The 72,089-nt window shown below is 34.3% G+C and overlaps 1 protein-coding gene across 1 annotated transcript; it reads left to right on the top strand.

Annotated features, from left to right (window-relative positions):
• Nucleotides 1-52,494: 52,494 nt before the first annotated feature.
• LOC131163895 (uncharacterized) lies at nt 52,495-70,691 on the top strand. The gene is made up of 11 exons (XM_058120714.1): nt 52,495-52,824; nt 52,975-53,022; nt 53,153-53,194; nt 53,390-53,509; nt 53,716-53,903; nt 53,996-54,143; nt 54,260-54,343; nt 60,000-60,115; nt 63,046-63,104; nt 70,105-70,195; nt 70,317-70,691. Exons 1-11 carry the CDS (start codon nt 52,743-52,745, stop codon nt 70,542-70,544), a joined length of 1,206 nt encoding a protein of 401 aa, XP_057976697.1. The 5' UTR covers nt 52,495-52,742; the 3' UTR covers nt 70,545-70,691.
• The last annotated feature ends 1,398 nt before the right edge of the window (nt 70,692-72,089 follow it).

Below are 72,089 nucleotides of genomic sequence, written 5' to 3'. Positions count from 1 at the left end.
TCATAAATTCATAGTAGTGTGAATAGGGCACCATATTTGAAATTGAGGAGCATAACATACAAATTCACTCCTATACAAATATATGCGAATGAATGTTTCTTATAAAATAGCAATGGGTAAGGGGTTTGTATTGTTATTTTTTGTCTCACATTGGTAGAAAAAATTGTTTTGAATTTTTTCTTTATTTGTCCCACATTGGTGAGAAGTGTTTTTTGGACTTAAGATTGAAATTATATAAAGAGTTCAACTCTCCATTTGTAAAATACATTTCAAAGTTGTACTTTATCAAGAAGTAGTGGATTGATCGTTGGCACCCGAGGACGTAGGTAATTTTGTACCGAACCTCATTAAATTCTTGTATTGTTTTTACTGTCTTTTATTAGTAGTTTCTGCATTTGCTTTAATTCTTTATATTTTCAATAGCATTAGTTGTAGTATTGGTGTTTGGCACAAGTGGGGTGCCCGGCACAACAATTGGTATCAGAGTTAAGTTTAATAGTGTCGATACGGAAGTGTTCCTCTATTAGGATCCTTGATTCCACGTTTGATGCTTAAGAAAGACCTTATCTAAGCGAGTGCTCAGAGACCATTGCAGCTCAGTCGCTCCCCGGAGATTGACCTGGTCAAAGTGAAATTTCATAGAATAAAACAGAGTAGACACAGTTGGTACGTACTATTCATCTTAAGCCTTTTGCTTTGTTGGTTACTATTGAATATATAGAAGATGGCAGAAATTAGTGCAGCAGTAGAAGAAACTCTATCCATACGAACTCCAACCCCTTCGGCCTCGACATCATTGTCAAAGACGATAGCTAATGCTCGGTTTGAGGTGGAGAAATTTGATGTTACCAATAATTTTGGTATGTGACAATGTGAGGTAATGGACATCCTGTATCTGCAAGAGTTAGATATTGCTTTGGATGATAAACCAATGGATATGGGTGACAGAGATTGGGAAAAGATCAATCGTCAGGCATGTGGTAAGATACGTCTGTGTCTCGCTAAAAATCTAAAATATTGTGTTATGAGGGAGACATCTACAAAGAAATTGTGGAAGACATTGGAAGATAGATTTATGACCAAGAGTCTAAAAAATCGGCTCTATTTGAAAAAGAAATTGTTTCGCTTCCAGTATCAACCAGGTATTTTGATTAATGACCACATAAATACTTTTAATAAAATTTTGGTTGATTTGTTAAATTTGGATGAAAAGGTGAAAGATGAGGATAAAGTCATATTGTTACTGAATTCTCTCCCTTATGATTATGAATATCTGACCACCACTTTATTGTATGGGAAAGATAAAATCACTTTTGATGTTGTTTGTACTGCATTGATTAGTACTGAATGCAGAAAGAAGGATCAAAGGGTCCATAAGGAAACAATAGAAACACTAACAATAAGGGAACATTCTTAGAGTTGTAAGTCTAGAAGGAGGAGTAAATCTCATAGGAGGAGTAAATCTCATGGGAGACCTGCTAAAGATGAATGCGCCTTTTGTCTTGAGAGAGAGAATTAGAAGAAAGATTGCCTTAAATTACAGCAGAAGAATAAAGGCAAAATACATTCTAATGTCAATATATCTAATGATGATGGAAGTGAGTCAAATTTTTCTCTTGTTGGAACATTTTCGTCACATTATTTTGGTGAGTGGATTTTGGATTCTGGTTGTTCCTATCACATGTATCCCAATAGAGAGTGGTTTTCTAATTTTGAAGAATTAGATGGTGGAGTTGTTTTTATGGGAAATGATAATACCTGAAAAATAACTGGAATAGGATCAATACATTTGAAATGTCAAGATTGAACTATTAAAATCTTAACTGATGTTAAGTATTGTTGACCTTATTGGTCATGCCCGATTTTGATTATGACAAATACTCATTGCATCTAATGAGTGTTTGAGTTTTTGTGCATGAACTGGGACTGTTAAGATCAAGATGTGCACAAAGCAAGCAAAGCCTGAAGACTAATTTATAATTCAGCATTGTAATATATTTAATTGGTCTGTAATAGTAAGTAGGTATTTGGTTTGTAATAAGCTCACACACATCACATGTATGATTTACTACGTTAGCTCAAACAAACCATGAATGAGAAAGAACCTTAGGGTGTACCCTTCGGTCAACCTTTGGTCAACTGACACCGGACTTTTTCGGTGTCTTCAAATTGGACCCCAAGTGACCCTAGGACACACACATTTGCACATATGTTTGTTAGGCACTTGAATAGGGTTTGTATGATTCGAAACGGGACCGAAATGCACACATGGTGCACTTTCGGTCGACCAGCCAAGTTACTTCAAAAAGCCCTGATCGACCGAAACCTCCCTGGGTCAAAAGTTTAACCCCTTGGTTGACCAAACCAGGTTGTTCAAAGAGACCTGGTCGACTGAAACCCTCCTTGGTCAACATTTGACCACCTTATCGACCGAGAACTTTTGTTTTCCAACTACCTGGTCGACCGGAGGGTCATCGGGAGATTTCCCAACGGTCTGGTTGACCGAACCAGGCAGTTCAAAATGTCCTGGTCGACCGAACCTCAGAAGATTGAGAAATCGCCCTCTCCCGGTCAACCAACCACTTAGTTCAATATTTCCCTAGTCGACCGAAGCATATGAGACTTGGTCGACCAAATTTGTTCTGGTCGACAGGACCTCTCGAGTTGCCCTGATTTTTTACCGCAGTTAATATTTTTTAAATAGGGTTAAAATGCTTTAAACATCATTAAACTTTTCTAATAATACCCAATAGGTCCCCAACAGTCATATTTTCTCCCATGTCTATATATATGAGTTCATTTGAGAAAATTAACTATGCATTAGCCATTTTGATTAGGGAAGAATTCTCTGAAAAATAAAAACCCTATACTACTCATTTTCTTACTCAAATCACTCATACTTGCCTTCTATTATTGCCTACATCATTTGTAAGTTGATTGAGTGTTTTTCTTAAATAGGTTTGCTCTCCTCACTATTTTCTTGAGAGCCAAACCTAAGGTTTCTTAGGAGCCTTTTGCTAATAAGCCTATCCTAAGAAGACTTCGTTTGATTTTCTAAGCTTGCACCTTTATTGTAAGATCTTGAGAAGATTGTATTTGTTTTTGGTTGCAAAAACTTTTCAAATACTTCCAAATATCTATTGCACTTTTATCTTGTAAAATATTTGAAGAGATATTTATTTGTGTGATAGTGGTTTTTGTTGCAATACTCTTTCACTCATATATTACTTGCTGAAATACAAAGATTACACATCTTTTGCAAACCAAGCATATACATCATTTAATACTTACATGCTTGAGATATCTTGCTAATTGATATACTTGAGACTTGACATCTTTGTGTGAACTTATTTGCTAAATATCTTGTGATATAAAGACTGCTTGTTTGTCACTCTCACGTACGCATTACACTAATAGAAAATACTTTTGAGAGTTGAACCATTTAGACCACATTGAGCTTACATATTGAATCATATTGTGGTGTATGTTATTGCTTGTATTAGGGTACATATCTGCTTTACATGAAAGCACAATCACTGTACCATCTAATTATATACACATTTGTTGTATATCCAGGCACGAGCTTGATGAGGGAGACTAGCCCTGAAATAGTCCCGGATTGGCTTAGACCCTGTTAGGAAAACTAGGTGCGTTGTCCTGTTAAGGCGTGTAGGTTGAGGTCAGCCCCGCTAATTGACCTGGTTAAGGTTGAGGTCAGCCCTGTATTAATTTGACCTTATTGTAAACGGTGTCGCTCCACCCTTAAGTGAGCTATTAGTGGAATCCTCTAACTTGCGAGCTAAAGGCGGGGATGTAGGCACAGTTGGCCGAACCCCGATAACATATTATGTGTCTATTTACATTTCAGCACTTTATATTTACCACATGTATATGTTATTGTATGAATGATGTGCATGATTTAAATTCCACGTATTTTATTTATTAGCACATTTGGAACCATGTAGAAGGACCCTAGGTTACCAAAACATATTGACTTCTAACTTAACCTAGGAGAAAAATTAAAATTTCCAATTCACCCCCCCCTCTTGGGAATACGCCTTTTCTAACAGGTATGTTCCAAGCCTAAAGAAAAATATGATTTCATTGGGTGTCTTGGAATCTAAAGGGTTCACTGTCACTTTGAAAGATGGAACCTTAAAAAGATTAAATCAGGTGCGCTGGTGGTGATGAAAGGAATCAAGAAAAATAACTTGTATTATTTACAAGGCAGTACAGTTATTGGCTCAGCAACTGTTGTTTCTGAGAAAAATGCAGGTTCAGATACAACCAGGTTATGGCATATGCGATTAGCACATGCAGGAGAAAAATCTTTGCAACAATTAGTTAAGCAAGTTTTGTTGAAGGGTGCAAAGATGTGCAAACTTGAATTTTGTGAGCATTGCATTCTAGGAAAACAAATTATAGTGAAGTTTGACACTGCAATCCACTAGACTGAAGGTATTTTAGACTACATTCATATAGATGTATGGGGGCCCACAAAAACTGGCTTCATTGGATGGTATGCATTATTTTGTCACTTTTGTTGATGATTTTTCCAGAAAAGTTTGGGTGTATTCTATGAAGCATAAAAATGAAGCATGTGATATTTTCCTTAAGTGAAAAAAATTAGTTGAAACTCAAACAAGCAGAAAGATTAAACTGCTTAGATAAGATAATGGTGGTGAATACACAAATGACCCATTTATGAAGGTATGTTAGGATGAAGGTATTGTTCGACACTTCACAGTTAGAGATACACCATAGCAGAATGGGGTGGCAAAGCGCATGAATTGGACTTTGCTGGAGAAAGTTCGATGTATGTTGTCTAATGCTAGGTTAGATAAAAGGTTTTGGGTTGAGGTTGTTAGATATGTGTGTCATCTCATCAACCACTTAGCATCTTGTTAGCATCGGAGGAATCCAAAGGTATACTTGATATACATGGGTGAGCACCAACTTGACCCAAAAGCTTAAGCCTATTGGGTTTTGGGTTACACCATGTATATAAGCACCCATCAAATACTCACTTTTTTATAATGTGGGATTAACTTCACAAGTGGAATTCTCAACAATCTCCCCCTTACCTGTGAGTTCTAACTACTCCCCCTTGAACGGAAGCTTCACCACATGTGAGTTCCAACTGCTCCCCTTTGAATGGAAGCCATCTTTTCCTCTATGGGACAAATTCTCCAACAGTTTGCTCAAATGGGTCGTCTTACATGTCTTGGATTGTATTCCAAATGGTGCTTCTAAACCAATCCTACCTCCCACATCTTAACCCAATTTAGATCCATCTTGGTAGCTTAGATGATCCTTCTTAGCCTCGATCACATACTCTTACACCTAGAGTTATGAACTGTCGGGTCTAATACCACTTGTTAGTACCGGAGGAGTCCAAAGATATGCTTGATACACATGGGTGAGCACCAACTTGACACAAAATCTTAAGCCTATTGGGTCTTGGGCTACACCATGTATATAAGCACCCATCAAATATTCATTTTTTTTTCAATGTGGGATGAACTTCACAAGTGAAATTCTCAACATGCACTAATTGGTGTTTAAATACGAAATAAACTGACTGAACCGTCCATATTCAATCAATTAAGCTTGGTTAAACTAGTAATTTGATTTGGTTCGGTGCTTAAGAAGGAAAATATGGTGGTTCGGTTCCGAAATGATTTTCATTTCATATGAACCCAAGAAATTGAACCCACCAAGTGTCTTCCATTTGAATTCAAACATGAATAATAATATATAGACTAATACCTTTGGTTTGGCGGCTAAGTTTTATAGACTAACTATATTAGACTAAAGTGAACTAGACTTAGCTGAAGGATGCATTTTCATAATATTGGCAGCTTGTTTGATTCGATGGAATAACTATTCTTCGTAATAAGATATGATATGGTGTAAAAGTGAGGAACAGGGAATAACTATTCATTTTATGTTTCTAATTATTTCATTCAATATTTAATAAGAAAATAATTGACATTCTCATGGTAAAATTTCAGAATAGTTGTTTCTTATCTATTTCTTATTATGGACTCATAAAATTTTCAAATTATTATTATTTGCTATATTGTAACAACTTAATTTCTTGTATAACTAATTATAATCGACTTGTTATAACTAATTTTTATCTAAGAATGTAACCTTAGATGATACAAAATGCCTTCCATTTAAATCTGAACATGGATAATTTATTTCTTAATTTGAGTTGTATGACTTAGTACCTAAAGGATGCATTTGGTTTGGTGATTAAGGTTTATAGGGTTGAACTGTATTGAAGTGGACTCACTATGGTTATTATACTATTTCATGTTTGAATTAGGATAATCATTGAATGGGTTAATTAATCATTCAAAAGACTAAAATATTCTTAAATGGAAAAATATAAAACTTTATTTTTCTTGAAATTAAACCTTATGAAATTAATTGAAACTAGAAAAATCAGTCCATGCTTAGCAGTGAGCAAACATATGTAATTTGATAATTAGTTTTAATAATAATAACATAATTTAGCACATTCTTTTGTGTCATTTATTCAACATAATTGTCAAACATTGGTAACTTTATATGGAATGCAACTCTATATGGAATGCATAATATTTACAAAAATTATGTGTTACATGTAGAATTTGAACGATATCTTGAACATGTACGCTATAGATTTTATAAATCTGCTTGCAATGAGAAAATTTAAGTGTGAAATTAATTTTAAAAAATAAAATAAACATATAAAACCACACTAATATGGAATTATAATTTCAAATATGAAATTTAGGCAAAATTTAATTCTTCACATTTGATTAAATATTTTTAAATAAATATAATAAATCAATAAATATGTATTATGATCATTTCAAATTTCAAATCTCTACCTAAAACACCTCTATGACTATCTTAAAGTGCCCTTATAATTCATTATAGCTACTCTTTTAATTAAATTTAAATATCTTTTAACTCTTAAGTATTTTTAAAAATAAATACAAAATTTTATTAGAAAAAAAACACGCACTTGGTGCATGCCCATAGCTAGTTTTAATAATTTGTATTTGAATTAGTTTTATAATTTTAAAACAAGGGTGAGTATCTTGCTAAGATATGATACCATAAATGGTCTGACTTATGGAAAAATTGATTAATTATAAAATATATGTACTAAAGAGAAGAATAAAATGTACGTATGTAAAATTTGTTACGTATATGAAGGAGGGGTTATTTTGTCAATGAATCTGTCGGCCCAAGAGTAGAGTCTAGAGGGAGATGAATGGACTCTTTTGCGTTTTTTTGTTTTTCTCTACAAAATATAAATATTTGAAAAATACAAGCAATTATATCACAATATATAAAATATAAATCATGCACAAGATATAAAATAAAGAGTAGAGTAGAAAAGCTTAACACCAGTATTTTTACGTGATTTGGTACCAAACCTTCGTTCACGCCTTGAGACCAACCCAAGGATTCCACAATCAACTAGCAAACTCCTTCGTCGATGGAGAAGCCTTACAATACGAGAACAAATCCCTTAACTCTCACCAAGAGGCTTCACATGAGAACAAACTTCACAACACTCACCAAGAGTTGTAAGGTTCACCAAGAAGCCTTACAAATCTATTAACCTTTTGAGTTCAATCCCTGGTTTTGATAATGACAAACCGCGAGTTACTTATATGTGTTTTTAGTGCTTGAGCAGGTTTAATATTTTAGGACACACATAAGGAATTGATGGAAGCTAGGAGGAACATAAAGACCATATCATCTGGCATGTTCCATGATGAATCAGAGGAGCAAAAGAAAAAGGAGAAAACATTTGTGCTATATTGTAAATGCATTTTGTTTTAAATTTTGGATCTATAATATTATGGACTATAATAATTGCATTGCATGCATGATAGGATGTATAAGCTCAAAAGACCATAGAATGACCCTAGGGATCACCTTCAATCGACCGACGTCATATTTTTTGGGTTAACTCAAGGCCCTAGATTGACCTTAGGTCACTTCATGAAAAATCCCCTCAAGCCTAAATGCAAAAAATATACAAATAGGGATAAAATTATATAAGGTCAAAAGAAGAAGAAAAATTTTCAAAGGACCTCAGTCGACCGAACCATTGGCATTGCAAATGCCTCGGTAGACCTATCAGCCAAAAAGTCAATATATTGACCTGGCTTGGTCGACCGAACCAAATTGAACACACCGTCCACAGTCGACAAAACCGTGACAATGACGTCTTCCACCTTCCTCGGCCGCTTGAACTCTAAGTTCAAAATTAACCCGGGCGACCGAATTATGAAGTTCGGCAAACCGAATCGGTGGACGGGCAACCAAACCTCGAAGGTTTGGGAAACCGCCTCTGTTCAATCAACCGACCATTTCCCATAGCAAATCAAATGTAGTGATTCAAAAAAAAAGGAAATTAAAATTAAAATTTTAAAAAATTAATTAATTAATATAATATAATAATAATATAAATATTATAATAATATGTTTATATAGATAAGAAGAAGAGAATCAATACTGAGATTTCTCAGGATTTAATTTATAGAAAGCGGCCGCCCCCCCTCTGTTGCTGCGTGTCTCCTCCATCTCTTTTTCCCACTCTCCTCAATCTCGTCTCCAATATTCGGCTGATCGAAAATCCGAAGATAACGTTGGGTTCCTATCACCACCACCAACAATCCTAGTGGAGCATATTTGTCGAAGGAGCGGCGTAGGCATATCTCCTGGGGTAAGGACAATTTTCACTCTTACATCAATTTTTCTTAAATTTTAAGCCCAATTAACGAACGGAAACTACCAAGAGATTCGTGGGGAGATTTTCTACAATCTAGTCGAAGTGGGTTTTTGAATTGGAGCTCCGGGGCACCAACCCTAAATCAGGATAAGTTTAATAATTTAGGCTTTTATACGCGATTTAGGGTATTCAGAACTTAGGAGAATTTTAGGGAAAGTTACTCTGTAGATTGTGATGAATAATGTGGTAAATTTTTAATTTCAGGGTTTCAGGGGTTTTGAACGCTTGGGGTGTAGGTTGGGGTTTTATCGGGCTTTTTAGGAATCAGGTAAGGGGATTAAGTTAAGTTAGTAATTTTATGGAAATTGAATCAATTTAATTACTATGTTTATATATATATATATATATATATATATAATTATTTATTTATGTAAGAATTTAAAGGTTATTTTGAAAACCAACCGTTCGAAATGGATTTTACAAACCTAGGATATATGATATGGTATTTTTGAATAAAATGAACGGTGGAAAGCTTGTTTGTTTATATGGTTATGTTAAAATGTGGAAATCGTGCGGCAAATAATCTAATTGGTATGGATTATTGTATATTTGGATTTGGGATTTTGAAATACTGAACTGTTTGTGAAATATTAAATTGTTTGCGAAATACTGGAAATACTTGTGAATAATGCAGGGATTTGATATGACGGCCGAGGGCCGGGGTTTCGCTTAAATGGCTGTGAGCCGAATTGTATTTGTGGTCGGCGGCCGGGCTTTTAGAATAACAGGAAATATATGTGAATTGATGTTTGAAATGATATTTTCTATTTTCTAAATTGCATGATATATTTTAGGAACCTTGGGAACCAGTGTATTGTGAGCACGGTACCGTTGCTAGGAATTTTTTATGTGGCCATGTGCACCCACACTTGTGCTGAGAGGTGTTGGGTGGCCTTGTCTGATTTGTCTACGTGAGGTGAATGTACCCCCTTGGGTGAGGGCAATCGGACCAGCTGTTGGAGCTGCATAGACTCGCGAAGTATGTTAGCGGAGAGTACTAATGACTATTATCTGGGTGGATCCCCTAAGACAATAGTCAGCCTTCGGGCCGCACAACCCGTGCCATGGGGGAAGTAAATGGCGTGTTTATCACAGGGAGTGTCTTATATGCATATCTGTTAATTTATGTGAATACGAATAATTAATAAGATAATTTTGAGGGCTTGTTGAGAAAGGCAAGTGCCCTAGTAGCAGTAATGATATTAGAGTAGAGGGAAGCTACTTGTATGGGGCGGTATCCTCGGCTAATTGTGTGTGTGAGTGTAAAATAAGAATGTTTTCATAAATGTGTTTATCTACTTAATGAACTGGTTATTTTTTGTACACTAAATGCATGTTGGCTGAAATTAGGAAGAGCTTCCCAAGAGGGGGGGTGAATTGGCTTTTAAAACTTTCGTTTTAGTTCATTTTAGAATTCTTAAACTTATTTTATTTCTTTTAACCAATTCATGACTTATTTGTTTAATTTGTTAAGCACTCAAGAACTTAGTTTCTTTATTTAATATTTAACCATACAAACATCCAATCATTCAACCAAACCAATCAACTATAATTAGAAAGTAAACAAACAAGTTAATACACAACACTTATGTAATATAAAAACTCAAGATGGTTGTTTGTTTATATTACCCAAATTTGAACCAAGCCATGTAGTGAATGAGAATTTATGCTTACTGATGTAAAGCCCTGTATAGATGAATCCAATCACTCTTTCCAAATATTTAGAACTCAAATAAACTCTTGGTAAATTTATCTTTGGGATGTTAACCAAGTAACGTTCTCCTGTATGGTTTTCGCAAGATATGGTGTAACCAATGTACTCCCTTTCGGTTTCCGTAACCCAAATCAAAATTAAACCTTAAGTTTGTTTGATTTCCAAATATACGTAGTTTATATAATTTTCAAATTTAAACCATCCACGCAATTTAAATATGAACTGAAAATAAAGAATAGGGAAAGAGAGAGTGAGACGGGGATTTTTACGAGGTTTGGCTTCAACACAGCCTATGTTCTCGCCTTTGGCAAAACCACCAAAGGATTCACTAAACCTGTTCCGTTGACGGGTGGAACAAACCTTTACAACACTCCTTTGTTAAGGTTAGAGCCCACCTTCTCCAAACGATATCCCCTCATCCGGTCACTCCTTAACTAGGCTAGGGCCCACCTCTTTAAGCAATATCCCCTTGCTTAGCCAACGATCCAAACAATCCTTGGAATCATCAATCTACAATAAAAATAAAAAGAATAGTTGTGTACAAGAAACACTCTCTAAAAAGAGCAAGTTAGTACAAGTTCAGCACTATATACTTCAATGTAAAATATCAATATGAAATAGAATGAAGCTCAATTGTAGAATTCACCAATATCCTTCTAAGATGAGGATTAACAGTAGAAATTCAGAGAAGGAAGGATTAGCACTTCAGAATATCTCAGCAAGAGAGATTTGCAATGAGTGAGGAAGAGAACTTGTAAGAACAAGAGTGCTTTCAACTTTCTCAAAACAGATTTTTCAATCTTGGATAAGTTTTGATTTGCAAAACCATGTATTTATAGGCTTTCAAACAAGTTTCCTTGTTGCTAAAGTTTCCTTAGATAATTTCCCAAGTTGTTAGAAAATTTGAAGCCCAAACGGCTATTTTATAAAATATTAGATTTTAAAAAATCTGCCCATTGAATAGTGTTCAGATGTCTAAAGAGTCGAGTTCAGTCATCTGAAGTTCCTGAAACCCTTTAAAAAATGAACTGGACACAGGGTCAGATGTCTGAAGAGTGGGTTCAGACGTCTGAAGTGTCGGGTTCAAATGTCTGAAGTGTCAAGTTCAGACATCTGAATAGCTACTGCCTGTTTTAGTTTTATCCCAAAAAATCTTCAAATATCTGAGGTCGTTCTGTGTGCTGTTCAGACGGCTAAAGTTCCTCTCGTGAACAGTGTTCAGATGGTTGACAATTGTGACCATGTTTCAGTGTTTTGTCATAACTTTTTTTGTGTAACTCCAAATTAGGTTTTCTTGATTTCAAAAGAAAGATAAGAGAAAATCCTACAACTTTCATGTTGAACACATTTTAAAATAAGGTGATTTTGATAGAGAAAAATTCACCTCAATGCATATGTATAAAAACTGACAGCATTTGGAAAAACTCTTTTTGGTGCTTTTCATTTCAAAAATAATTCTAACCTTTTTAAAATAATTTTTAACCTTATAAAAATATTTTCCAAGTATTTTAAAAGGTATCTAGGTCCAATAAGTTAATTTAAGAGTTTCAAAATATTTCAAACGATATTTTAAACATTAAAACACTTACATGAAACTTCTAAGACATTAACATTCTAGGTTCTTGAGTCTTCATGCTTTGTCCTTGGATTGAGTCCATCTTTTATTCAAGCTTCCATATTCTTTGAGATTTCTCACTTTGCCTTTCTTTGGCTCTTTTGACTTTAATATTTCTTGGCTTTCAACAACTCATTCATGTCCTCATATTCTTCAAGGTTTAATATATCATCTTTAAATCCATGCTTTGATCTTTAAATCCATGCTTTGACTCTTTTAACCTTCATTTGATCCTCGTGAGCACTTTGACCTTACTTTCTCATATATGAGCCTTGACATATCATTACTCACACAAATACATTAAATTTTACTTGTTTGTTAGCATCAAAACAAGATAACAAGATTTTAAGCCTTATAAGGCCAAGATTGGCCACACACTAACATTAACTTAGTTTGTCCCTTACTGAGTTGTGCCTCACTCCTACTTTACAAACTGTCTTTTCAGAAAATCCTAGAGATTGGGTCTAGTAGGCTAGAGGAGCCGGGCTAGTGGTGTAAATTTTATGTAGGTAGTGTGTAGATAGAGATTTTATTTTTATTTAGTTTTATAGGATGTAATTATGTGAAAATGGATATATTTGGGTATAAAGATAGTTAGAACTCTGGTAATGTAATTTGAGGATTTTTTTATTTTATTTTCGCTGCGTATGTGTGTTTATATATGGTGAATAAGGTATCAGGTACATAGACGTCACTAAAGTAGCACCTCGAGCCCACGTGGCGAGTCGAGGTTGTTACACCGAACCTGAAAATATATTCAAAATTGATGTGTTTGTTCGGTCGATCAGTTGAGGGTCGGTCAACCGAACCTTGCGGGTTGAAATTATTTAACTGCAATAAAACCCACTTCTCTCAGGTTTAGTGGGCATGATTCAAGATATTTGCGTGGAATTGAATATGTCCAATCGCTTAGGCGAAGAGCATTTATGAGTATATGAGTTTTCTTGAACAATGCTTTTCGAAGAATGGAAAGTATCCTATAAATATAATTACAATTTAAAGTAAGGATACAAGTAGATAGGTGAAACCTTTCCGAATATGATCATGGTTTGGTAAGGATTTCCTATAAAGGGGATAGGTGAATCAAAACTAGAGGATTTATATTTTAAACTCAAAGGGAATAATTTGGTTTGATCAAAAAGGCATGAATCCCTTAGTTGATGCTTCTAATTTTGATTAGCACTAAGAAGGTATGGAATTTATTATTATTAGTGCTTATACCTAGAGTAATGGCCAGATTTTGATTAATGAGATTAGGGTTAAAGATATATAGAATATGATGGATCTCTAAAGCTCATCTCTGTGCAATAGATAACAGCTGCTTAACTTAAGATGTTTTATCTTTAAGCATGAGTTAAGCAATTAGAATTATTTACCAAGCAAGAATGCTTTGTCCATTTTGATGTGGATTTCATTCAAGTACACTATAGCTAATGTTTCCATATTTTATTCAATCATTAGGATATGTATTCGTGTTAAGTTTAAATTGGATATTTTATTTCAGATTTCATATTGGCTAATTTTTCTAATGATCTTAGTATATAATGATAGTGTATAATGAATGCACATACTAAGATTTGACATTTTAATGATAGATCACTTCCTAACCTTTTGGTTATCACAACCCCCTTAAACCTAGGAACTAAGGAAGAATTTAAAACGAATATTTAATTCTTATTTGATCCCACTCTTCCTCAAGTCCTACGAGGTTTGCTTTCATGATTGCCCACACTATTGCTTTATCTATGCCTCTGGCACTTCTAAATTTATATTTATATCAAATGTGCCGTTTCCCTTTGCAAAATAAGCATATTTTGTATATACGTGAAAGAGTATGCTTATTTATCCTACTTTTACTCAATGAGGCATTTATGTGACTGTGGGTCTTATAAGATGAACCCTTTCTAAAAGATTTATTTCTTTTAATTTCAAAGGGTTTAACAAGATTGTTCTTTTCATATTTAACTTTGAGCATAACTCTAGAATAATCATTTATTACTTCCTCTAAGTAGATGATTTTCAATATCTTCTTAATCTTTTTCTTTTCTAAGGCAGCATGGTAATTTTTAGATTTTTTAATTGTACTACCAACCTTTTACTTTCACTTTTGAGGACAATTTTCTGCTTAGATATCTTAACTAGAAGTTTATGCATTTTAAATAAAGTATATTCTAGTTCTTTGTTCAAGGGCATGCTTTCATCATAAACTTCAACATATGATTTATCACAAGATTTTTCATAATAAACATCGCATGAATCTTTTACAGTAGTATCATAAAGTTTGACAGATGATTCTACACATAATATTTTGTAACAATCAACACAAAAATCATCAACTGCATCATAAACTGAAATAGGAGGTGGATCATATACCTCTTCATTAATTGGCATTATTAATGCATGATTTACCTCCTCTAGACCATTTGAGCTTAATTCCTTCAGAGTGATGGTCTCTTTCTCTTTTGCCTCTCCATATTTCCTGTCCAACTCTTCCCATATATCCTTTGCACTTTTACATGCCATAATCTCATGAAAAATATTAATCTCTAAAACACAGTATAATAAATTCATGTCATATGAATTTGCATGCATTAATTAATCTAATATCATTTTCATCCAGAGGCATACGAATTCCATTAACAATCACCCGTCAAGCCATCCAATCCATTGATTTTATAAATATGTTCATTCTAATTTTTCAGGTGATGTAATTGACACCACAAAATACAGGAGGCCTAGAAGGTGACTATCCCACTCCGAATGGGGATACACCAATGATTACGCGGTTAAATTGCGTAATTAGGTGCTTTAATTCATGCATTACGAATTTTATTTTTAATTAAATGCCTAATTACTCTCAATATTTTAATACTGTGTCATATTTATAATATTTGAGTTTTATTGAGTAATTTATGTATTTTTGGTATTTTTTATTGTAGGGCAACTATTGGAAGCTAAAAACCGACGGTACTTCGTAATCTGTGCGTAACACTCTCATCCGACCTTCGATTCCGATGATTCAAGATGCTGTAGAAAGATAAGAAAACGCTCCACAATTTTTATGTTTTTATTTTTGAGAAATATTGGTTGCATCAAGGTCAAAATCTGATGTGAAGTTATCATACGCTGTTTTTATGGACTATTTCGGCATTACTCCGTAATCTAGGCATAACTTTCTCGTCCAAACTTCGATCGAGACGATTCAAAATTTTGGGAAAACTAAGAAAAAGCTCTACAACTTTTGTGTTGTGAACTTTGAGAGATACGAGTTTCAGTATGGTCGAAATCGGACTTAAAAGTGGAGGGTAGATCGGATGCTTTTAAAAAAAGAAAAAAAAAGAAAAAATAAAAAAATATATAAAATGTGATATGACCCGGCCATGCAGCCGAGTCTAGGTGTGGGTGATATGCTGGGGAGGCAAAGAAAGAAGAGAAAAGAAAGGAAAGAAAGAGATGGGTGGAAAAGTCAAGGAAAAAGGAGGGTATTAGCTTGGTTTTGGGAGGCTATTCTATGTTTTCTTTAGTCTTTTTTTTTTTCAGTTTTTTTGGCAGCAGCTTTAGCCCAGGAGGAGGCTCTTCATGGCTGGGTTTTTTCTCTCCTCTCTCTCTCTCTCTCTCTCTCTCTCTCTCTCTCCCTTGTTATTTTTTAATACTTGTTCAAGTTATTTTTAATGATAATTTCAGTTTTGTTTATTTAAAGTATTTCTTTGGAATTTAAATATTTGATCGGATTGTATTTATTTTTAATTCCAATTTATTCAAAATCTTAGTTATTATTTGTTTTAGTTTGTTATTTTCCATTGAAGTTGTTAAGGTACTAAGTTTATTTCTTTTGATTGGGTTATATTTATTTGTTTTTTGTATTCAAAGTTATTGTTGGAATTTCAATTTGGTTGAGTTATTTTGAATTATTAAGTTTAGATTTTTTTTTTTTAAAAAAGTCTCCTTTTGAATCTTAAATATTTGTTTGGGTTGTTATTTATTATAAAAAAAAATCAGTTTGTTTCTCTTATTTGAAGTCTTTATGAGAATTTAAATCATTCTTAGGTATTTTTATTATTAAAGTTAGTGGTTCTATCTTGTTAGGATTTAATATTGTTTAGGCTTGTGTTTAAAGTTAGAATTTTTATTTAGTTGAATAATTGCAAGGTGTTTTTTTTTTTTTTTCATTATTCTGGTATTGAATCTGACATTTAGTTAGTTATTTTATGTTGTGTGTTTAATTTTTAGTTAAAGTTTAAGTTTCATTGCAAAATCTCAAAAATCTCAGGAATCTGAATCTAAACTGTGTTCAATAAACTTTTTATTTTTTTAATATTTTTTGGAATTACACAAAATTTAGAACTAAATTGCATTCCCTGAGGAGACGATCTGGCACTTGGATTAAGTATTACACGACTGAACTCCTACACTTGGGATAACTTTCGAACTGCTCATTTTTCGAGTGAGTCAAGTTTTTGGCGCCGTTGCCGAAGAATGTCAGTTATAATTTCAAATTAGTATTTTTCCTGTTATTTTTAATTTTTCTCATGAAAAAGATAATAAAAAAAGAAAAAAAAATGAGTTTTGAAAAAAAAAAAATTATGGCTGCACCACGCACGCTTATGGATTTTTTGCAGCCCACACGAACCACACAACCATCTTGCATCATATTGCCTGAAAATGCACAGAACTTTAACATCAAGTTTGGAATGATATCTGTGATATATTAATTTTATGGGATGGAGTGTAAAAATTCGTATAAGCATTTAACTGATTTTGAGCTTACATATGTTACATTCATAGATGGGACTGCTACTAATCAGGCAATAAGATTGTGTCTATTTCCTTTTTCATTAAAAGACAAGGCTAAGATGTGGTTTAATTCTCTTAGGCCTAATTCTATCTTTAGTTGGGCTGATATGCAAAACGAATTTCTGCATAAATTTTTTCTCTTATAGAGAATTCAATTTTTGTAGGAATAGATCAGTTGATTCATGCAAGAAGTTGATGAGACATTTCATGAAAGCTATGAGAGATTTATAGATCTGGTTAATATGTGTCCCCACCATGGATTTGAATCATGGCGTCTGGTCAACTATTTCTTTGCTGCGTTGACTCCTGAATTGAAGCAGTTCGTCCATACTATGTGTTCAGGATATTTCTTCGACAAGGAGCCTAATGAGACATTGGATTTTTTAGAATATTTAGTTGACTATGCTTAACAATGGAACACTAGGATTGACAGAAAATCAATTCTAACTCAACCATTGAGAGTAGTACATGGTGGAGAGTGATATGAAATGAAAGATGATTTTTGTGTTGAGGCACGTCTGGCTGAACTCACCAGAAGAGTGGAGGCTATAAAGATGGAAAAGGAGAATAGTACAAAGCAACTTTGGAATCAACCTTCCCAGTCCTATGCACCCCCTTATCAGTCGTCATATCATCAGGCTGCCTTTCAGCATCAGTATCAACCACAACTGATCTCTCAGAGCTATGCACCTTCAAGAGTTCAATCTAATGCAGCACCTGTTCCACCGGAGAAGTCTCTTGAGAATGTCTTTCAACAGTTCATGCAAATTCAAGTCACGACTAGCATTCAATACACTCAAGCCATAAATGAATTACGAGACACCATTAATGAAATGAACACGTAGTTGAATATCTTACAAAAAGGGGAATTTCCGGTAGAACCTTAGCCTAATCCTCAAGAATACCAACACTAACAACAACAAATACATAATGTTTCTCTTAAGACAGTGGAGGTCGTTATTATTTCGAGAAGTGGAAAAGAAGTTCCCCAATCCGAGATATTCACTAACAGACCAACAATTGTCTCGATACCTGAAGTCACAACTGAGATAGATGAAGTCAAAGAAAAATAAGAGGAAGCAAGCCCAGAATTGAAGAAGTCAGTTAACGTGGATACCAAGGCCAGTAAGAATTACCAACCTGTGGTACCTTACCCTCAGAGATTGACAGCTGTGGAACCATCATTCCCTACTGGATTAAATATCTAGGAGTGCAATGCTGAAGCCAATCCCCGTAGTGGTAAGGTGATGAGTACACCCGATAAAGAGAGTAAGCAGACTGGTGATAATTTAACTTTCAAGGAACTAGGTAAAACTTTTAATGCTAATGCTTCTGACAAACCAAAGGTAACTATTCTAACACCTATGCCTCAAAGACCGGTTCTTAAAGAAGTGAAATCCCTGAAAAATATACTGAATAAGGATCTCTTCTTGTTAAAACAAGGAACCTTAGAACGTATTGATTTATTTGAGGCTAACTTTTGTGCAAGTAACAAGACATATTTTTTGTGGCGACTCAAATTTGGAGAGTCCTCGGTTCAATTTATAGACCTGCACCCACCAGATGAAATTTCTCCAAAGCCTCTGCCAGACAGACTGTGATGTTTTTCTTTCCTTTCTTTTCATTTTGTTTTACCTTGTTTTATTTTTAGGTACATTTTTCCTTAGTTTTAATTTTTATTTTCACTTTCTTCTCCACCCAGGTACGCTCTGCTTTCCCTATACTTTCACATTGAGGACAATGTTCCAGTTTAGTTGGAGGGGGGATGAGACATTACAAAAAAAAGAAAAAAAAAATTTGAATATGGATGATTAGGCCATAATTAACACTGACTTATACCCTTTACATACTTGCATATAACCTAAGAGTTACACACTCGAGTTATTTATGTGTAGTTTCTCTTCATATGGCTAATCTAGGAATTGTAACTCTATGTGGGTTGACTAGTAGTTCATTCATGTTAATCTGGTTATATAAACTCTTGTATTTACATGGTATCTCAAATACACGTTTACGTGACTTGTAACACTTAGGGTTCCTTGTGAGCATTGAGAAAAGACCCGTGGAAACTATGACACCTTATGAGGTACTGTTGAGCCATTTATTGTTCTTTTGAGTTTTGACGTCAACTCAAAGTTCATGAAAATCAACTTCCCCCCCCCCCCTTTTTTTTTTTCTGGATATTCTTTGTACACTAGTCTTGGCTTTTGACTTGTTAGCCTAGAGATGACATATAGTGGGGAGATAGAAACCTATGTCTTGTAACCTACTCAAGATGTGAAGGCTAAGCCACCCCTATAAATAGACTTAGTTCATGGACTACTGTTCGAACTTAATTCCCATTGGTGGTATGAAGATAATGAAATAAGTGTAATGATTGTCCTGATTGACAATGAAAAGAAATAAATTGAAGAATGAGCAGAAGAAAGAAAAAGGAAAAAAATAGAAATGCACATGAAGTGAAAAGTTAATACTTGCTCCACACAAATACCATAAAGAGTTAGTGACATGACACATGTTCTCTACATATGAAGACTCTTCAACTGCTCAATGTTTCAGATGTATCCATGCCCGGTTTGTGAATAAGTTGATTTAGGGTGACCTTGGTTGGATATGACGGGTAGGTGAGAAGATGCTAGGGTGAAGGACCCGACACCTCACAAATAGGTCAAATCCTTTTCAGACTAGTCCACCCCATACATTTAACATTTGTTCCTTGCAATATATGGGATGTTTGATCGCGACACTCTTCCTCACATACGACGAGTGAACTCATCCTTTTCGAGTGTTTTTTAGGGTATACCAATTAGGTCGAGTCAAAATGACCATTTTGTAGGTATCCATGGATACCTTGGGTGTAACAAGTTATACACATTACACAGACCTCGAGATGTCTCTTGTTTATACTCGAATTTATATGACTATATTAACTCTGAATTGAATTGCCAGTTGACTTTATGTGAGTATACTGTTCTTAATGACTATATAATGATGAAACTTGTAAGAATGACTTGTTTCGGAATTGCGTGAATTGTGTATGAGCTTACATGTAATCTTGTGATATTCATGTATGTGAAATGGTATATTCGTGTTGCATGTATATTCATTTAATATTCATTATAATTGGTGTTTGTGGGTGTTGGTCTCGAAACCCTCAGAAGACTACAACTCGTCCACTAGGATCGACATAGGGGTTTAAAGACTTATTGCATTTGGTAAATGCAACCGTGTTTTCATTGAAAGAGGAGGTAGATAGGATTTGGTAGCTTTCTCAGTTTTTTAATTTTGCTATGGACTAGCAAAACTTTAGTTGGGGGGTGTGATTACGCGCTTAAATTGCGTAATTAAGTACTTTAATTCATGCATTATGAATTATTTTTTTAATTAAATGCCTAATTACTTTCAATATTTTAACATTGTCTCATATTTATAATATTTGAGTTTTATTGAGTAATTTATATATTTTTGGTATTTTTTATTGTAAGACAATTATTGGAAGCTAAAAATCGATGGTACTTCGTAATTTGTACGTAACTCTCTCATCTGACCTCTGATTTTGATGATTCAAGATGCTATAGAAAGATAACAAAACGATCTACAATTTTTATGTTTTTATTTTTGAGAAATATTGGCTGCATCAAGGTCGAAATCAGACGTGAATTTACATTATGTTGTTTTTATAGACTATTTTGGCATTACTTCGTAATCTGGGCATAACTTTGTCGTCCAAGTTTCGATCGAGACGATTCAAAATTCTGGGAAAATCTGAGAAAGAGCTCTACAACTTTTGTGTTTTTAGATTTAAGAGATACGAGTTTCAATATGGTCGAAATTGGACCTGAAAGTGGAGGGTAGACTGGATGCTTTAAAAAAAGAAAAGAAAAGAAAAAAATTAAAAAATATATATAAAAGGTGCTGTGACCCGGCCATGCAACCGGGTATGGGCGTGGGTGATACGCTAGGGAGGCAAAGAAAGGAAAGAAAGAAGAGAAAAGAAAGGAAAGAAAGAGAAAGGAGGGTTAGGTTTTGGGAGGCTATTCTAGGTTTTCTTTAGTCTCTTTTTTTTTTAGTTTTTTTGGCAGTAGCTTTAGTATTAGTTAGGTTTTGGGAGGCTATTCTAGGTTTTCTTTAGTCTCTTTTTTTTTAGTTTTTCTGGCGGTAGCTTTAGCCTAGGAGAAGACTCTTAACGGCTGGGTTTTTTCTTTCCCCTCTCTCTCTCTCTCTCTCTCTCTCTTTCTCTTCCTTGTTATTTTTTAATACTTGTTCAAGTTATTTTTAATTATAATTTCAGCTTTGTTTATTTAAAGTATTTCTTTGGAAATAAAATATTTGTTTGGATTGTATTTATTTTTAATTCCAATTTATTCAAAATCTTAGTTATTATTTGTTTTAGTTTTTTATTTTCCATTGAAGTTGTTAAGGTACTAAGTTTATTTGTTTTGATTGGGTTATATATATATATATATATATATATATATATATATATATATATATATTATTCAAAGTCATTATTGGAATTTCAATTTGGTTGAGTTATTTTGAATTATTGAGTTTAGATTGTTTTTTTTTTTAAAGACTCCTTTTGAATCTTAAATATTCGTTTGGGTTGTTATTTAGTATAAAAAAAAATCATTTTGTTTCTCTTATTTGGAGTCTTTATTATAATTTAAATCGTTTTTAGGTGTTTTTATTATTAAAGTTAGTGGTTCTATCTTGTTATGATTTAATCTTGTTTGGACTTGTGTTTAAAGTTAGAATTTTTATTTAGTTGAATAATTGCAATGTTATTTTTTTTCGTTATTCGGGTATTGAATCTGGTGTTTATTTAGTTATTTTACGCGTATTTAGTTTTTAGTTAAAGTTAAAGTTTCATTGCAAAATTTCAAAAATCTCATGAATCCGAGTCTAAATTGTGTTCAGTAAACTTTTTATTTTTTTATTTTTTTTTAAATTACACAAAATTTGGAACTAAACTACATTACCTGAGGAAATGATCTGACCCTTGGGCTAAGTATTATACGACTAAACTCCTACACTTGGGATAACTTTCGAGTGAGTCAACCAAATTAAGTCATTGCGATCTTTTTGCAAAAACATTTAAGTCTAGTACAACAAGACTCTGATACCAATTGCTTGAATTGGTGTATTTCCAAGAGGGAGCTGAATTAAAATTTTAAACTTTTTCCTAGTTTAACTAGATATAAGCAGTATTTCACAACCTAGGGTCTTTCTAAGCATATACCAATTGTGTAGATAAAAGTAATATTGCGGAAATTAAATCATGCGCAACATTCACAATTTATCGAATATAACACACATGTGTAGAAATATAAAGTGCTGAAAATTAACATTAGATACACGATATGTTATCGGGGTTCGGCTAATACTACTTACATCACCGCCTCAAACTCACAAGTAAGAGGATTCCACTAGTTGCTCACTTTACGGGTGGAACGACACCATTTGCAACACTTTACCAGGATGGTGCACCTAGTTCTCTTAACCGGGTCTAAACCAGCCCGAAACTTTTCACAGGGCAAGTTTCCATCTTCCGACTATACGTCGAGAATACAACAGATAATCAAATAAAATATTTTGTACAACAAAATATGCTTCTAATACAAGCAAATGTGTACAACACTACAGCTTAAAATACACTCATGTATGATATGAAAATAAGTTCAATGTGAGAGTGGTGATTTTTTTCAAAATAACATTTCGGAATCTTTGAGTAAAATATATGCAATGAATATTTCAAAGATTCAACCCCAAAGATCTCTTCCCAAAAGATTTTCAAAAACTTGTTCAATGGAAGTTATGGCTTTTTGCTTTCTAATGATTTTACAAAATGATGTACATCAATGTGAGCACAAATACAATAAGACTTTCCCAGCACAAAATATATGTGCTCAAGTTTTTCAAAGTGACAAATATAAAATTTCTTCCAATAATATTTATCAATGAAAATTTATGGAGAAAACTTAAGATTTAATCTCAAAATAATGATTTTTAAAAAAGAATTAGATATGAGAGTATAAGCAATATGATTTGTAAAAAATAAATTAAAATGCCCAAGATAAAGAATACGCTATTGAAAATAATTTTTCAAATAAATAACAAAGAGATGATGAAAAACAAGCTTAAGAAGATGAAAATATGATATGAAAATTTGAGAGAAATTTCTAACTAATTATCTTGCTAATTTTGAGTTATAAGGGGGTATATATAGACTTTGGGAAATTTATGACCGTTGGGGACACACTGGGTATTTTTTAAAATGATTAAACATGTTTAACAAAAATTAACCCTATTTAACTACGGCCAAAATTTCGCCAACCCAAGAAGTTCAGTCAACCAAATTTGAGGTTCGGTTGATCGGGGCATTTTTAAACTGAAGTTTTAGTCGACTAGATTAAGGTGATTTTGAACTCTCCAAGGTTTGGTCGACCAGCTCAAGTTCGGTTGACCAATTTCATAGGTTCAGTCAATCAGGTCATTTTATAATTGGAGGTTCGGTTGGCTATGGCATTGGGAATTTTCATGTGTTGGTTCAGTCGACCAGAGAACTGGAGTTCATTTTTAAATTGGTCGTCCAAATGGTCAACAGTTGACCCTAGGGAGGTTCGGTCGACCGAAGGTCCATGTGTGTTCAAGTTCGGTCTACTGAACACACTAAACTTGTGCATTCAAGTCCATATTTCCATTTAAAGTCACCTCTTCTCATATAATTCTTATTTCTAAGTTATAAAAGACTTTTCATGTGATAATTTGAGACCTAAGGACAGTCAATGGTCTTTGAGTTAACCCTAAAAATTCGGCTTTGGTCGACCGAACCAAATTTAAAACATAAATACATTTACAATAAATATTTTCTTCTTCTTTCTTTTACTCTTCATATTCCCACGGAATATGTACTCATTCAAGGTCTTCTAACTTTTACTATCATTTTCCTTATGTGTGCGCTAACATATTAAGCTTACTCAAACACTAGATACACACATAAGAAACTTATGGTTTGTCATTATAAAAATCAGGAATCGGACTGAAAAAGTCAACTAAATATATATATATAGGGAGATTTAATTAATATGAAAAAACTAATTACATGAAAACAATATGTCCTTAATTGTATTAATTAAAAATATATAGACTAAAATAGGTTTTACTTAATAGCATAGGACTAACTTATAATTTCACTCTTCTATAATATAACATTTACAATCACGTGTCATTATAAATTTATAATCATCTATTTCACATTTAAAAACGATAAATAAATAAATAAACAAACATTTTTAATTCCCCATTATCTTCATAATTTTTAATTATCTCCTAAAAATAGTAAATCAAAAAATTCAAGACATACAGACACCTAGTGTGTGCCCACAACTCGTCATAATAAAGATAACAAATTTACTTCTATAACAAAAGATTGAATTTATTATAGAAACAAATAATTTAAGAAAAATATTAGAAAAGGATGATAGTTCCACGTAAGATTTGGAATTCGACAAATAATTTATAAATTCAATGCTTTTGTGACATTTTATGATTTTTAGAATGTTAAATCTTATGTGGAGGTGTAGTCACTCCTTAGTTAATTTTTATTCCTTTTAAAATTATGATAGATATACATTTATATTTGTTCTTTAAAAAATCTTATGAAATTAAAAAAATAGTTAGTGATCGGTGAAAATACACATATAACTTCCATTAAATAAAAAATATTTAAAAAAAAAACCGAAACTTGATTGCTTAAAGTTGGTTTTTTTTTTTTTAAAAAAATCATTTTGTAATATCAAGAAGTAAAATTGATTTTTTTGAGGTAAAAAAAATGCCTACTATGCTTTTATATATATACTTAACAATATTTTTATAAATAATAAAATCATGAATTAGATATATATACAAGTATAATTTTATTATATATTGATGCATTTATGCAGGGGTGAGCATAATTCGGTTAAAACCGAATTGACCGAATTAATTAAGTAAATTCATTCGATTCAGTTTTTGTTTTCGTTGAATTTCATTTTTCGGTTTAGCCGAATAGTATAAATTAATAATAAATAATTATATATTATAAATTAAAATATTTTATAGATTATATATATACTAAAACATTATTTATTATAACAACAACAACGAAACCAAGCCTTAGTCCCACTAAGTGAGGTCGGTTATATAAATCTTTTTTCGCCAATTTATGCGATCTTGGACTGTTATATCCTTACTCACTATCTTCTCCCAAGTTATTTTAAGTCTACCCCTACCCCTTCTACTGCCCCTCCCAGTAAGTAAGTCACTCTTCCTTACAGGTGCACTATAAAGCCTACGTTGCAAGTGTCCATACCATCTGAGTCGTCCCTCCCTTATCTTATATTCTATAGGAGCTACACCTAACTTACCACGAATATGTTTATTCCTTAATTTATCTTTCAATGTTATATCACTCATTCATCTAAGCATCCTTATCTTAACAACTTTTACTTTTTGGATATTATGTTTCTTTGTCGCCCAAAATTCCGATCCATATAACATAACTGGTCTTATAGTTATCCTATAAAACTTCCCTTTCAATTTTAAAGGTATTCTATGATCACATAGCACACTTGAAGCACTTCTCCATTTTACCCAACCCACTTTAACTCTATGCATTACATCATCTTCAATTTCTCCTTTAGTTTGCATAATAGATCTAAGGTATCGAAATCTATAAGTGCTATTTATTTTTTCATCATCAAGTTTAACTTTGTCTCCAATATTCCTCCTATCATCTAAAATTACATTTTATATATTCTATTTTATTTCTACTTATCCTAAAGTTTTTAGATTCCAAAACTTCTCTCCTAATTCTAACTCAGCCTTTACTTCGTCCCTAGTTTCGTCAATTAATACAATATCATCTACAAACAACAAAAACCATGAGACCTCCTTTTGAATACTCTTTGTCAATTAGTCCATCACTAAAGCAAAAAAATAAAGACTCAAAGCAAATCCTTGATGTACACCTATGATAATTGGAAATTCTCTAGTTTCTCTATCAATAGTCCTTGCACTAGTCATTATTTCATCGTACATATCCTTAATGACATCGGTATACCTACAACATACACCATTTTTTTCTAAAACCCACCATAGAACTTCCCTAAGTATCTTATCATATGCTTTTTCAAGGTCAATAAATATCATATACAAGACCCTCTTCTTTTCCCTTTATTATATATATTAAATTTTTATATATATTATTTATTTTACTTATATTTTATATATATTAAAATATTATTTATATATTAATATATATTATTTATATTACTTATATTTTATATATTAAAATATTAAATCAGTTAAAACTGGTTAATTGATTTAATTGAAATTCGATTTGGTCGGTTTTGAATTCGGTTAAATATGGAATTTTGGTCGGTTGGTTGACGAGATTTTTTAACCGAACCGACCGAATGTTCACCACTACATATATGACATGAAAGAATTTATTTGTTAGATAAGATAGTCATAATGTGAGCTAATTTAGAAAAAAAAAATGATATTTATTGGAACCTCAAAAAATTAAAATAATTTTTTAAAATTTTTTCTTACACAATAAAATAAAAAATTAATTTCTTTATTTTTTTTCTTTAACTTGAAAGGTAATAAACAAAAAATAAATCTGAAAATCTAGCATAATTTTGGAGTGTGTGCAGTGCAGCCCAATTGGAAGATAACTTTATGTATCCGGATGCAGAGACACATTTCCGCCGACGCGGCGATCGAATGACGTGGCAAATATGCCTCTTTCATTGCTTTCTGCTGTTCCACCAACGGCGTACACACAACACACTTTTTCCAAACGTTCGATTTTCAAACCTCAATCAAATTACCCTCGGCCTTGTCTTTAATTCCCAAAATACCCTCGCGCACACTTTATTTATTTACTTATTTGTTTGTCGTTTTCTAAATTAAAATTGGTTTACGCACCACCAGCAGTAGCAATTCTCATTTCTATTGAATCTTTATGCCAGTCAATTCACAGCTTAGTCCTTTCTTCTTGTTCCGGACAAAAAATTTCCCACCCAAATCAAATGAAAACAATTATCATGTGTATCTCATAGAAGAATATAATGGTTGTAAAGACATGAATTAAAATTATATAATCGGTTGGAACGGTGATTTCGATGAATTTTCAAATTTTTTTTAAAAAAAATTAATTAATGGTTTCTCTAAATTAACTAAACTGAATTAAAAGGTATACCCAAATCGTCGAATTTTATTTCAACTAATTCAATTAATCAAAATTATAATGTACTTTAAATTTATATATATATATATATATATATATATATATATATAAACACACACACATTTGGTTGGTAAATTGAAAAAAAATATATCTCTTAAACTGAATTGATTACTGAACACTAAAATTTTTAAAAAGTCAAATCGAACCGACCAAATTCAAATCTCAATCGACCTGATTTAATCGAATTTCTTTTATTCAGTGGGTGAATTTGGTTTTCATTGACTACTCAGTCCTAGCATGGACAATAAATTTAAATCTATCTCATTACAGCATGGTGATTTGGTATTCCAATATATACTTCCCAATACTAAGAAAAAGCTATAAAGTAGGTATATGAGAGCAAGCAAAGTTGAATTTGAAATTTTACAATGAAACTAGCCCCAACATGACAAAGTGTAAAAAGGGAGACTTATGTGGTCTATGATCGATCAACTATTTGACTAAAATATGAAGAGTAATTTAACTTTTCTTTTTTATCACCGAAAAAATGGAATTACTCTTCACATTTAGATTGGATAAATGGTCAATAACTTTAATGACCAAAGTATATTTATATATTTATATTTGAACATGAGCGATTTTGGATTGAAAACGGTGGAAAGGTAGATGTGCTGTCCCTATTATTTGGTAGCTTAAATTTAGTGACTCCCTTTACGCGTAGGGGAAAAAGTTATCATAGGGATATATGTGCATGTGTATTCTCATGTTTCAATAATTTTAAATGCAACCATTATATTTTACAATCATTCTTCATGTGACATTTTTTCAAATAGAATTGAAATTCCTTATTGAAAAATATTAGGTGGATTCCTATTTAACAATCCTATTTTCATTTAATAGTTCATCAGTTGCCCCATCTCGCAATTAGAGGAAATAATTGATTGCGCATCAATTGACAATACCAAATCGCGATATAAGGTCTTTTTCAATATAACTTCCTTACTCATCTAGATGAATCATTACGATTTCTAATATTAGATGCTACATTAGACCTGTAGCACCATTCTGGAGAAGGGTCCAAAATGGTGAGAAATAATAATAATACAAGTTCGATGGAGTTATTACTAACCTGTTATTTTTTTAGGTGCGATTATCTCACATAATTACTACTTGTTGATTGGTCTTTAGACTAATCCTAAGACTCATAAACTAGTAGTCTCAGTTTACATTTACTAGTTGGGATCAGAAATTCAGTTATACGAAGGGAAGGTATTAGCACCCCCCACACACATATTCTACAAACAGTACCTAATAAACTATGAATTATTCCTAAAATTGAATCTAATGATCTTAATTAACTCCTTTAAAAAATAAATAAATTTAAATTTTTTTAAAAAATGTAAAATAAGGTGTTATTTAAGAATATCTAATAAAATCTTCAAATGAAGGGATCTTATTAGATAAACCCCCTTCAAAACTAAATAGGTAAGGTCTGGAATACTTTTTTACCATTTATTTAATCATTGAGACGCACACACATAGAAAAAATAAAATTATATATATAAATCATAAATTCATAAAATTTAATAAAAAAAATTCCTCAAAACATTTCTAGAAAATTTTCAATTTTTTTTAGAATTTATGAAAATTTTCCAATATTTTTCTACAATTTTCTGAAAATTTTAAAGACTTTTTCCTTCATTATATATATATATATGCACACACAATTGGTTAGTTAATAAAAAAAAAAATTCTCTTAAACTGAATTGATTACCCAATACCAAAATTTTTAAAAATTCAAATCAAATCGATCAAATTCAAATCTCAATCGAAACGATCGAATTTCTTCTATTCAGTTAGTGAATTTGGCTTTTATTGACTACTCAAGCCTAATACGAATAATAAATTTGAATCTATCTCATTATTAATTTATTAGGTTTTGAAGGACTTCAAACACCAAACTTTTTCAAATGTTAAAAAAAAAAAAAAGGAGATAGCATGGTGAGTTGGTATTTTAATTTATACTTCCCAACACGGAGAAAGAACTATATGTAAGGAAGCAAAGTTGAATTTGAACTTTTAGAATGAAGCTAGCCCCAACATAAAGTGTAAAAAGGGAGGCTTATGTGGCCTATGAAAGATAAACTATTTGACTAAAATATGAAGAGTAATTCAACTTTTCTTTTTCGATCACCAAAAAAAATTGAATTACTCTTCACATTTAGTTTGGATAAATGGTCAATAACTGTAAGGACAAAAATATGGGATCTTGGAATATAGAAGCGTTGTCCCTATTATTTAGTAGCTTAAATTTAGTGACTCCCTCTAAGTGTAGGGGAAAAAAATTTTATAAGGATATATATGCATGTGTATTTTCATGTTTCAATAATTTAATTGCAACCATTATATTTTACAAATATTATTCATGTGACATTTTCTCAAATAGAATTGAAATTTCTTATTGAAAAATATTAGTTGGGCTCCTATTTAACAATCCAGTTTTCCTTTAATAGTTCATTAGTTGTCCCATCTCGTAATTAGAGGTGATACACCTAAAATTAATAGGCACGCTCATAAGGTCAAACAGTTATAAAACTAACATTTGATGCATCACATAACCGCTCTTAAGTTATCTATAACCTCTAGTACAGTTACAAGAGTCACTATTGATATCCTGGCATAATCGTCCTTAAGTCACTCATAACCCCCTAAGTATAATAACACACTCATAAATGTCAAGTTAAAGGAGGGTCTACCTCCACCACAATAAAAATGGGATCTTAGGATAAGGTAACCATTTCATTCTCACTCACTCTTCATTTACTTTTGCAATCTGATCCTCCTATTCCCTAACTTAGGCATCAGAGTGATCTTCCGGAGTACATCCAGATCTTCCAAGCCATTATTGTTTGATTCCTTTCATGGTGGTCATGATCGAAGGACGGTTTAACAAAAGTCATTCGATTTTTGGTACCAACAGTTGGCGCTGTCTGTGGGAACCCTTAGGAGGTTTTCTATTCTTGACCATGACCACATCGCATAACTCCAAGTCAGAACTTGTTGGGGGAAACCAATCACCCTAGTCAATTCATTCCACTCCAATAGATAACCCAAGTGTGCCACTAAGTGACTTTCTTGCCTTCTAGAAAAGGGTAGAAGACATGTTCACTATGATCTTGCATAAAAAAAAGGGCAATTTCAAGGTGTGGTATCGAACCCTGAAGTCTGGCTCTATTAGATCCTTTTATGAAATGAAGAAGCGGTTTGTTAGACATTTTGTTAGCAGCCGAAAAATGGCAAAAACTTCAACTCATTTAATAAGTCTTGTCCAAGGGGAAAATGAGACACTTAAGGAGTTCATGTGCCACTTTGTCAATGCTACTTTAGAAATTCGAAACCTGAATAATGGAGTAGCGGTAGCAGCTCTGACAACAGCTTTTCAATTGGGGAATTTCTTAAACTCTCTAGGGAAAAACCCCCAACCAATATAGGGGAACTACTCACATGAGCCTAGAAACACATCAATATAGAAGAAGTCACGACCACAAGAAGAAGTTGAACCGATCTAAAAAGGAAGAGTCTAAGGGACTTAGATATAGCGGCTAAGGAGAGAAAGGAAGCAACTTATAGACTCACGGTGTGCTAACCCTAGTGGCACAAATCCCAATGGCACGAATCCTAATGATGTAAATCCCAACAGCATAAATCAACATGCCTAGATCAACAGTGGCTCGTATGATGAGCACCACTCATAAGGCCTTGAAAACCTACCCATTTGATGAGCACAACTCATGAGGCAATAAAAGAATTAGCACAACTCACCACTAATGCCTCATCTGATGAACACCGCTCATGAGGCCTTGAAGACCTACCTAATTGATGATCACAGCTCATAAGGCAAGGAAGGAGTGAGCGCAACTCACCCTCAATGGCCCATCTTATGAGCACTACACATGAGGCCCCAAATACATGCCCAATTGATGAGCACAACTCATGAAGCAAGGAAGGAGTGAGCACGGCTCACCCACGATGGCCTAACTGATAAGCGCTGCTCATGAGGGCCCGAAAATACACCTAATTGATGATCATAGCTTATGAGGCAAGGAAGGAGTGAGCACGACTCACTAGCAGTGGCCCATCTGATGAGCACCATTCATGAGGCCCCAAAGATGTGCCCAGATTGATGATCACTGCTCATCAGACAACCAAACACACACCACGACTCAGATTTAACCGAATAATAGAGATACTGGCTCAGATAGAGCCAAAGAGTGAAGTAACCGGCTTGGAGTGAGCAAAAAAGTGAAGCTATCAGCTTGGATTGAGCCGAATAGTGAAGCAGCTGGCTCAAGTTGAGCTAGAAGATGCAATAATCAGCTCGGGTTGAGCTGAACAATAAAGCTATCAACTCATATTGGGCCAAAGAGTGAAGCAACTGGCACAAATAAAGCCAAAAGATGTAGTAACCGACTCAGATTGAGCTGGATAGTGAACATATCAGCTCTAAATTTAGCCGAGTAGTGCAGGTGTCGATTTAGATTAAGCCAAAGAGTAAAGCAATGGGCTCGAATCGAGCCGAACAGTGAAGGCATCATCTCGGATTGAGCCAAACAGTGAATGTACCAGCTTGGATTGAGTTGAACACTAATGCACCAAGCTCAGATTGAGTCATATGCTGAAGCAACCATTTGAGTCAAATAGTGAAGGCATCGACTTGGATTAAACTAAACAATGAAGCACCTGGCTCGGACTAAGTAGAGCACTGAGGCAATCGACTTAGATTGAGCTGAACATTGAAGTAGTCATTGAGCCGAATAAGAAAGCAACTGGCTCGAATAAAGCCAACTCGTACGGTAACCAGCTCCACAAATAACACCCAAATTGAGTTATTCGCCAAGTAACTAGCTCAAATTATGATGGAAGCTTGTATAGTGGACCTCGAAACAGTCCCGAATAAATAAACCTATTTCAAAAATTTGAAAGCAAGGGGGAGGCAACTGATACACCCAAAATTGATAGGAATGCTTATAGGGTCAAACAATTATAAAACCAACATTTGATATCTCACATAATCGCCCTTAAGTTATCTATAACCCCTAGTACAGTTACAAGAGCCACTATTAATATCCTACATAACCGCTCTTAAGTTACCCATAACCCCCCTAAGCATAATGACATACTCATAAATGCCAAACTGAAGGAGGGTCTGCCTCCACAATTATGAAAAGGGGATCTCAGGAGGAGATAAGTATCTCATTCCCACTCACTCTTCATTTACTGTTTAAATATGAATATCTCATTTCCTAATTTAGGCATTAGAGTGAATCTCCGGAGTACACCCCGGATCCTCAAAGTCATTCTTATTTGATTCCGTTTAGGTGGTCATGGTCGAAGGACGATTTAACAAAAGTCATTCAATTCTTGGTAGCAACAAGAGGGAATAACTAATTATGTATCATTTGATAATACCAAATCGCAATATAAGGTCTTTTTCAATATAACTTCCTTAGATTTCTCTTATTAGATGTTACATTAGAACAAAAATCAAATTTCCAAAAAAATTTCCCAAACTCTTAGGCCTATAAATAAAACACAAGTACAAAATATACTCCCCTTTGTTATTTAGAAAAAAAAATTAAAATATTTAAATTACATTAAGGTAGTGTTTGAGAGCATAAATTTCAAGTTTTGGATTTGGATTTGTTGATATGGAAGCAATTTGAAAAAAATAAAATAAAATTTGTTACACATTTTCTTCAAATCCACACAAATCTGAATCCAATGCCTTAAAAGTATGCTCCCAAATGTAGGGTAAATATTCTCATACACGTATTAAAAAAAAAAAAACTCCCTTTGAAAAAATTAAGGGAAATGGTAAAATCTAAGGACTTAGGGTAAAGTTAGGTTTTGATGATCCCGAGGTTTCGAGTTTGATTCGTTATTTGTTGTTTGCTTGGTGAATTATCAAGGATGGGTCAATGGGCGATTCATCCTCAAGTTTGGTGCTACCTAGATGGGTTCAAAGGGCTTACTCAAGTTGTTTCAGGCCATAAAATAAAATAGAAAGAGAGTTTTTACTAGATCTTACTAAAGAAATAGTAAAATGTTAGAGGAGTAAATGTACTAAAACTAAAATAAAATAAAATATTATAATAAAAATTACATATTGAAAAGAATAATAAGGAAATTAATTAGTTTTAGGTTTATAAATTGGTTAAGAGATTTTTTTGTGAAAATGCGTCCTAATTAAGGTTATGCACAATTCACACACATAGCAAATTGAAATGAGAAATTAAAAGAAACCAAGAATACAAAGATTTACGCCATTCTACAGTATGTCTTCATTCATGAAACTTTCGCGCAATTTTTACTATTTCATTAATGAAATTGTCTTAGGATTTTAACCCTAGGCTACAAGTATGTGTACATGGCTCCCATGTGCATATTTCATAATGCTTTCATATAAAATATAATGACACTGTGCCAGATTTAAACATATTGAATCATACTGTATGGAGGAATTCACCCCCTTAATGCTCGCTAGCCTTGGCTTAAGTAGAAAGGACTTGTATCAATCTTCAAAGTGGACTAAATTTACTGAATATGAATCATAACTTAACAAAATCCCTACACACAACACTTACTTTTTAAGTTGTTTCATTCTAGGTCATAATCCTTACACTTGAACTCCTTGTTAATGACCTCTATTTATTCATGTTCAAATTTCCTCCAAACTATCTTTATTTTGCGAATGATTTATTAATCAGAACTCAATGTCAGCAACAGGCACAAAGTACACACTTTTGACTTTTCATTTTTTATGAAATTGCGTCTTAAATTAAATTAATATTGGGAATTCCTCGACCACCAAAGTGTTTATGGAGAAAGAATTATGAGCTACTCGTTAATTTAAAATGAGTTCTAAATTATGCTTATGAACACACCTTTAACAAGTTCTAAAGTAAAAATTTGAGTTTATATGCAATAAAATTCATGAATTTACTCAACAAATTAACTTAAGATCCAATTAAACATGCATATTGTCAAGCTTATAAATGAGTCAGCTTGTGAGTTTTATGAGTCAAGCATGAGTTATCTTGAACTTGGCTCATTTGGTTGGTGAATATTAAACCTAAGCTCAAATTTGACAATATATTTTAATAAATGAGTTTGGCTCATTTACAACATTAGTTCTAAGCAAGCGGATTCTTGAATGTTATAACATAAAATTGGTCATGTTAATGTCAAATTTCAAATATTAGAACTAGAATCTATCCATATATACTTTCAAACCGCACTAGAACCTATCTCTGAAGATTAGTTCTATCGTATTCTTGAATTCATTTAATTGACAATCACTCACTTATATCTTAAAAAGTTAGAGGAAAGTTTTTTAGTAATTAGAACCTACAAACCAAAAAAACACCACGAAGGGAAAGACCAAAGAAAAAGTGATATGAGTATATACGAGAGGCAATTATTAATAAGAAAAATTATATAAATATAATAGATAAATGAATAAGTTATAAAAGATTCTTTTATAACTGACAAAAATGATTTCCATTTTTCAAAATCTTTTTTCAATATATCTTTCAATAATTTGAGTTGAGGTTACACATTTTTTATATTTAAAAATTAATTTTAATGCTAATATTATTTTTATGAAGAAAATTTAGTTGTTGAAATTTATTAAAAAAATTTAACTACTAATTACACATTGAAACATGAATTCTCAACTAAGTTGTCGTTGATTAGCCTACCCATGATAAAATCATTTTTACATAAAAAAAAAAAATCCCAAAACGAACTCTAAATGGACTCAATTAAAATATAAAATAATTTTGATAAAAAGAGATCTAAATTTTAATCTTAAAATTCAAAACTTTCAATCTACTAAATCATTATGAATTTAATATATATATTTTTAATAAAATAAATCACTTAAATTGTCCTCGATCATAATTGGTTTGTTAGTAAATGAATTAATTTTTTTTAATTATACATCAAGATCCTAGTTTTACAAGTATAACTTTTAAAATTTACATTAAATTTGTTTTTTTAAATATAAATAAATAAAATGATGAATTTATGATCCCTATAAATAATATAGTGCTAACCTTGATCGTTTGCTAAGGGTCTATATGATGTCGTTATTGTTGCTTTTTTGTTTCTATTTCTCTATAGTGAAAAAACATATTATAAAAATGAGTTTGATTTTTTTGTCCATTTTCTACTTCTATTATTGTTTTCAGGTTTTCAATTGTTTTGACAACTTGTTGCTATAAATTTTAATATCTAAAAATATTTTTTTAGATGAAATTATTCATTTTATGCACTTTTAAATTAAAATCAAAATTAAATGATCATATAAATTTAAATATAATTAAGTAAATTTTAAATAATAATAATAAAGCCACTTACAAAATACTTGTATAATTTTTCAATTATCATGTCTAATAAATTTTTTATTGTAAAGTAAAATTTAAAAGTAGAATAATTCAGTAAAATAATTATAATAAATTTTTTAATATGTATTATTTGTAATTTTATTATTTTAATTATATTTTTATAATATTTTAATTTAAAAGTAAATATAAAAAATTTTTAATTAAAATTTTAATTTATATTAATTAAATAAATTACTAATTTCTGATTTTTAGCTTCTGTTTTTAATTTTTTATTTTTAGTTATAATTTTCGTTCTTAATGCCCAAGGCCCCAACATTTCTCCCAGACTCGTTGCGTTCACGAGAAGAGCACGTGCTGGGTGGCCGCCGTAAGATCGAGGGAGCTCGGGAGCAATCGTCGAGAGAGGTCAAAAGTCAGAGACTTAAAAAAGCAGCGGAGGGGAGTTTGTCGTCGGGATATTCCCACCGGCCGGCACGTGGCCACGTCATCCCCCCCCAGTATTTCAAGACGTGCGCGCATGTCCCTATGAAAAGCGAAGAGTCGTTGGCGGGCGTGGGCCCAGGGGCTGTGTGGGCCCATCTTGGGCGGGCCTTTCACCTGCCCACAGCGGGTGCAGGTTCCTTTTTGTGGGCGTGCGAGATATGGGCCGTGGGCGGTGGGCCCGCTCGGCGCTAATGAAGGAATTGAAAGGAATCCATGTGGGGAGCAAGTCGTCGTGCATAAAAGTCGCTAAGGGCAAAGAAGCGGGAATTCTTTTTAAATTTTTAAAAATGGGGTAAATTTGTATGCTTTTCATGCTGATTCCACTCAACGTGTAGATTTAGGTAATAATTAGAGTATGAAATGGGATTGGAATCATAGTTTTAAAGTGTGAAATGAAATTGGAGTAATAATTCAAGTATTAAATTTGTGGATTTTGAGGCGCATGAAAGATGTAGTTTATTGTCCAATTGTATTTGCTTTTTCTCTTTCTAAGAAAAGTAGGAGAGACAAAATGGGTGGAAACCCGATGGATAATCTGTGATCTGTCTGTTTAAATCAGATTTGGATTTAATACAAGTTGATCCGTTATAAACAGGTCAATCCAGATCCGACCCATTTTATTAAACGAGTTTAGTGGGTGCGGGTCGAGTAACCCATTTTATGACTTGTTTAAAAATAAAATAAATGAGTGCTTTTTTTTTTTATTAAAAAAAAAATTCATTTTAGATGAGATGTTTAATAATATAAAGCCCATCCACCAATGTACCAGAACAGATAAAACGTTTATTTAACTTAATAACAACTGAGTTGTTAAAATGGACGGAATATTCATGGTCAACCAACTTGGAAATTGAGATCAAATTTTTTCTAATGGAAGGTAGATAAAGAGAGGCTTTCAATATTAAAATCCTATTTCTACCAAAAGAAATGCGAATATCTCTTATCACAACTACTGACACTCTCTTATCACAACTACTGACACTCTCGTATCATCTCTCAGAAATATGTAAATCTCCCCATCACTTAGCTGGCGGGTTTGCTGGAACCCCTGCAAAGAATTGCAGGTACGTAAATCTCCCGATGGATAACTTGTGACCCGTCCGTTTAAACCAAGTTTGGATTTAATATAAGTTGATCCGTTTATAAACATGTCAACCTAGACTCGACACATTTTATTAAACGGGTTATGCGGATTCGGATCGAGTCATCCAATTTATGACCCATTTATAAATAAAATGGAGTATTTATACATATATATATGTGTGTGTGTGTGTGTGTATGTGTCATTTTATATGAGATGTTTACAAATTTTTTAAATAAATAAATTATATTTTTTAAAAGAGTGATCCGTTTATTAAATGGAAAAGTTTGGGTTTACATAGTAGTCACTCGTTAATAAACAGGTCAATTTGAACCCGAATCTATTTAATTATTTATGATCCGTCTGAACCTGATTCGTTAACTCGTTTTGTCACCTCTAAAGAAAAGTGCTGTAGGATAAAAAAGAATTCACACAATATGTGGAAGGGAAAAAAAATTAAGCAAAACTTCGAGATAAGAAAAGGCGAATGGGTAAAAAGAAAGACAAAATAAAAAAGAAAATTAAAAAAGACAAAATAAAGGGTCAATACAACATGTTTTAGTTGATACTGTTTTGATGATAGTCGTGCAGCTTGACCAAGAAAATTTGGACTCATTTTACAGAAGATCTAAAATGTCAAACTAACCAACAAGCTAAATCTAAATTATTGTTAGCTATTTAGACTTGTTAAATCTATATGTTAGTGTTTGACCTATTAAACAATTAGTTATGCAAATTAGACTTTATATGTATGTGGATGCTATTGGAATATATTCTAATACTTATATTTTGAGATGATGATCGACTAAGCTTGGAGTTTTATTCAATAATTAATTGAACATAAGAGAAATATGGTATTATGATCTATTTAGACGTGTTAAATCCATATGTTAGTGTTTGACCTATTAAACAATTATTTATGCAAATTAGACTTTATATGTATGTGGATGCTATTGGAATACATTCTACTACTTATATTTTGAGATGATGAACGACTAAGCTTGCAACTTTTAAGAAAAAACACTATGTATACATGTACATCAAATGGAATCAAAATTACTTGCTAAGAGTATACTGACAAAGCAGATTGGGTCGGATAATCCATACTGGATTAGGTGAATTATCGAGTGAAGAAATCATAATCCATATTCGACTCGTTTAAGTGGCGGATTAGGCGGATTTGGGTCGGATAATTCATGGCGAATGACGTGTTGACATTGGTGTATTCCCAAGAGGGGGGTGAATTGGAATTTTAAAACTTATTTTTAGGTTAAACTAGATATTAACAGTATTACACAACCTAGGGTCTTTCAAGGCAATCCCAAATACACAAATAAATATAATATGCATAAATTTAAATTATGCACATCATTCACCATAACATACACATGTAGGAATATAAATTGCGGAAATATAAACAGACACACGATATGTTATCGGGGTTCGACCAACTGTGCCTACATCCTCACCTCTAGCTCGCAAGTCCGAGGATTCTACTAATGTTCACTTAACGGGTAGAGCGGCACCGGTTACAACCAGGTCAAATTAACACAGGGCTGACCTCAACCTTTACAAATTCTCCTTGTGGGGTGGAGAAGGTCCTAGGTCAAATTCACAAGGCTGACTCTAACCTTTACAATTAATCCTTACCGGGCTAGATTACCGCCATCTCAGGGCACGCCTGGAATTACAACCAATAAACTTTTTGTACAAATAAAAGTGCTTCTAATACAAGCAGATTTGTACCAATTACAATCAATCAATGCACATCAATGATATAGGAATTATAAGCTCAGTGCTAAATGTGTGCAATCAACACTCAAGATAATTTCTATACTCAATCAAGCATAAAAGTGTATGAACAAGCTAATATTTGAAAATATATATGAAAGTGTATCTCAATCACAGCATAGGGTTCAAAGATTTGCACCAAGATAAATCAAAATATCTCAACAAATATTTACTCAATATTCAAACACAAGAGATATTCAAAACTTAGTTTGTAAAAAGATTTTTGTGCAATAAGCTAAGGTATCTTGCAATCTAGATGCTAAGACCCACAAGCTTTCAAGTTTCCCACACAAAAGATTTATCGATTTAAATCGGGGGAAAACTTGTGCTAAAAACTCTCAAATAAAAATCATTCAATTAATTAAACAAATGAGAGTTTAGGCGAGTAGAATCAATGTAGGATGAAGTAGAACACTCTCACACAAGATTATGTTTCAAAGGAATGTTAAGTGGAAGAGTATTTTTGGCTTGAAAGAACAAAAGGATCTCTCAAAATTCAGAGAATTTTTTCACTAATCAAATTGCTAATCCCCCTTTAATTTGAGCAAATGAACATATATATATATATATATATATATATATATATAGAGGCATACTCAAAAAATAACCATTTGGGACACAAGGGTAATAATTATTTTTTTTAAATGAGTTTAAATCATTTAACCCATTTTTACCCTAATTAACTGCGGTAATATTTTGGCCAACCCGAGAGTTTCAGGTGGTTGAACCATGGTTTGGTCGCCCGAACAGACTCAACGAAAAAAAGCCATTTTTTGAAGTTCGGGTTCTCGAGTATAGGCTTGGTTAGCTGAATGAGGCGATTCCTCAAAAGGTCCACGGTTTGGGTGCTTGGTCTGAAGTTCGGTCGCCCGAGCATAATTTGAATGCTGAGGTTCGGGCTGTCGAGTAGTTGGGAAAGGTCAGATCAGCAGTTCGGTCACCCATGGAAGATGCGTTCAAAATGGTTCGATTTGCCGAACTCAGGTCAGCACTTTGACCCGTCCATGGTTTGGTCAACCGAGGCAATTTGAACTGCAAGGTTTGGTCGCCCGAAGTTATATGGTTTTGCATTTAAAGTCCAATTTTAAAACATTATATTCTCTAGATAATATATGTCATAATGAGGACTTTCCTAAGTGTTAGTGCTGGGACTTAGAGTCTTTCTAAGGTCATTTTTTAGCTTTTAAATAAAACCCAAAAATCTGGCGTTGGTCGACCGAAGGGTGATCCCTAAGGTCTTTTTATGGTTTGTGTATGATCATTTGCTGAGCTTACTTCCTACATGCATGATATGCAGGGATTATTACATACTCATTTAAACTGAAATTATTACAGACCCAATGATAAAAGGTACAACATTAAATATGCTGGGTCTTCGCTTCTCATATGAATTTGTCAATAAGAACCTGCACACAAACTTGGCAACCATTAAATACTAGAATATTTGTCACAATCAAAACAAGGGTGTGACCCATAGGGTTGACAATCTCTCCCTTTTTGATAATGACAAATACTTGCCTATTTCTTCCCCTCTTGGCAACAACAAAAAGGGCCTAAATAACTTATCTTATGTGTAACAAGCTTGATTTTTGCTTTCATATGACTTTTTCTTAAAAAATAATCTCTATCATAAGTTTGTATGAATCATTTTATGATTTTTGGTCAACAATGTATTTTAATAAACACTATGAGTTTTTTCAATGCTTTTTATCTAAGTATCCATACCTTTTTGGGTCTTGTAGGTTTCACAAGAGATGTTTCCTTAATTCTCCATATTTGTTTCGTTTTCACATTCTTTCTCTTGAATGGACATTCAAACTTGATATGCCCCTTTTTCTTGCATTGATAGTATGTTGTATCAGTGTAGGCATTACTAGATGTGGTAGCATAGTCTTTGAAAGCTTTTGAGAAATAACCCATGTAAAGATTCATTTTCTTTTTATTTTCAATTCCGTTGAACCCAATGTCTTCTTTGTTCAATGACATTCTTTGTGAGCCGATCATCTTATCAAGATTTTATTTTCCTTTAGTGAAGTTATAAATGATCTTATCTTTATCTTCAATTCGACTCTTGAGATCGTTTATCTCCATCTCTTTCTTGTTGTCAACTTTTTTTAATGATTTCTCTAACTCTAGAGATAATTTTCTGATTCTATCCTCTAATTCAGAAATATACATATCTTTCTTATATACTGTAGAGGATATGGATTGAAGGTCTTTGTTGACTTTTTGAGTCCGATCCCTGTTTTGATAATAACAAACCACAGTGTCCCACTTGTGTAATTGAGTGTGAACAGGTTTATGTTTCTGTAAGCACAAGTGATGAATGCAAAATGGAAGTCGTAAAGAGCACTGAGAAGAACACCAATCGGCATATTCCATGGAGCATTGAGGAGCAGAAGACACGAAGACTTTATTTATTTTCTGGGTTGTAATAGTAATTAGGGTTGAATGTGCATGCATCTTACATGATTTAAAATTGAAACTCTACTTGACCTTAGATTGACCATAGGACCTCCAAATAACATGAAAAACTCTTTTCACAAAATTCCTAACTTATACAAAGGTTTTTAAATGGTTTTAAAGTTAAAAGAAGGCAAAAATTAAATTTTTCAAAGGGGTTGGTCAACCGGCCAGTCGACCGAATGTTAGAAATGAGCAATTTCCTCACTCAATTTGATCTCATATCAAACCATGTTCAACATGAAAATTGTGGTATTTTCCTATATCTTGAGTTTGATACCAAGAACATTCAAATTGGAGTTACACATAAAACGTTATGGCCAAAACACTAAAACGTGTCCGTAAGAGAAAAACTCCCTTCATGTTTCTTCCATCTAATTGATGGACATTTTTCTCAAACCAAAAATTATTATTTTAAAATTTGTTCAACATGAAAGTTGTGGGATTTTCTCTTACCTTTCTATTGATATCAAAAACATCCAATTTGGAGTTGTATAGAAAAAGTTATGGACAAAATACTGAATAGTATCTGCGCAAAAAAGTAGAGGCCGGTCGACCGAACCTTCACTACGGTCGACCGAAACTCGTTGATTTCAAGCCTCGGTCGACCGTACCTTGAGCTTGGTCAACCGACCTTCTTGGGAAAGTGTCCCAAAGGCCGAAAAACGGCTTGTTTTCAAAATAAATATATATTTTAAGGTCCCAACGGCTATATAACGGTCACAAGGGGTTTTTGCCTATAAATACAACCCCAAAACACTTGAAAATTGTTGGAGAATCCCTTTGTTAAATTAGTTTATCATTCTTTGATTCTCCCACACTTCTATACCCCATTTGTTCTTTAAATTCTCATTTTTCTCCTACTCTTCTTTTATTTGAAAATCATTTTTGGAGAAAATATTCTTGGGGGTTTTATGTGAAGAGGCATGAGCATATATCATATACATATATATTGCTTGATGGCCTTCTTCTTTCATTTGTGATATATTTTCAAAGATTAAAATGTCTCCTATTCTCTTCTTTTGAAAATCATTTTTAGGGAAAATATTTTTAGGGTTATATTTGAAGAGGCTTGAGCATATAACATTCTTCATATGTATATTGCTTGAAGGCCTTTCTATTTTTCATGTTTTTCAAAGATTAAATTTCTCCCATATTCTTTTAATTGAAAAAATATTTTTTTGGAGAAATTTATTGTGAAAAATGTCTTGAAGGCTTGGGCTAATATTCTCGCTCATATATTTTGTTTGAATGCCTTCTTGGGATTAATTTTACTAAGGTCAATCATTTTGAAAAAAACCCTAATATTCTCCTACTCTTTTTTTGAAATACATTTGTTGGAGAATTTCTTTGGGTTATACAAGAGAGAGCCTTGAGCATATATCAAATTAATATATACTTGCTTGAGAGACTTCTCCTTTTATTTTCTAAAGGTCAATCATTTTAGGAAATTAAATCTTTTTTCAAACTCTCAAGTTTTACTTGAAAAATATTTTGAGAGAAAACTCATACTCTACATGAACTTCATTTCAAAATCATATGAGAATGCATATTAGATTTTAATGTTGTACATCTCTGCTTGTATTTCAGAAGCATATTTTATGTACAAAATGATTTTATTGTAATGGTTCGATTCAGCCCATTAATTGAACTGGGGAGTCTCAACCTCGCAAGTGAGACCGGTTCGGCTCAGCCCGGAATTGAACTGGGGAGTCTCAGCCCAGCAAGTGAGACTAGTTTGGCTCAGCCTAGTAATTGAGCTGGGGTTTTCCTTGCCCCGTAAGGAGAGGATGTAAAAGGCTTTTGCTCCGCCCGATTAAGTGAGCAGGTATAGTGGAATCCTTGGGGGTAAGCCCAAGGCGGGGATGTAGGCTGGTTTGGCCGAACCTCGATAACAAATTTGGTGTCGCTCTTTCTATTTTATTTAAATTCCTGCACTTTAATTTTAGCATGTGTATGAATGTTTATTTAATGTCGAAATTATTCTCATGCACACATTTGATTTAAATAAGATACTGCACATGTGTATGTTTGCTTTTATTGTTAAACTCGCTTTACATACACGTATACATGTTGAATGGGATATGATACTGTAATGAATCGGCGAATTGTTTAAATTAGCCAAAAAGTTTTTAAAACCCAATTCACCCCCCCTCTTGGGATCACACCAATTCCAACAGTCTTCTATCATTTGTTCATTCTGGCTTTCTAATTTCTTGACTTTCAAGTCGTTTTCTTTTTCAACAAGAGTTTTAGCTTCTAGCTCCTTTGTCAGTCCTTCATTCTTGTTTTTCAATGAAGTATTTTGTTTAGTTACTTTAATTAACATCTTATGCACCTTGAACAAGTCATTTTGAAGTTCTTCATAAGATGATATGCTTTCATCATTGACTTTATCACTACAAGAATTATTTGAAGATTTAGATGAGGAGCTTTCCTCATTGTCCCAAGCCATAAAGCACATATAAGCAACCTCTTGGTCACTTGATTCATTTTCCGAACTACTTGTACTCATGTTGTCCCAAGTAGTAGCTTTCATGACCTTTTTCTTTTTCTTCTTAGACTCTTTCTTAAGTAGTGGACATTCTGGTTTTAAATGTCTAGCTTTGTTGCAATTATAGCATGTAGGAGTTTTATTCTTTGACTTTTTGTTGGCTTCTTCTTTTGATTCGGAGTTCTGATTACTTCTCTTGGATTTGTTTCTCCTTCTTAATATTCTCGCTAGTTTTTTAGATATGAAGGCTACTTCATTTTCATCCATTTCTTCTTCACTACTTGAGTTGTCTTTTAGGGCTTTGAAGGTTATTGTCTCTTGGGTTTTGGTGTTTCCATTCTTTTCATTCATTGTCATTTCATATATAAGCAGAGAACCTATTAACTCATCTAAGGAAGTGGTTTTCAAATTTCTTCTTTCAGTTATGGCAGTAGCTTTTGGTTCCCATTTTGGTGGCAACCCTCTAAGAATTTTCCTAATCATCTCATAAGTAGTGTAGGTTTTTCCTAATGCATTTAAGGAATTAATTATGTGAGTCAACCTAGTAAACATATTAGTTATGGATTCATCCGGGTTCATCTTAAAAGCTTCATATTCACTTGTGAGCATATCAATCCTATTATCCCTAACATCTATAGTGCCTTCATAGGTGACTTCTAGCTTGTCCCATATTTCCTTAACTGATTTGCAAGTCATTACTCTATTAAATTCATTGGCATCTAAAGCACAATATAGAGCATTCATAGCACTAGAGTTTATTTGTAGCATCTTATAGTCTAAGTCTGTCATATCAATTTTCTCCTTAGGGACTTGTTTTCCATCAACTATCTTAGTGGGAATTTGGTCACCTTCTATGACAACCTCCCAAGCTTTCCAATTCATAGTTTGAAGATATATTTGCATTCTTTTTTTTTTACAGAAGGTATAGTTCAAACCACAAAAGATTGGTGGTCTAATTGAAGATTGTCTCTCTCCAAAGGGAGCTACGCCTAAGTTAGCCATTTAGATCTTTTTATAGCTTCTAATTAAGATTTACTATAACCCCGCTCTGATACCAATTGAAATTAGGAATAATTTCCCAAGAGGGGGGGTGAATTGGATTTCAAAACTTTTTTTTTAATTCCTTTTGGAAATTCTTAATCTTTTTTAATTCTTTAACCAATTCTTTAATTTGTTTAATTTATCAATTACACAATAACTAAGAATCTTTTAAACAATCAACTAATTAAACATTCAATTTTCAATCACAATTTGAAAGTAAAAACAACGAAACCAAGAATGAGATATACAACACTTTGAATATGATAATTTTATACTTGCTTATATTAGTTTGCAGCCTTGTAGTGAATTTTCTTCTTCAATATGATGTTCAATATAAAATTCAATCACTCTTTCCAAATATTTAGGAATTCAAATAAACTTTCACTTAATTTATCTTTGACTGTTTAACCAAGTAACGTACTCCCGTATGGTTTCCGCAAAAATGGTTTAACCAACGTACTCCCTTTTTGATTTCCGCAACCCAAATCAAAATTAAACTTTAAGTTTGTTTGATTTCCAAATTTACGTAATATATATGATTTCAAATTTAAATCATCCACACAATTGAAATATGTACTGAAAATAAGGAGTAAGGGAAAGAAATAGTGAGACGGAGATTTTTACGAGGTTTGGCTTATACCTAGCCTACGTCCTCGCCTTTGGCAAACCACCAAAGGATTACTAAACCTATTCCTTTAACGGGCGAAACAATACCTTTACAACACTCCTTCAGTAGGCTAGAGCCCGCCTCTCCAAATGATATACCCTCGCTTGGTCACTCCTTAACTAGGCTAGAGCCCGTCTCTCTAAGCAATATCCCCTTACTTAACCAACGACCCAAACAATCATTGGATTCGTTAATCTATGAGATAAAAATCAAATAGATGTGTACAAAGAATTTACTCCTCAAAGAGCTGGTTAGTATAACAATTACAACACAACTAATATACTTCAAAGTAAATTCAGAATATGAAATTTAGAATTGAAGCTCTAGAATTGTTTCACCATAGAGTTCTTTCAATAGATGAAAGAATTAGCAATTGAAGCACTAGAATGGTGAGAAGATCAGCAAGACTTCAGTTGATTTCGTGAAGGATGTGAGCTTTGAAGATCTTTCAGAATTTCAGAAGACTTGAAAGAGTATATTTGCAAAATTTGATTTCTTGGTGTCTCTCTTGGTATTTTAAAATCAATGTATCTTGAGGTATTTATAGAAGTAGAAAACCTCTTTGCTTGTTCCAAATATTTAAAATATTTAAGCTTCCAAAAATTTGAATTTCAAAGATTATATCCGTTGAAAAATTGAAACATGTTGCGAGCCAGACGTCTGTCAAACTCTGGCAATCGGCTGTCAGTGTATAACATACATATATCTCTCTAACAGAAAGGTGGCAGTCGGCTGTCCTCAGGGTGGCAGTTGTCTGTCCATGAATTTTAAGTACAACTTTTACACACAAAGAGATGGCAGTCGTCTGTCCTCAAGTGGGCAGTCGTCTATCCATGAACTACTCAATTTGTAAAACACTCAGAATGGTGGCAGTCGTTTGGTAAAACACACATAGATGTCTCATTTTACCTTGACAGTCATCTGTCAGCTGGTTGACAGTCGTCTGTCAAGCTCTGCTACTTTGATCAGGTTTCTTAACTTGCCAGTTGTCTGTTTATTACCAGACAGTCGTCTTTCCAGGTAGTTTTTCCTTTTTAAGCCCTTTTTGATTCCTCTCTCTTTTGTTTAAGTTTATCTTGGAATATTAACTTGTTTAACTTTTAAAAACATGTTTCAAGGCTTAAGCTATGGTATCTAAGTCTCCTTTTACCTAATGAGCTTCAAAATGAAAACTTCATATTTGAATAAACTTGAAGTACTTACAAAGACTTGAACCTGAGCTTTTTTGACATTTTCTTGACTTTAAGGTCTCTTGATCTTCTTTGCTGAACTTCTGATCTCCTAGACTTCTCTGAGCTTTCAATTTGGATCACTTGAGCTTTCAAGATATAACATTTGAAATTTGAGCTCCATTTGAACTTTGAGTTTTCCATGTTGAGTTTTTTCTTTTTATTCTTGAATCCATGCCTCAAGCTTGATATAGTTATCATTTTCTGAAGAACAAGCTCTCATGAACTCTTTATCCTTGCATTCTTTATTTAGTTATGAAAATAACAACACTTAACCAAATATGTTAAGTTATACCTGTTTGTTAGCATCAAAATAGGGTATTAAGCCTTGTAAGGCCAACATGGGGGATTTTGGGAGAGTCAAGGAAACAAAAGTAAGAGGCCAAGAGCTCTTGGTGGGTGTGAAGAGGGGTTTCTTAGGGTCGTTTTTGGGGTGATTCTTGGAGGAGTTCGGTAAGCCTGAAAGGTAGATCTGTGTGTATTTGTATTCGTTTCCACCATTGTTAATAAAACATTTCTGAAGGTGAGTTCCTACCGTGGATGTAGGCCAATATTTGGGCTGAACCACGTAAATGTGTTCTAGTGTTTGATCTTGCATGTTTATGGTTTATTGTTGTATATTTCCTTAAATCTTGTGATTGTTCGGTGGAGAGAAATTTTTCTTGATCAGGTTTGGCAAAAGCAAGCTTCAGTTGTGTTATTTGTGCTAATATGATTTCTGTAAAAGATTTGTATAGAATCTGTAAATAAATAATCTGCAATCACGTTATATCACAACACAAACTACATGATATGCACTTATCAATGATTCATTATATTCTCTTCTAGATATAATTATATTATCATGACTATCCAATTTGTTTACCATATTTAAATAAAAATATTAATTATATAATCAATTTATCTAGAATACTAGAAAGAAATTTCCAAACGCTTTGCAATCATAAAAGTAAATTAGGGAAAGAATTTAAACTCATTGAGTAACTCAAAGTACTTAAAAAAAATAATTGCTACAATCAACAAGAAACTCAGTGTAATAGAATATGCCTTTCGGTCCTTGATTGTCTGACCTTTTTGGGCCTTGGAGTTGTGGTGCTTCCATTTTGGGGTTAATTGCCCCCCCTCTTCCACTCCTTTTTCCTATTTTGTTTTGGACACCTTGAGGTCATTATGATCTTGTGTCAGCAATACTTCTTCTAACCCATAGTGGATGCAAAGTTGTTGCCACCTAAATTTTTTAGAACGATTTGGGACCTCAATTCCTGAAAAGAAAGTAGACAAATCTTTAAAGATCCAAAATGTATTCCAATGGATCTCTTCAAAGTTTAAGTTAGGAATATAGGAAATAAGAGAAAATAGACAATAATATAGAAAGTGTCTTTTTTTTAACTCTCTCTAAAACCCTTTTTATAAGTGAGACTCCATCCTTGGCATTCAATGCTAATTGCGAATGACCTATAACTCTTAGGAAGTTAAATGTCCTCAAAGGGTTATTGTCACTTCATTTCCTTCTCTTAGATAAGAATTACCCCTTTAATTTTCCTCCTTAATTAGATTTTAAGTTACATCCATTAATTTTGTTTTATTTCCATAAGAAACTTTTTTGTATTTAGTACATATTTGGGTGTAAGCCAAACAATTTTATTTTTTATTTTTACGTAAGCACCTATTTTAAATATTTTTGTAGTAAGTACATATGGACTAATCGTAGATAGACGACAAAATAAGTGTTTCTTTCCCAAACTCAATCCATTTAGCCATAGACTTTTGGTACCACAAGCATGGGCAGCTACATATATTTCAGTATGGGCAATAGCCCCTATGAAGATTTTAAAATCATCTTTAGTTTGTATATGTATATGAGATATTGTTGCATAAATTTTTAAAATTGACTCACTAAAGAAATGAAAATATGAGGACTAGAAAAATTTAGAATGGGTATTGCTTAGTCACTCAGGTAAGATGGGCCTAATAAACTAAGCCCTGTTTGGAATTTCTGAAAAATAAGTACTTATTATAAAAAAAAGGTATTTATGTGAAAAATATTTATGATAAGTAATCCTATATTACTTTTAGATAAGTATTTTTTTTTTCATAAATATAATTTTTTATAAATAGTTCGAAATAATCTCAAGCTACCGTCCTTAGGCTCCCATTTTTTTTCAAGTTCACATGTTCATCTATAAAATACTGATTCAAGCTTCCTAATGAATAAAAAGAGAAGTGCAGATCTTGACTATTCTAGTATAATGATTAAATTGTTGTCCTGAGTTGTTATAGTGCATGTATGATGATAAATATTTTAAAAACTTTAATGTTTCAAAAGAAAAAAAGAATTGGAAGTATATGCACTTTCTTAGGATGACAAAACAATTTAACGAGCCAGATTTAGACTGGTCATAAAAAAATCGAAGTTAAGCAGGTTTGATTTTGAGTTGACCCGTTTATTAATCAGTCTTATGTAAATTCTAACCTTTTGGTATCCAAGAGTTCCTTCTTACAGAATCACAGTATTCACTGGGAGAATCAAGGGTGGAAATTCCAATTTCGAATAGCTACTAGTTACAGGAGATATGGGTTCTGTGAATCTGAGTGCATGGGTTCAAACATGTTCCCTATTTAACCATGTCTGCAGATCTAGATTTCTAGCTGGACCAGCCTTAGACTTGCTCCACCCTCTGAGGAACAATCCCATTTCGCTCCTGTCTCTAAGAACAAAACGACCCTTCTCTTCTTCTTCTTGTGTCATGGTCTGAATCGTCTGATCGGTCTCAGCGGTTATAAGTTATAACGAAAGAAGATGCAGTGAAACTGTGAAAGGAGACACCCCAAAAGAGGAAAAGCCTCAGGTAGACTCTTCACCTTTTAGTTTCAAGGTTTACATGGTTCATAAGGCTAATTCGGTGAATCAAGCGTTGGATGCCACTGTTTCGCTCGGAGATCCCATTAAGATCCACGAATCCATGCGCTACTCTATCCTTGTCGGCAGCAAGCGCGTGCGCCCCGTCCTCTGCATCGCCGCCTGCGAGCTCGTTGGCAGCCGCGAGTCCACGACAATGCCCGCCGCCTGCGCAGTCGAGATGATCCACGCCAGATTCATGATGACCACCCCTGCCGATCGATGATTCACACCAGATTCAGTGATTCACGATGACCTCCCCTGCGCCTGCGGATAGAAATTACTCAGTGTCTCAAATTAGGGTTATTGTCAGTGTGTTAGTGTATATATAGGTAGATATACGGCTAACAGTGGATGATCGACTCACATATTTAATAAACGGGTTGGATTCGAATTGACATGTCCATAAACGGATTAATTTATATTAAATTTAAATTCGATTTAAACACAAACGGATCACAAGTAACCCACCGGGTTTTGATCCGTTTTGCCACCCCTATGCTTGCTTCATTGATAAAAAATATTATATTCACCGTTGATCACAAAACCTTATCCAAATCCTTCACGAGGTGATGCTACAAATTAGAAAGATATGGTATATAGAAGGATAATAGGGTTCATCGCACCCTTTATAACCTAAGATTTTAGGATTCTAGAATCATCTCATGCTCTCTCTCTCCCTCCCTCTACAGAGCTTTTAGAAGCTATCATTATGTTTACTTCATACCCCTAAGCCACACACTTCTTAAACTTCTTGTGAGAAGGCCATAAATCTTGTAACTGAAATACTTTATTAAGGGACAAAGAGAATTGGGGTCCAAAAAATGTTCTACACAAACGACATTGATCCAACATGTATTTTTGGGTAAATGATGGACAAAAGCTTTTGGTAATAGTTGTCTTATGTTGATATTACAAAGAACTTGATCCTAACTAGAGTATTTCTCTAAACCAAGTGAGAATAAGTTCAACGGAACGAACATTCACCAAATCCAACAAACTAATGGAATTATGAAGTATACTGCAACTAGCTAATGTATTAGCTAATCAATCCATCTCCTCATCTCATAATTTAATTGGATAAAAAATCCTTGTTAGTGCTCAAGGCTCATCTAAACTTCTATCAATCCCTTTTGAACAAACTTCTTTTTCTAAATTTTCCCTAAATTGGTCAATTTTACTTTTGATTTTTGGAGTTTGAATTCTTTTTTCAATTTTTTTATGATATATTTCTCTTGATAATTGTTTAATATGTTTTCTTTTTTGTTTTATTAAATTTATCCTTTTGATTGCTAAATCTTTCGATGTATTAACTTATTTCTCTTTCATCTTATCAATGAATTCAAACATAATCTCTTGTCCGAAAAAAGCAAAAGTAGAGTTAATAGGATCAGAAGTTGAAGATGAAGATTTTTACATTCAACCAGATTATGAAAAAAAAAATTTCCTTGGTTATTTGTCAAAAGTAAATATACATAAATGGTACACAGAAGTAAAAATTGTTATTAATAAGACATTTGTATTAGTAGCTCACGCTTTATTAGACACAGGTGTTGATATGAATTGTGTTCAATAAGGGTTAATACTAACTCAATATTATCAAAAAACAAATACTCAATTATATGGTGCAAATGATGCAAAACTAAGCATAAGCTACAAAATTTCAAATGTTCATTTTGCAATAAAGAAATATGTTTAAAGACAATTTTTATACTTGTCAAAAATATGCAACAATAAATCATACTAGGAACACCATTTTTTACTATGATTTATCCATTTCAACTAAATGAAAAGGGAATATTGGTTCCGTTGCCGGGAAGACTTTTAATACTGTCCATAGTAATGCTGAAACAACATCGCTATCTTGAGTTTGTTGCCCATTTTCTTCTTTAATTTTATTGCATCATAAATTCCCATTTTTTCTTCTTGAGCGAGATAATTACCCACCAATTTCTCAATGATCCATTAAATCCTTGAACTAATAATCTTATAACTGTAGGTTTTTGCACTCTTTCATTATTAAGTTTATAGGCAGTAGCTGCTAGAGTCATCTGTTGAATTAACTTAATAACTTGATAATCAGTAAAACCATCAAGATTTTACTCATGTAAAGAAGTTCCACTAAAGTTTTTATCATTTTTTATTGATTCATCTTCAAATAATAGACTTGGAAATGTTGGCCTTTTATACGTTCTTGTACTTTTGTTCTTCCAAGAGTTATTGTTTATCTGATTGAGCGCTCAAGGCTCATCTAAACTTCTAGGCTCATCTAAACTTCTATCAATCCCTTGAAGCTTTGACCAAAGAGCACTCCTTTGCCTACCATTCAAGCTCATAGATTTATACTACCATTTGGGCTCACATATTAATGTTTTTTAAATTTATCTAAAATTATAAATTAAATAAAGAAAATTAGTTAATTTTCATCGACTGCTATTGAATAGGCTTTGAGTAATTTTGTTTTTATTAATTGCACTGAAATAAACTCATTTACTTGTTTTAAATGAGTTCAAGCATTGGATTACTTGTTCATATGATAATGCAATTTGTATAATAAGTGAAAATTGATATATAATTGGTTCAAACCATGGTAATCATAATCTTGAATCTTGCTTTAATATGAATATAACAATTTACGATAAAAAAGTGTAACATAAAGGGTATGAAAAAATTATTATTGTTCTAACTAAAATAAACTATTTTTATGGCAAAATCTATAAAGTATATACTGCATAAGAAATTTCTTAAGAGCTAAACATATTAGAATATTGGATAAGCTAGTATTCACAACACTAAGACCTAGACTTCTTATGAGACGTGACAAAGTCAGAAGTTCAAACTGACGAAGAAAAGAGAAAAGAGAAAAGAGAAAAGAGAAAAGAGAAAAAGAGAATATTAGGACTTGAAATTAAATTGTGCCAATCCTGTATTACGAAGTCAAGGAAGAACGGGGCTTAGGGTTTATCAGAAGCACAAACGCTGCCACAGAATAGGAGGTGCAGCTGAACCAAACAAAAGCGATGAAGAGGGCCAGTGCCGGCGGAGGAGATGTTTACCTCGATGAGTCTGACATAGTCGATGAAATTATCCTTGACGATGAAGGTACTGGTGATGTATCCGCTGCATCATATACCTGTGTGTACGAGTGTATACATCCGGACCGAGAAAAAAAAAGAGGATTTTATCTATGCATGGATCTGAATTTGATTCTCTTTTGCTCGTTTAATGTCTTCTTCTAATCCCTTTATGCAGACCTTCCCGATGTTGAAGACGAAGACAACGACGAAGCTAGCTCCTATGGTATGATCACTGTGATTCCAATTACTATTAAATCTTTTTTTTTTTTTTAAATAGTTGAAATTGATTAGTTTTCTTAAATTTAAATCCGTGATTATAATTTTTTTTTTATTTGTTTTACTGGTGCTATCAGAGGAACCTGACGATTCAGTGCACATATTCACTGGCCATACCGGTGGGTGTTCTTCAAATTATTACTGAAAGATGGTATACATACATTTATTTTCCATGAAATTGGTATTTTGTGCATGTTATTAGTTCGTTTTTTCGTGAAATTCAATTAATGGCATCTGTCGTGTAACCGTAATTTTAGTAATCTTTAGAGTAGCTTCTGATTGGAAGTGAATTTTTGTCTTGCTTTTGTTTGCAGACCAGGTTTATTCAGTCGCCTGCAGCCCAACAGATGCTACGTTGGTGGCCACCGGGGGTGGAGATAATAGAGGGTTTCTTTGGAGAATTGGTCAGGGCGATTGGGCTGCTGAGCTTGGAAGTATGTGCATTATGCTGTAGCTAGAATACTTAAGTTCCTTGTTCATAACTCCTTGCACTGATGCCACGTTCATTTCGTTTCTATCTCTCTCCCTCTCTCCACCACCCCCATCACCAATACCACCATAAAGTTGTAGGCATAAAATTTTTTTGGATTTTATCTCCATTATTTTCTCTTGAGCTGAGCCATGTAGAATTTCATTGCAGGTCATATTGATTCTATTTCAAGTTTAGCATTCAGTACTGATGGACAGTTGCTGGCATCTGGAGGTCTTGATGGTATTGTTGGAATATGGGATACATCAGGAAATGCCAAATTCCTATTAGGAGATCCTGCTGCCACCCAGAAAAAAGAAGAAAAAGATCCTGCTGTTGACTTTAGTGTTGGCTTCGAGGTGAAATATGTGCTGTTTCTGATTGTGTATTGTTACTGGTATTTTTTAAACCATTTTTCTTGTGGAGACTGATCAGCCATGTGGATTCACAGTGGGTCAGGTGGCACCCAAGAGGCCACTTAGTTTTGGCGGGTTCAAATGATTACACAGCTTCGATGTGGAATGCTGACAAAGGTGTCCTTCTTAATATATTTTCAGGTCATGGAGGACTCCTGACCTGTGGTGATTTTACGCCTGATGGTACTGAGCTACTTTTCAATTGGGTTCTCAAGTTTTAAAAGCATTCTTCTTACTATGTAATGCGGTTGTTTCCATTTTCTCATTTTTTTTTCCTCTCAATTTCCTGCTTGTTAAAGGCAAGACTATCTGTACCGGCTCTGAAGATGCGACTCTGAGAATATGGAACCCAGTAACTGGTGAGAGTATCCATGTTATCGGAGGTATGCAGTCAAAATTCTGGTTATTTTTGTCCTGTTATTTTGCTCAATGTTTGTAGTGAGTATTCCAAACACTGAAAACAAAGCTTGAGGACAACTGCCAAAGATTGTTAACTGAAAATAAAGCAGTCTCCATTAGTTGCTGTAGAAGCTAGAGATAGTCACGATGCTGTACAAGGAAGATAAAAAATCGCCTAATCTCATCGTTCACAGGTGGTATGCCATACTGGATGAATATGATAATCATAACAACATCCCAAGTAGTTTTTGACTTACGTGTTTGTTAGTGTTGGCACTGCTAAGAAAAAGTGCTGACTCTCTGTTAGATAGATAGGCGAAAAAATCTGTGACTGACCAAGTGGTTTTCCTATACTAGGGATGGTTGAGATTAGTTGTCTCTCGATTAACTGAGGGAATAATTCTAAATATGACATAGGGATCAGCGATTAATTGCCGGTTTGTAAGAAAAATTTCTATTTGCCCATTGATTCCTACCTTCTTGGTAAGAACGCCCTTGAATCATCTGGGTTTCTTCTTCTTTTTTCTTATTGACCCACTTTTTGGTCAAGCCAGAGTCTGAACTTATGCTATTTGCTTTGCCTGTTTTAATGACACTTTCTATCCTTTCTCCAGTGGATACCACGTCTATGAAACTTTTTGGGTTACTGCCTGGAAGAGGGCCAAAATAGGGGTCCTTTAGGGTGTTCACGAACAAAGAAATGGCCTCCCTATCTTCTACTAGAGGATGCACTTGAATTGCGGCCTCCCTCCACCTGTAGGCATATTCCTTGAAAGTCTCAGTGGCCTTTTTCGCCATTTTCTGCAATGTTATCCTATCGGGTGCCATCTCCATGAAGTGACGGTATTGGGCCATAAATGCCCGAGCCAAGTCTTTCCAGGTGCGGACTTTGGCCCTGTCCAACTGAATATACCATGTAACCGCTGCCACAGTTAAGCTGTCTTGAAAGCAGTGTATTAATAGTTTGTCATTGTTTGAATAAGTCGCCATATTTTGGCAGTATAGGCGGAGGTGAGTCAGTGGGCATTTGGTCCCATCGAACTTTTCAAACTCCGGAACTTTAAATTTGGGTGGCAGGGTCACCCTCGGGACTAGACAGAGATTAACAGCATCGACTAATCTAAATAGGTTAGTTCATTCCATGGCTTGTTAGCGCTCTTCTATTGCCTCACACCTCCGTTCTGTCTCTGCTTGAGAAGTGTTTTTTTTGTTCATCCCCAGATCCAAGAACATTACTAGGAATGTCCCCACAGTTGGGAACCCTTGAGCTTGCATAATCGGGATGAATGGTTGTGAGCTTGGTCCTGAGTTGTCTGCTAGGCAAGGAGGAAGGACCGAAGTCTGCCCATGAATTGGAGTGAATCTCGGGGCGTGGATAGGATTTGACTCTGTTTCCGAATCCGGGATCTGTGCGGCCTTTCCCTTGTTGGCGACCATTAGCAGTTCCATAATTTTACTCATTTGGGTTTGGATGTCTTTAACATTGTGACCCATTTCCTCTTGGCCCTGTACCAGGGCCATGACACGATTTTCCAGATGCTCACTCATTATTTTGGCCTTTCGTTGGGTGTTATAAGGATGTGCAGTGGTCTCAATATTGATCCCTGTTTGCTAAACTACTTCTTTACTTTTTTCTCCTTCTGAAAGCAAAAACCTTCCTTTATGAGAATGCATATATGAATGTGTGAATGCGTAATGCATGAATGTGTAATGTGTGAATAGTTATGGGCTGTAACATTAAACGTTCGTCCACATTGTCAAAATTATTAAGACAGCCTTTATTACTGCAAAAGTGGTTACACGACTGATTTCATCATATTTTGCTTTAGTTACATCAATATTCCCTACACCTCTTGTTCATTATTGCACTAGTGCCTTCTTTGATTGTCATAGCTTTCCACAAGGTTTTTTTGATCTGGGCCTTGACTTGAAGCTTCCTCCTTAAGGCTTTTATTTCTTCTTCAGCTTGTATGCATTTATCTTTTTTCCGCTTCGCGTTTTTCTGACATCGGAGGATTATTAGGCATTCTCTATCATTCATTATTCTAGTAGTGAGTTCTACTTCCATGATTCTCTCTTCAACTCGGGCTTGATCCGTGGGTGCTTTTAGCAGGTTTGGGATTCCTGTAACTTGAGGATTAATCCAATTGACGACCCAATTGTAGTAACCTCCATGGACTTCGGTCAAACGTTTGCGTGAATCTGTTATATGGATGGTCTCCCATGTAGTCACGAATCCTCTTATCTGTTTGTGGACCCTTTATTGTTTGTAGGCGAATTCGGAATTGCTTAACCTGCGAGATATAGGTATGAACTGACAAGAACGGACTTGCCTTCTGAACATAAGAGGAGTGTAGGCAAATTCTTCCCCATGGGCCTAGTAGTGGGACCCATGAAAAGTTTCCACATCGGTAGAGTGTATTGAATATTTAAAAAATTTATGCAAGTACTTAAACAATTTTTCTATGATTTCAAGCAAGTGATCTAACTATGGAAATGATAACAATATTCACAACTGATATATATGAATGTAAATATGCTCAAATTTAAAAGAGTTAAAAGGAAGAGAGAATGAAACCATATTTTACAGGATTCTGCGATTCGTGCCTACGTCCTTGCCTCAAGCAACCCGCTTGAGGATTCCACTATACGCTCCTTCAGTAGGTGGAGAAACCTCTCTCCTTTAGTAGGCGGAGATGCCTCTCTTCTTTAGTAGGCCGAGATGCCTTTACAAATATGCCTTTACAAATCCTTGAGCAAAAAGCCCTTTCGCTTGACAATGATTCACTTCAGAATTGTTGAAATGCAATTAAAGATCGAAGTAAAGATTGTACAAAGAACACTCTCTGAATGGAGCAGATGAGTATACTTACAAATAACTCGCTAATACACTCCCAGTCGAATATGAACGAAGCTCAATGGAGTAACTAAGGTTTTCTGGGTTTTTGAAAGAAATATGCTTTGAATAATAAACTAAAAAATGATCTCAGCAATAATCTGCGTTAATCTCCGTGCTAAACACGTTTAGAGGCTAGGTATTTATATGAAAATTTGAATTCTAGCCGTTGGGTGTATTTAATTGCTTAATAAATGAGAATCTTAGCTGTTTTATGGCCGTTGCAATAATTATAGCGCAGGCTTCGGTCGCCCGAACTGTGTGTTCGATCGCTTGAGCCAAGTGGATTTGGAATTTCAAAAAGTCAAGAGCCACTCGGTCGACTGAATTGATAGATCTAGGGTTGCCCCCCAAAGGAACCCCTAGATGGGATAGCAGCCTATCCTAAAAAATTATCTTTTTTATTTGATAAGGAGTTATCTTCATAGTCAATTTGTTTTTGTGATGAATTAATTGGACTTTTACGTATAAGTCCCTTTTGTTTAAATCATTATTTTGAACCATACAATGTTGGTTGACTTTATTTTGCCATTTTTGTGGTACTCATACAGACCACATAATTGACTAATCGGAGATTGTCATATTGATAATGACCCATTAAAAAATCACTAGATATTTATTAAATTAATTTGATAACAAAAGAAGAGATTTCATTATTAGGAGAAGAATTTACAAAGAGGAGAATAAGACATCTCCCATCAAAATCCTGGAACAAACCGTAGAAAGAAACTAAGAAAAAGAAAAAACAAATTAAGACCAGGAAAATCTAAAACAAGAGATTCCTCTATTCTCGCTGAACTTCCGGATAGCTAACTCCCATAAAGCATCCAAAACCAACACATCATTAAGAGACCAAGTATTGAATCTTCTCCCAAATCAGCTGCCAATTCAATTTTTCCCATTCAATTTTTCCCAGGAAAAAGTTTGTGCTTAGTTTCCAACCATAATCCCCACAACACTGCAAAAATACTGTATTTCCAAAGTACGGCCCTATCCTTCCTTCTTCTAAACCCCCAAAAGAAATAGCCAACAGTCTCTCCACCAAGCCAAGCATACCCAATTTTCTCCCAACATACCAAATAATTTATTCCAGATTCTCTAAGCAAAGTCGCAGTGTAATGTTATATAATATTAAATTACATAAACTAAAAAATTAAATAAGTTAAAATGAAATATTAAATAACAAATAATATAAATTAAAGTTTGCGAAGACACCCCCTGGGATAACTCATCTGGTATAAAAAGTTTTAGGGTGTGTTGAGTACTTGGTTCTCCTATAGATTAACTACAACTTCGCCTAATTTGACCATGTTGCCATGAGTAGGACTCTGGCCTCAACATAATCAATAAACCCACGATGTACTTCTACAAGTAAAGGAGATTCTAAATATCTGATATTGATTATGGGTGAAAGAGATAGAATCGATGGGGAATTGGTTATGGGGGCAAACACTCTTTAGCTTAAGGGAGAATATATGGTCAATTGTCCAACTTATTCATGCAAGTCTGGAAATTCATCTCATAGATCTTTTCATCCCTTTTTTCTTCCCTTGACTTGTTATACCTTAGAAATGGTTCTAAAATTTGTTTTGGGAAGATTTGTGGCAAGGAGATACTTTGTTATGTGATGCTCTTCCAAATTATTATTGCCTAATTGCAATGATGTTACTAGGTCAATTTTTTGCACGTGGAATGAGTTCTCCATTTCTAGGTATTTTCAATTTTATTTAATTATTTATTTATTATTACTTAATCTCAATGATAGATAGGTGGGGGAGTATAGACCTTTGAGCACTATTCTTGATTAGTGTTGGTTCTCTTCTTCTCTTAATGGCGAGAGTTTGGACAGTTTTTCCTGTTTTCTCTTGGCAGTCCTATTGAATTTGCCTCTCTCAGATTCTGAATGTTCAACCTTTCTTCATGAAACTTTGTTTTGAAGGGCTAAGGTTCCGGTCAAGTTTGAGTCTTTTGCATGGCGTGTGGTTTTCAATAGAATTGACATTAATTAATGTTTGCTGTTGAGGAGGCCTAATAAGGACTTATCATCCTGTATTTGTATTATTTGCCAGACCACAAACAGTGCAATGAAACAAATTCTCATATGTTCCTTGATTGCTTTGTTGCTTGAATTTATGAAGCTTGTTATCTAGCATTCCTTTGCAAAGCTGGATAAGTCTAGAATGCATTGAGGAGACATTTCTTTTGAACCATTAATGTTTTTGGGTGTATATGTGGTTGTGGAGTTGTGCTATGTTTGTTGTTATTTGGTGTGATTGGCCAGAGAAGAATGCTTCTTCAGATATGGTTTTCTTCCTTTATATATTTGTGGTCTTCTCATCATGGAGGTTTTCACTGGATTATCATTAACTCATGTTCAGTATAATTGGAAGAATTTGGTGATGTTATTTTGACTTTCCTTTTTGGTTTATTTTTGAATTTTTCAAACTTTTGTTGGACTTGTCCTTTTTAAATTTCTTAATTGATGGTTTTTAGTTCTATTAGTGCCACTACTTGGAATAGATCCACAAACTTTAGTCTTGTTTGCAATTTCATTGACGCCTATATAATCTTTGAATACTTTCTTTCCTTGGAAATATTATTTGGGGGTACTATGGTAAATCCTAGGATTTTGTCTGTCAACAATAATCCTAAGATTTTGTCTGTCAACAAACTGTGTACTTAAGAAGAAAATTTCAGATTAATTTACATTGATATTCTTGATGCTTTATGCTTTTACTCTCTAGGTCATCCATATCATGCTGAGGGATTGACATGCTTAGCAATTAGCTCTGATTCAACTCTTGCTCTTACTGGTGCAACGGATGGTTCCGTCAACATTGTGAATATCACAACTGGGAAGGTTAGAAATGCTCTTTCTTTTCTTCCCATCCTATATATGACTTTTTTGCTTGTTGGGTAATTGTATTGTGTTCTTGTTTCAACCTTCTTGCAGATCGTTTTCTTTTGTGGTTTATCTTAGAGAGACGTGCATTATTGATAAAAAGTCATGTGCAACTTTTGATATCCATTGTTATGACTGCTTCTTGCTGATTTCCCCTCAACATTTCAGTTGTTTAAAGAAACTTATAGAATGGACTCTTAGCCTATTTCATATTTGGTAAATTGCAACATCCCTAGTATCATTTTGACACATGCCCAAAATTTCAAAAATGCATGACACTCCCTTGAAATTTAATGTTGTTTGCCTTAAACCGTTTGTTATTACATGACCATTAGCCTGTTTCTAAATCAATCTGTCATGTATTAAATTATTTAAAATGTCAAATTTTCCATTATATGGTAGGTTTCTACATTTAATAGAAATGAACTACAGTATTATTCATCATCAGGAACTTTTGTTATTATTTCTACACACATTACTTTCATAAATACTTAATAAAAAGTTAAATAAAGGCCCATTTTTCTGACAAATTTGGTGCTTTTGTTTGTTCAAACCGATGCTTTTCTGTAGGATCTCACATATATGGGGTTATTAGATTGGTCATTGGTGTGGGGAAAGATTGCTCAGTGGTGTGTATATGGCTTCTTTATGGTGTGTCAGGTTTGGAATTCTTGGGAAGCTAGTTTTCAGCATTTAAATAGGGATTGGGGGAACTGGCTGGTTTTATTTTTGTTGTTTTAGTTTAGTTTTTTCTTTTGGTTGAAGCAGATTTTCTTCGCGTGATCTTATTCTCCCTCCTTGTAAATTCCTTACGTATTGATATAATATCTTTTTCTATAAAAAAATTTATCCAGTGCTTAGCAATATTATATTGTAAATCTGATAAAAATAAATTTACGTAAAAAAGATCGTATAATGGAAAAATCCGTCATTATAAATGATTTAAACATAAGAGTACATTATTAAAGGTGAATTAATGAGAAAGGATGCAATTGAAAACAACATTAAACCTTAGGGAAATACATCGTGTAATGGAAAAAATCCATCATTATAAATGATTTAAACATAAGAGCACTTCATTAAAGGTGAAGCAATGAGAAGGGATGCAATTGAAAACAACATTAAACCTTAGGGAGGATGAAGTACCAATTGCATTTGCTTGTTGGCTGCAACTGTTGTACTATATGTATATATTTTCTGTCATGCTTTAAGCTATCTATTTTGTGTGCATATTTAAATATATAGTTGCTCATTTTCATAGGAATTGCTGATTGGAAACAAAGAAGCTCTATTGTCATGAATTGTTTTCCCTCATGAAAGATTTTTCAGAGGTGTAGAAAGTGCAATAAAATTCAACTTGGAACTATGAGGAGCATGAATTTTCTTCAATATATATTTTAGTCAGGTGTTTATCAAATATCTATTTTAGGAATCAATATTACCTAGAATTCCATATACTCTTGTTCATGGAATACGGAGGAGACTCGTACGTTGCATGCTTTATAACGTGCTATGTTAGGGTATGATTATATAGATACATGGGTAAAAAATATTTAATGGTAAATATATATTTAAGAGAGGATTTTGAGATGTTTACTAACTTAAAAAATATTTCTTTGGTGAAGTTTACTAATAATGACTAAAAAATTATAATGCAACAATGCATCACTTTTACTGATAAAAAGCATAATTAAAATGTCATATTGTTTGCTGGTTTTAGTGTTCCGGAATGAAAATATACCAATTTCAGAAATTATGTACCAGCTCATAGTTCACTAGGTGCAGTAAATTGGAATCAACAAATAGCATTTTCATAATTTATAACAAAGTTTAGAAGGAGAGTTAACAAAGGAAGAAGCAAAAAAATAAAAAAAATCAGATTGATTTTTAATTTGTCCATGCTACGTTCCCAGGTTCCCAGGTTTTGGGTCCTAAATGTTTCCATCTCTGAAATGAATAGAACCAAGACCAAATTGTGATCAAAGCATTTATTCATTGGTTTTGAAAATGTATACAATAATTGAGCCACCTATAATTGGGTGGGATGCTTCTAACTAAATATTTATCGGATGGTTCTGATTCCTGGTTGTTTTGGGCCACTCAGGTTTGGTTCCTGGTTTTGGTTCCAAATTGACCCACTAATCTGTCTCTGTCAGCCCTGGCCCAAATCAATCTTTGACTGAAAAAAGTACTTTTGCATCAAAAGATTGAGACAAAATGGTGGAGGTGACAACTGATGACTTTTTTATTTCCATATTTATTAAATCTTCATGACTTCTACTCCATAACCTTGTGTCATCCTTTGATAACAAACGTAGCCTTCCAACCTTCAACAACTCCATAGGCCTTTATTCAACCTTATAGACCCACTTGTTGCTGGCTATTGAATTTTCAGCAGGAAGATGGATCCAATCCCAGTTTGCAAGCGTTATGATCTATTTCTTCATAGAGATGCCAGCAGGTTGAGATGTGGCCTCTGCAAAGGTATGTGGTCCCAGGCATCCTTATCCTTGGCTAAGAAGAAAAATTTTGAAATTAGACTTTTAGTGGAGAATCTCATACCAAGTATCATGCCAAAACAAATATTCCCAATTGCAGAAATCAAAATAAATGTGAGAGAGAAAATCATCCCATCCCACTTTTTATCATTTTATTTAAGCTACTGTATTTTGTTTTCCCAAGCTGGTATAAATAATTCAGCATTGATCCTTCGGTGTATAATTGCATTAATCATATTCTTCTAAGAGTAATAGACAAATTATTTTTATCCCTATTTGCTTGCAGATTTGGTTTTCTTCACATTTTGTACGAGTGATTATAAGAATTTGAGTGGATATTGTGTTTTCTTTGGACTGCACTGTAATAGACTTCAATTTTGTTGTCAACAGGTGGTTAGTTCTTTGTCTGCTCATTCAGATTCAATTGAATGTATTGCCCTTGCACCAAGGTAGGACAACTTCATGAAATTTGTCTCTTTGATTCTTCCATTCAACACCCCCCTCCCCTGTAGTTTAAACAGAAAGTTCTGTTGGTGATCCTAAAATTAAATGGAAAATAAAGAAGTTTTTAGGTCAGCAAAGGCAATGGCTAGGGAAGTAGGTATATACATCATTCCCAATTGATAGAAAAGAGAACAAGAGTAGATTCTGTTTTTAGGCACAAACTTCGTTGTTTTTAATTTTGGCCTGGAACAAATTTTCATGTCAATTAATGTCTGGAAGGCTTGAACAATTTAAAATATTTAAAGGCAATAGTAATGGTGCATGTAACCCCTATATTAGTGATTACTGATTATATATGACGTAGTGTCATGCAAAATTAATTGAAAAGCAAGGGCATGTGCAATGCACTTGACGTCATTAACAGAGAATTCATAGTGATTGTATCTGACATGTGAAGTTAATTGAAAAAAAGAGCGTGTGCAATGCACCTGACCTCATAACTGGGAATTCATAGTGGTTATACATGACATGTGAAGTTAATTGAAAAACAATAGCATGTGCGATGCACCTGACCTCATCACAGAGAATTCCTAGTGGTTGTATCTGACGTGAAGTTAATTGAAAAACAATAGCATGTGCAATGCCCTGGCCTCATTAACAGAGAATTCATAGCCCTCTTCTTCTTCCCCTCATCTCCTTGATTTTCTTCATTAACCACTGTGATAGGGGGGCGAGCTCTCGACGAGTGCCGTGTGGTCCCTTTTTGAGCCTAATTTGGGGGGTCCATGACACACGTGTGTGTGTGTGTCAAAGAAGTGGGGATTGAACTTGGATTGGCAATGTGGAGAGCATCCACACAGATCTACACTGTTCTGAACATGGATCTTGTACCAGTGAGACCCACACAAAACATCTGCTTCAACTTCCTATCATCATCATTATTTTCCTTTTTTAGTGTGTGTGTGAAGAGGAAAGAGGGAGAGAGCTGCTGTGAGGAGGGGGTTGGTGGAAGAGAGTAATCAATGCCTGATGAGGAAAGCATTCCCCTAGGAAAGCTGGAACCTCTGTGGTCATCTGCTGGGCACAATCTCCAAACCATGACTATCTGATGCAGCCAGCATATAGAGGATTTTATTTTTATTTATCTTTTTTGTTTGGTTTTTTTTAGGGGAATATAAATGCTGGATTTAAGGTTATTTATTTATTTATTTATTGTTATTTTTATATATATTTAGGAAACTGGTATGTTGTCTCAATTAGGTTTTAATATTGTTTCCGCTTCCAACCATTGAGCCTATAAAAGCCCCCTATGTATTAGTTTTTATCGGAGAGTGGAATTGAGAATTGAAATTGTTGGGCGTTGGCCCTACCTCGCTTGGTATCAAAGTAGCTTATAAAAGGCCCTTATTTTGACAGGGTTCATGATTTTAACACAAATTGCTACAGTTGTCAGTGTTGGACAGGATCTACAAGTTCTAACTCAGACTTGTAGGGTTCACAATTTTGACTTAAGTTGCTGTGCATCCTCCGCCTCTGCGACAATCACCATTTATAACCAAGCTCTCTTGTCCCCCCCACCACTTCCAACCAACTGTAGGACTGTTTTAGAAAATTTTTTTTCCTTGTGCAGCCCAACTTGGATCTATTATGCAGGCTAACAGGGAAATTGGAAAAGATGTACTAGGTAGAGTTAGATTAGGATAAAATGGAGAAGTGCTTCAAGTGTGTTGTGTGATTGTAGAATACCCTTGGAATTATAAAAAAAGTTTTATGGGATGACTATAAGACTAGATATGGTATGTTGATCAAAATGTTGGGCAACTAAAGAGCAACATATCCACCCGAAATGGGAATGTTTATGTGGATGATCGATATAACAAAAATGAATGAACATATTTGCGATAAGTTAGGCATAGTGTCATGGACCCCCAATTTAAACTCAATTAATGGGCCGTGCGGCACTCGTCGAGGCTCTCCCTCGACAGAATTAGCCAATAACTACATGTTCGATCCGGCTGTCATGAACACTCAAGAGGCTTTCGGAAGCCATTCATAGGCATGAAATATCAGTTCCAACAATAATGAATTCATGAAGACAAGCAATCTCCATACTCAATGATATGTGGAACTAGTAATTATATTCAATCAACAAGGCAACCACACAAGCCATCATTCGAGTAATTCAACATCCAGTATAAAAATCCCTGGTGACGACAAGTGAAGACATCTCTCCTCCCCATTTAACCGAGATCACATTGTCAAGCCCTAACATTCTCCCCCACTCACTCTATCGACGACCTCGTCGATGTATTTGTAAGAAGACTTCCCATTCTTGTTGTTGATGACCATCGTCATTGACTACATGTCTACTAGGTTATACTCTACATATTTAGTCTCTACTCTATATCACTCATCCACAGTATGAGAGAAATACAACCACTGACTTGTAAAGAACTAAAAAGGGATACGACTCATCCACTATGCGAAGTAACTACAATAATTGGTTGGTAAAGAACTGAAAAAGGTATCCGACTCATCCACTATGCGAGGTAACTACGACAACTGGCTGGTAAAGGACTGAAAAGGATACAACTCGTCAATTGTGTGAGATAACTATGGCAACTGACAGGTAAGGATTTGAAAAAGGATACGACTCATCGATCGTGTGAGATAACTACGACTATTGATTGGTAAAGAGCTGAAAAGATATACGATTGATCCATTCTAGTTGGTTGTCTTTTGGGCATTGAAAATCTTCCGAATCTCGCATCATACCATTGTTCAAGTCATTAGAGGCTTTCAATTCTCTCTATTAACTTGGTCATAACGTGCCGCCTACCCTTTTCTCTCTTTGGCATGTCACCCTGCCTACTTTTCTGTGTAGTTGGCGTGAACCATTATCCTTTCCCTGCCATACTAACCGAAGCATGCCTCGTTCACCTTGCCAACCCTTTAGCGCATGGAGTGACACCCTACCTACTTTCCTGGCGCTTGGCGTGAACCATTACCCTTTTTCTGCCATGTTGACTTACCAAAACGTGTAGTGTTCACTCGGCCAACTCCTTTAGCGCTTAGCATTACACTTTGCCTACTTTCTTGGGTGCTTGGCGGGAACCATTATTATTTCTCTATAGTCCTACTGGAAGTCTTTTGTTTACTTACCCATTAAATTGTCATGGATTCTTTTCCATTCTTGGCACGCTTCTACATAAGCAATGATCCCCATAACTCTCGTTGGGAGGCCTCAAGCTCTATTGGCCCTGCCCTATAAGATTATGGATGGCATCACGCCCATGATGTGTTTCGGCCTATTCCAGGCTTTCGACAGCTCAGTATTCTCTGACAGACCTCAAGCTCTATAGGTCTGTTTCCCTTAGGGAGGCCTCAAGCTCTATTGGCTCTACCCTTTGGGACAATGAATGGCATCACGCTCTTGATATGTTTCAGCCTACTCAAGGCTTCCAATAACTCTTTCTCTGGCAGACCTCAAGCTCTATTGGTTTGCTTTTCATATGGAGGCTTCAAGCTCTATTGGCACTACCCCTTGGGATGATGGATGGCATCACGCTCTCGATGTGTTTTAGTCTACTCAAGGCAACAGCTCAATACTTTTTGGCAGACCTCAAGCTCTATCGATCTGCTTTCCGTAGGGAGGCCTCAAGCTCTATTGGCACTACCCCTTGGGATTATGTATGGCATCACATTCTTGATGAGTTTCCAACTGCTCAATCCTCCTTTCGAATACCGCAAGCTTTGTTTGTCTTTCTCCTTAATGAGATGGGAGATGGCATCATGCCCTTAATGTATTTCAACCTATTCTCAATGTTTTCAACTATTCCATACCAAGGATTCTTATACATGGAGTGGCTTTTTCAAGTTCCATAATTCCGTTTTCAAAATCAATTTTATCTTTGGCGGCCTCAAACTCTATCGGCACGCCTTTCTCTTGAGTCATCCCTTGCCTTACATGCCTCCGCATTGTTCTGTTTTACAAAATTTTAAATTCTCAATTTTCAACTCATAGTGTTCACGCACACCGGGCTCGCGCACACCGTGCTTTGATACCAACTATAACGGACCCCCAATTTAAACTCAATTAACGGGCCGCACAACACTCGTTGAGGCTCTCCCTCGACAGAGTCAGCCAATTACTACACGTTTGATCCGGCTGTCATGAACGCTCGAGAGGTTTTTGAAAGTCATTCATAGGCTTGAAATATCAGTTCCAACAATAATGAATTAATAAAGACAAACGACCTTCATACTCAATGATACGTGGAACTAGTTGTTATATTCAATCAATTAGACAACCACACAAGTCGTCATCCGAATAATACAACATCCAGTATGAAAATTCTTGGCCAGGACAAGTGAAGACATCTCTCTTCTTGATTTAACCGAGGTCACATTGTCAAGTCCTAACACATAGCATCTATAAAAGCTGAGGGCTTCTTGAGATAGCTTGGACACCTGCAATGTAAGCCAAATAGTGCGTTAGTCAGGAGTAGGAGTAGGTGTAGACTGTAGGCCTAAATTAACTTGGAATGAAATAGTGACTAAGGATTTAAGTACAGTCAAATTTTCGGAGGAAATTGCCCAAGACCTTTAGTTTGTAAGTCACTGTTTTTAAGCTACTTAAGGCTTGGTTTGTTGTTGCTGCCGAACTCCCCCTCAACAACCCTAATCACTCCAACCACGTCAGATTTGAACCTGCAAAGAGAAGGTACAATGCCAAACTTCTTTGACCCCCGAGACAGCAAACCCAACACTGACTAATGTGACTCTTTTGTTGTGGATTGATCAAAGGATTGGACCTACTGATGTTCTTAACTGCCTTTGATTGATCATTGTGCAACTTCATTGACCTTAATTTGTAAGCCACTGTTGTCATTCATCCATGCCATCACTTTTGGAAGCTCCTCTCGTCTCAAGATCTGCAAAGGCTTGGAGTGAAGAAACATCATTCATTGTGTAGACGGTAGGCTACCATATCTGCAGAGTGAGAGCCTCCCTCCCCCTTCCCCTCCCCCTCCCCCTCCCCCCCATCAACTTGGAATAAATTAAGGGACTGCCCTTAAAATGAAGAAGTTATAAAGCGCTCTGGACCCACTACTTCACTTTGGTTAGCCAGAAGTGGTCCAACTTAGAATAACTTAAGGAGCTGCTCTTAAAACGAAGGAGAAGTTCTAAAGATCTCTGGATCAGCCACTTCACTTAGGTAAGCTTGAACCATTCCAACCAGATGGGAACCGAACTGGTTTAGCCAAAGCAGGACAGATCTGACCGACCAAACCAGAGAGAGAGAGAGAGAGAGAGATCTGACCGACTGAACTGGTTTAGCCAAACCAGGACAGATCTGACCGACCAAACCAGTATGGAAGAAAAATTCATTCCAATCAACTATGAGTGTGCCTTGACCCAGCAAGATAAATATGTTATTGCATACATGCTGGAGTTTCGCAAGTTAGTTGCCCGATGTTCTTTTGATGAATATGAACAAACAATGGATCATTAGGTACTTGCCGGACTTCGTTATGGCCTATTCATTGAGCTACAATCCTATAACTTTAGTATGTAGATCAACCCTACACCTTTTCTAGGAATGCAGAGAAAAAGAGCAAGTATTGGAAGGATACTTGTAAGACACGTCTCTTTTGCACGAGCCATCTCCTGCCCCTACCAAGCTGCGTGATTCTAATAGGGTTGAACGTTGCCTAAAGGATTGCTATAACTGTGTGCACAAAGGACACTATTATTGACATATTGTTGTTAGTCCTACACATGTTGTCGTAGTTGACCCTATAAAGATTCAGACATGGAGCCTATGCCTGGTCAGAACTCCAGTGAGGATCAGATCTGAATGCACTTTAGTATTCTAGTTAGAGCATGTAACTCAAGGTCAAGTTCTTTGTTGCTAAGGGATATTGATGCAGCTGGCATTTGGAGGATCTTATTTTATTTTCCCTTTTTTATTTACAGTATTTTTATTAGGGTATATCTTCAAGATCCTAGGTTTTTTTTATTTAGGGAATTGATATTTTGGCTTATCAAGTTTTAATTTAGTTTCCTTTTCTTCCAAGCATTGCAAGCGTATAGATGGCCCATATAAGCAATATATGTGGTTTTATGGAGACTGGAATTGAGAATTGAGGTGGTTAAACATTGGTCCCGCATCACCACTTGTGCCACAACCACTGTAAAATTTACTCGGATACTGCTTTATGAAAACCAAAAACCATGGCCACCTGACCTCACAACACCACTTCATGGCCAAACAGCTACCTCCCTACTGCAGTATCATGCCTCAAAGCGAAACTAGTACTCAATTACCGGGGAAAAAAGTCTCCCAATTTTTGAGAGAGAGTTGGGATATTTTGTAGTGATTGGTCTGTTCAACATAAAGGGAATTTCTTTCATTGCTTCCTCTTTCTTCAAAGCCATGCTCCTTCCCTTTTTCCAGACCCCAACCAATGCTCTGTCATCTCTATCATGATCCATGATTGTCACTGTTGGTGCAGTGGCAATTCAACCAAACTTGATAGAAGATCAGAATTGACATGGGTAGTACAGTGAAATTGTTGAGAGCAGAGGGAGTTGGACCGTCTCCAGAGAACCTGCACACCACATCAAACAAGGCAGTCTCTGCTGTGCTGTGTCTATTCCTAGTCTCTTGTGCCCACTGTTGCTCTCCATCACATGTTGCCCACCATTGCCCTTTAAATTAATAAAATCTACATGTTTGCTATAATTAGTTTAATCATTAGCTCTGCCTGTCGGCTATATTGCTATAGGTGCCTTTACCTTGGTTTAATTTGAAAGTTTTTAAATTGCTTTCAATAATAGACACGAAAAATTTGCTCATGGCATAAATCAAATAGCAGACTTAAGATCACAGTATCACACTTAAAATCACAGTATCACACTTAAAAACATAATTTCACTACGAAGAGAATGGTACAATGACTTTTTGAGTCATGCGGCCTGCTGAATAAAATTATTTGTCAGCATGCCTTGGGCTGCAACTGGAAGCAGGGATCATGATCTAATTATCTGGGATCTACAGCATTCATCACCGCGCAGCACATGCAAACATGAGGTTAGTTGAATTTTGTTACCTTCAAAGCTGCTGCAGCTTGTAGGCTACTTGTTTTCTTTAATTACCAGTTACCTTTGGTTTCAAATGTTTGTCTAACAGAAGGAGCCTTCCTTGTGCACAGGATGGAGTGACATGCCTAACATGGCTAGGTTCATCAAGGTACCTTGCTACAGGATGCATCGATGGAAGTATCCTTCTGTGGGATAGCCGCTCTGGTGATTGTGTAAGGACCTTCGGTGGGCACTCCGAGTGTATCCAGTCACTATCCGTCTCTTCGAATCAGGACTTCCTTGTTTCTGTTTCAGATGATGCTACTGCCCGAGTGTTTGAGATTGCGGAGTTTAAGTAGGCAAATTGCCGGCATGTGATTTAAATTCTGTAGGCTATTGTTATTCTGATGGTGGTCAAATGACGACTGAGTTTATCTATCTCTACACCATTTGATAATTTTTTTGGATTATGTAATTTTTTTTGTAGCAGTAATTATTTTTCTCAAGAGCTGCTTTGTTGGGCAGGCATATTTGGTTACCAAGGTCTTAAATTTTAATTTCTGACTCAAATTTTGAAGCTCCACAAGTATGAAAATTTCAATAGAAATTCTGATTTTGATTTTAAATAAACAATGGAAATCAGTAATAATGCATGAAATTTGTTGTGAAACTTTAGAAATGGTTAATAGGCATAATAATATAAGTTTTAGGATTAAAACATTACAAGTTAAATACATCTATGTTGTGTAGGAGGTGGAAAAGTTATAATATAGTATGTGCATCAAATATATTTTAAAGATAATGTTTATTAAACATATTCAACTAATATAAATGAAATTTATAAATTTAAATATGATTTATTATATACATATAATTTAGACATGAATGGTTAAATAAAATGTTGTAAGTTTATTTTTTCATATAATTTTAAAAGCACTAGTAATAAATTTTTGTTTTGATAAAAGTAAATAAAATAAATTAAAAGAAAAATTTCACTTTACTCTTAAGTCTCTTATTTAAAATATGGAAAAATTTCATTGTGGGTGGAAATTTAAAGTCATCTTGGTTACAAAATGTATATTAAGTGCAAAAGTGTCTTAGATATTGAAATTTGCAACATTCCAAATTGAACTCTCCTGTTATAGACTCGAAACTATACACGTATGGTTGTAGTTTGATAAGAACCGACTTGTCATGATTTACATGGATAATGTGGACAACGCTGTTTTAGGAATTTTGAATCATGTTTAATATGCTATTTTGAACCTCACACTATCATGTGTCTAGCACCATGATTAGGACATTGGCTAGAGCATACCTTCACACTTGTTTTATCGTAAAAATCAATGGTGAAATATGTAGAGATCCAAAGAATTATGGTAATTAAATAATAAAAGAAAAGAGAGAAATAGAAAATTTTAAAGGGATTTCAGTAGGGTCTCGTCAATGAGGGTAGAAGGGCTCGTCGACGAGCAGGGCTCTCAACTCATCGACGAGAACTCGTGCCTCGTTGATGAGAAACTACCGAGAGGATCGCTTCCAGAACCTGAAATTCGTCGATAAGGAGAAGGTGTTCGTTGACGAGTCCACGTGGACAAGCTTTCTATATTAAGCCGAAAATCATATTTTCTGCGAAAATTTCAGGCTCATTTCTCTCTTTCTATAGAAAACGCATTCTCTGCCTTCTTTCTAGGTTTTCGGCTCTGTCTCTCCCCGATTCGACGATCAAAAGCTACCACGGTGATCCTGGGGAGATTCTCTACAACATAGCCAAAGCGAAATGTTGATTTGAGAAGTTTAGGAATCATCTCAAAACCAGTGTAAGTAGAATATTTGGATATTATTAGTATTACCGAATTCATTTTTTTTAAAAGAGGGCGGTACCTCCTAAACTTTATTAGAAA

The sequence above is a fragment of the Malania oleifera genome, chromosome 9 (assembly GCF_029873635.1).
Source record: "Malania oleifera isolate guangnan ecotype guangnan chromosome 9, ASM2987363v1, whole genome shotgun sequence".
NCBI classification, from domain to species: Eukaryota; Viridiplantae; Streptophyta; class Magnoliopsida; order Santalales; family Ximeniaceae; genus Malania; species Malania oleifera.
Note: the sequence above shows the minus strand (reverse complement) of the source record. Positions and strands in the feature narration are given on the sequence as shown.

Coding starts and splice junctions, on each gene's coding strand:
- LOC131163895 (XM_058120714.1), top strand. CDS start 52,743: ATGAAGAGGGCCAGTGCCGGCGGAGGAGATGTTTACCTCGATGAGTCT. Junction 53,904..53,995: donor ACTTTAGTGTTGGCTTCGAG/GTGAAATATGTG, acceptor GTGGATTCACAG/TGGGTCAGGTGGCACCCAAG. Junction 54,144..54,259: donor TGGTGATTTTACGCCTGATG/GTACTGAGCTAC, acceptor TGCTTGTTAAAG/GCAAGACTATCTGTACCGGC.